Source organism: Oncorhynchus gorbuscha, linkage group LG05, assembly GCF_021184085.1.
Source record: "Oncorhynchus gorbuscha isolate QuinsamMale2020 ecotype Even-year linkage group LG05, OgorEven_v1.0, whole genome shotgun sequence".
Taxonomy (NCBI): domain Eukaryota; kingdom Metazoa; phylum Chordata; class Actinopteri; order Salmoniformes; family Salmonidae; genus Oncorhynchus; species Oncorhynchus gorbuscha.
The window spans coordinates 35,755,331-35,827,419 of NC_060177.1; the positions used below are offsets into that span (position 1 = coordinate 35,755,331).

Genomic DNA, 72,089 nt, shown 5'->3' on the forward strand with positions numbered 1-72,089 from the left:
TTTTAATTGACACAAATTCCCCAACATGATATTTTATATGCTAATCTAAAGATGCGCTACGTTCCCACTTTCCATGTTGTCGATTACTGCAAAGAGCACCCTCTCCCATCATCATCTCCGTAGGTCCACTGGTTTTAATTGTACTATATTCTTATAGGTTCAGTAGAAATCCACAGTCTTTGAATTACAGACAAGTGGAAAGTGCTCTTTGGAATGGCAGGAGCGTGGAACTACCAATGCTATATCTGCATGAATGAGAACTTTACAATGTTTTTTTTTAATTTGCAAGCATAAAACAAGACTTGTAGCTACAAAAACACTCGAATGAGTGCAATGCAGGCATGGAGCTTACAGTGGCTGAATGGGGTCAGACAACTTCATTTTTAAAGGAGCTACAGTAGACCAAGGAATGGTAGTTTATGTATATTATCTGTGCTTTATTTTGAGTTGCTGTGCAATTCAGGGCAAGAGTATCTATCGCAATTCTTTTTTTTTTAAATAGAGAGAACTGCAATATGCATTTTTCTTTATTAAAAAATGTATTTGATTTTTTACTTGATATAATGACCAAAATGTGATGGACAGACTGGTGTGCATTGTTGACGATATCAATCTGTGTATTTGTTTCTATTGGCACATGTTTTTGTTATTGTCTGATTGGGAGAGAAAAAAAATAAAGGATGGTACTTAAACAACTGTATTTATTGTAATTACTTTCTAGTGAATGATTTTATTCGTCCAGTCAGTAAAAGCGCACTCTTTAATAACCCGCCATTTGTATGAGATCATATTAACACTTAACATCTACCTCAGGTGACTGCAGGTGATGATTGTTACTGTAGACCGACTGATAGGTCTTCTGCTGCCTGTAATGTCTTGTCCTTCACCAACCAGAAAAGAATGGAGTCCCACCCCCTAGGCTTTGATGGTCCAACCCAGTGAGACAAACTGTCATTTTGTGTATGTAGAATGTCTGAAGGAAAGTCAAAATGGTATTTCATGCGTCTGTGTTGCAACATGCAATGTGTTTGAAAATGATGAGTCATGTTAGTCAGAACTGATTCATAGTGCATCATCTGGAGTGATTAAATACTGTAATTGGATACTGAGTAGTTACTTCTGGATGTTGTATTGGATGTGTGTTTAACAGTCTGGTCCATTTGTGAAACTGAACAGCTGTTTTCTCCTCCTAGCTCTGACTCATTGTTGGCATGCTATCCAACTGGCAATTGGAAATGTCCCGATCTATGGTTCAGATTCTGGTCGGATCGCTATTGTGGCCCCGACTCACCTCACCTGCCCTCCTGGGATTACCCAATCACATGGCCTGAGGTCACAGAGTCATCTTGGATATACTGTACATCGATACTAAATAACATGTAGACATGTATTTCATCAGTACAGTCATCTGGTTCTTGAAAATGTGGTGATGTCCGGTAAAACACTGTCATACTCTCGAGGCACCACACTGTTACTCTGCCATATGGCCGAGCATATGCTTATACCAGAGGAGGCTGGTGGGAGGAGCTACAGGAGGACAGACTCATTGTATATGGCTGAAATTGAATACATGGTCAAAACATGTGGTTTCCATATGTTTGGTGTGTTTGACACCATTTCATTCATTCCATTACGGTCTTTACAATGAGCTGTCCTCCTATAGCTCCTCCCACCAGCCCCTCCTGGCTCACACGTGGTGTTTATAAATGGCTCTTATCCAGGGTCCCTATCTAATGGCAGCTGTTGTGTGACAACAAGCTCTCTGGGTACATAATCAGGGTGGCCAAGAATTCTAGGTCTAATGATTGGTCAATCCCTCCTATCCTCCTGTAAACCATTTACTGTGGTGGTGTAAAGAATTGCTATTCTCTTATGCAAGTGATCAGCCTACTGCTAAATGCATGGCTACAACTCACAGTAAAGGATGTGGGGCCCCCTACAGGATAACTCACGCACACACACCCCCATCCAGCACACACACAGTCCCCTTTAGCTGAACGGATGTGACGGCGGGATTCGAGAGTGACGGACGGCCCAGCTGAGCCAATGGCGGAAGACTACAGACGGACGGCCCAGCTGAGCCAATGGCGGAAGACTACAGACGGACGGCCCAGCTGAACCAATCAAAAGATCCGATCTCCCAGGATCAACCTACTTTCTGTTTTGTATAAATTGTATTGTAACGGTTCACTCTTTCTCTTTTTCCTGCTGTTCTGTGCGAGCGAATGGGAGAGCCGTATATACGTGTACCAGATATTCTCACTCTGAATAAATCTGTCGCTTGTCGTACAATCTACCACCTTGTCTGAATCGATCCTTAACCGGCTCACCCTTCTACATATCCTTTTATCAACAGAATTTGGTAGCGGGAGGATGGTTTAATAACGGTCCGGTCGAAGAGAGTTGATTGGGTGTGAGAAGGAGAGTGACGGAAGGACGGTTGTAGGAAGACGGGTGAAGGAATTCGGGGGAGGACAATAATTCTGCTCAACTCGGGAAACTGATCTAAAAGGTGCACTATAAACAAGGTAAGCAAAACCTGTTAAATCAAACTTTGCATATTGTCGTATAGTCTGTCTAAATTTTGATCAGTATTTCCGAGTAAGTATGAATTCTTGTGTAAATTTATAATTTGCTGACAAGTTGAAAGTACAGTGAAGTGAACATATGTGGTACAAACCGGCGACGGCCGGGTGATTAAATCATTGATGAGATATCAGTAAGGGGTAGTTAATTACTATTCATTAAATCTGGCGCCGAGGGGATAAATTGTAATTTTGTCCCGTGACCCGGTCAGCACAGTCTGATAGCTTTCAATGATGAGGTATCACTTTTGAGGCCTGGATTAGTTCCGATAGGGGTCAATAACAGATCAGTAAGTGAATAGTTAATTACTATTCATTAAACCTGGCGCCGAGGGGACAAATTGTAATTTTGTACCGAGACTCGGTTGAAGTCCAGTCTGATGGTGTTGATTGATAGGGGTCGGACACGGACATGGATTTGGATAAGATAAGTTCCGATAGCGGTTAATAACAGGTCAGTAAGTGAATAGTTAATTACTATTCATTAAACCTGGCGCCGAGGGGACAAATTGTAATTTTGTTCCGAGACTCGGTCGAAGTCCAGTCTGATGGTGTTGATTGATAGGGGTCGGACATGGATTTGGATTCAGCACGGTAGAGATTAGGGATAAAAATCAGTAAGGGGATAGTTAATTACTATTCATTAAACCTGGCGCCGATAGGGGAAAAGATTGGCAACTTTGTCCCGCGACTCGGTCGAAGTCCAGTCTGATAAGTAGTCCAAAAGATAGGCTGATAATGTTTAGAGAGAACACGTGTATTTGTAACTGTTCATATAAAATGTAATGTGGTTGTAATTGTCTCCATCAAGATTGTTGATGGTTTGAGAGAGAGAGAGAACTCAAGAAGGGTTATTGGATAATCCGAAACTTATATGTTGTATGTAAACTTCCATGTTGTATGTAAACTTCCATGTTGTATGTATCTATAACTTCTGTGTAAAATGTATAATCAGGAACAAAATGACTTATGTATAATTGAAATAAGATCTGAATATAATAATTAATATTGTGACTATATAGTCGAATAGATCCCTTGGTTGCGCGCTCCACAAAAGCTATACCAACCCAATCGTTTTTCTCGAACTGAATATTCAAGGGAAAGCTCTGAGATAAGGCAGAGTGTGAGCAATAGTGTCTCCTCGAATACATCGTTGTTATTAACTAACGACGGGCTAAGCATATTCTAATTATATTCAAGTAGTCTGGTATAATTCCGATTAAGTTACGATTAATTTCCGATTGAATTAAAATTGAATTACGATTTAAAATTCACAATGGCGACCCCCAATACTCCAAAGCTGAAGTTTAATGAGTTCCTAGATAAAAAAATAGAATATAGATCAGGGGGAAAGAGACAGTGGAAGGATATAAAGAAAGTCTGGGAGGGAGTAAAGTTAAGATGGACGCAAGCAGGTTACCTAGGAGGGGGACTGCCAACCGGGGTCCAGTTGAAAACAATGGAATGTGGGTTAAGGGAGACGTTGCAGGAAGCTAGAGACAAGGAAATAGGAAGAAACAAGGCCCATTTATTGAGGAACCAAGGGACCAAACAGAGAGAGAGAGCAGAAGAGGAACTAAAGATAGGAACTTGGGCCATAGAAGAAGCGCAGAAAGCACAACTAAAAAATAAAATATCCTGAAATGATGGGGGTTGCCACTCCCCCACGAGGGGCAGATGAACAGACGAGCTACCACCAGGAGATGGCGCCAAATCCCTCTACATGTATAATTACTAAAACATACAATACATGACAAACGGTGACCCTGACGTGGTCTGGTAAAAAGATATCGCTGGACATTGGTGTGCCAGCCGATTAGCCAGTACTGTCGTTGGACGGTGTGTCTCACAAATCCTGACCGGTCAACTAAAAAAGGGTAAGCAGACACCTGTTGTGGAAAACTAAAGTTCTGCACATTGGAGTTATACAAATTTAGTTTTGTGAGACACCTGTTTGATGTAAGTTACTAAATTTAAACTATTATGATGTGTGAGATTGGAAAATAGTTGAGAAAGTAATATCTCCATAGGCAACAGCAATTTTATTATTGATCAACCATACTTAATGGTGCATTGTGTATGGGATGTACTAGTATGCCTGGTTGGTAGGTGGTAACAGAGATCACTTACCACGTGTATGAATGATGGGTAACGGGTGGCCACCAAAGCTTGAATGGATAGTCTGGGACTACATGTATGAGTGGTGAGCAACGAGTGATCGCCAAAGTGCGAATAGAAAGTCATATGATGCGAACGTGATGTATTAGGCAGGGCCAAGTGTGAATGACGGATATTTAAATTGATTACTCGGACTTGAGATCGATTTAGCCGTAGGGAAAGGGTATCACTTGGGTTTCAGTAAAGACATTGGTTGTTGGCAGTATTGTAGTGTACATGGAATATCGTTGGAAATGGAAAAGGTGTAGAGAACGCCGAAGTCCACTCTAGATTTAAATAAAGGCAGAGAGGGCAAAGAGTGGAGGAGACTGGGTGAGAAGCTGTACAGAGAATGGACAGAAGGTGGGGCTATTGCATCTCCTACTGGTCTGCTTGCTGGGGAGAATGAAGATCTGTGTGTGTCTGGTGTAAATTGAAGTTTACTGGCGTAAATGAAGATTTGTGAGACTCAAATCGTGTGCATGAAATACGTTTGATATTCAGTCGGGGACTAATATCGGTATGAATGAGGTCGGGGATTTTTATGATAAGAATGTTGAAAAGTCGCAGGCTTGCTGATGAGAGTAATATCATAGAATATTGAGGGGTGTGCAAGACTGTTGGAAAAGGTGTTCAACTCTATTAACGTAAAATTCTGTGTGTAGAGTTATATTATGAAGTTTGGATTATACTAAAATTGTAGAATTACATAATCAACATCTGAACATACTTACGATAAACATTAATTGAGCCACTGAGTAATAGATAAGATATACACTAGGTACGGGGCGACGGGTGTGGTCGATGTAAGACGGGAGTGGTGTTCTAACCAAGTGATGAGAAATAAGGTAGATTTATTTTGTTCTTTTAATTAGTTTACACAAGTACTCCCGGTTATTGATTTTGGTTTGATTGTTCAGATAACACAAATGAAATTAAACAGGAGGTTAAGATAGACTAACATTAGAATCTGTTTTCATTATGGGGTACAATGAAAGGCCCGCAGAGGGGATTGCAGACTGAGGTTTTTATGTTACAGGGACAGTGCACAATTATCACAGTTGTGTGTGTGTCTAATGGCTGGGGATTTAAGAAGTATTTTTGGGGAGACAATTTGGAGAAACATGAATAAAACATGAAACACCAAGACAAATTATTTGAGTATGAGGGGATTATCATAATTATTAGGTTTTGTTTTTGTAGTAAACGTCTGGGTTAAGGGGATTTTCACGCACTGCAAAGACCTTGAAAGTTGGAGAGAAGTGAGGAGAGTTTTGGAAGGGGGGGCCAGAACAGGCAAAGATAGCAGTTGCTGAGTGGAGACAGGGGGGAGAGTTGGACATGTAGAAAATGTAGGGGGAGCTCCTACAGGATAATGTCAGAACATATGGATACTATACTAATCTTACCTAAGTCATTATTTAGAGTGGTCCTGTGTAGCTCAGTTGGTAGAGCATGGCGCTTGTAACGCCAGGGTAGTGGGTTCGATCCCCGGGACCACCCATACGTAGAATGTATGCACACATGACTGTAAGTCGCTTTGGATAAAAGCGTCTGCTAAATGGCATATATTATTATTATTATATTAGAGTAGGTAAGGTTGATACCTGGGCAAAGCCAGATATCAAAAGGGGGATGGGTGTAAATTGTGGTCTAGGATAGGTTGGGGACGGGTGTAAATTGTGGTCTAGGATAGGATGGGGACTATTGGATAAGAAACTAATAATAAAAAAATAAAATAAAAATGTAAGCTAACAATTGGGCATAGAAGTTAAAGATGTAATCAGATAAAACATATGAGAAATTGTTTGTTAACCAAGCCTGTATGTCCAGGATTTTATGCATTACAGGTGAACTACAGGTGAAGTCACTCAATCCAGTCCCAGAGGCTTGGGGACCATAGAAGACCCCTGGTGACAGCTAGCTGAAAGAGCTGCCCAGATTCATATCGCACGGCGGAAGGGTAAGACACTTTTTCACTGTCGGACAATAAACAGAGTTCGGGAGAAGAACTGGAATTAACAGAATTCCGGGGCTAACTCCCGAATGAAGTAACCCTACCTGTCCTATCACCCCTGTTTTTGTCCATAGGAGTGAGGATGTGTCTGGCTCTGGCTAAGTGATGTGTATTTTGTTCCAAAATGAACATAAGAGATCCCTAGATCTGGGTAGACAGGAAGTTAGAGTAGAGATTACATGATAACCGACTTCGGACTGTTCTAGGATTGGAGAAGAGGGTATCCTTATAGCATAGAGGGTCCCACGAGGGTGGATAGGTTTTCCATGATATGGGGGAAACCTGGGAGCAATGTTGAACTTTGTAAAGGTGATGAAATCCTACTAACCATCAAAAATATTAAGCTCTATGATGCAGGCACTCACACCTCGGACTACAAAGGACGAGGACAGACATGATGGGTGTGTTTTCTATTAAGGTACTGCCAAGACCAGAGGTAATCGGACACACTCCTCTACCACCACTGTGTTAAAAATACCATTCAGATAATTAATGTTAGAGACTATTCGGCTATTGATCAATTAGGAACTGAGACTGGTTTTGATAGTAGGGACAATTTGTGGCTGTCTTATATGAGGTACACAGCTAAATCCCTGAGAATAAAGGACTGCATTATTTGTAGTCATGCTAGACCTGTTCTGGCTACACACCCATTTGGTGTTGGGGCATATGGGGGCAATTACAGTTGCATCACGGGTACAGGTAATGGCATTGATTATGGGAGATTGCCTGGAGCTGATTGCAGTAGTAACATAACCATTAATTCCACTTGTGGATGATGTGTGGAGCCAAAAGAGTGCTGAGATCCATTCTTAGAGGAGAATGGCAAGGTACGTGTGGTCTGACCAGTTTGATAATTCCACTGACCATTGTTGATGTTACTGCTGAACAGCTGCTGAGTTCTGTATCCAGGGGACCTGAGAACATTCCATCCCATGGGAGACATAGACGTAGTGCTCCATGGACAGAGGATGTAGTTGACATACACTAACCTGTTGGGAGTGCCAGTGGGGGTTCCTCATGAGTTTCAGGCCTTGGGTAGGAATGATGGACTCTGGCACTTACTACCTAGTATGGGTCCAGCCATGGTGGATGCTAGACAGACTGCATGGATTAATTATATCTACTATAATCAACAGCGTTTGGTGAATTACTCCCGTGATGCACTCACTGGTATGTCTGAACAGCTTGAGGCCACATTTGGGGTTTCCAGACAGAATACAGTTGCCTTGGATATGCTTCTTGCCAGTCAGGGGGACGTCTGCAAGATGTTCGGTAAACAATGTTGCACGTATATTCATAATAATACCAGTCCAGATGGTGATATATCTAAGGCGGGCTTGATACACTATCTGCTAAGATGAGGTCCACGGGGGGGGTGGAGGAGTCTGTTCTCTTGGCCTGGTTTGGTAAGTACACTGGTATGATGGTTACTGGATTTCTGACCCTAATTATTGTATTATTTGTTATTGATATGCTGCTTGCATCATACTGTGTTTTAAGAAGTCTGTTACAGATGTGATGAAGGATTCAGGGAGGATGGGACTGACTGAGGATGACACATGATATGCTGTTGTGAAGGTTTGGAGTCCCTGGGTGGCAAGGAGCCCACCTGGTACAGGATAGGATTAGCTGAGAGGACCAGATGGTTTCTAATAATTCTTTACTCTGTTTTCCATGACCAAAGTTTTATCCTACATCTTACATGTCAATAACAATAAAGTTTTATCCTGTTTTTGATAAGTGACACCCTTGCGGGTGACAAAAGGGGGAAACAAAAGCATACAACAAAGGCATATATCACTTCTTATTAATAATACACTTTTTATTATTTTCATGAAATGCTATGACTACTGAAATAAAGGATAGTGAGTGACACCCTAGCGGGTGTCAAAAGGGGGACTTAGATTTCACACTATTTTCTTTTGTTCAGTTTTTGAATGAGCTGTTCTCTTTTGACATAAGGTAGTTTAAACTTTGTAACTGTTATATGATTCATTGCTGAATTTGTGTTCACACCCTTGGGGTTATTTTACATTATAGCCATTACCATAAGATTGAATGTTATCTGCTGTTGCCTTGTGTGGAGGTATGTATGTGTTATGCTACCTAGCTGATTTGAAACATTGTTAAAAGTATCAGGGCCATGGAACTTTCTCATGCTGGAAAATACAGAAGGGAGGGCACATTCAGAGCGTGGGTTGCGAGAACAAGCGGACTTTTTGTTAGATAACAGGAGCCAGGTGCGAGATAATGGTATGGAGCATGAGACCCATCTTTCAGTTTGCAGCCATTTTAGGAGGGGGATCCAGTTGCTTATATTGATTAAGCTTCTCCATTGTATGTCGTGTCCCATCTGGGATGGGAAGAGGGGGAAATTATTTTTCTTTGTGGGCCATTTCCGTATAGACTTACCTAGCATAGGCTATTTTTCCTTTTTGGATTATGTTTTCGTTTTGCTTGGAGTAATGTCTCTGGACTATATCATATCTCTTAGGAGATGTGAAGAGAGGGAATCACAGCGTTTTCCCGCTGGAAAAAAGTTGGCATATGTGGACAATCATTTTACTTCTATTTTGAGATGTTCTCCGCTCTGTTGAATGAGGGTTGTAAGTTCCTAGGTGGCTGGTAGCCAACTTAGTACATAGTGGGATTGAATGGAGAATATGATGGTAATATACATATGTCTATTTCTGTTTAATACCGTGCCTTATTTCTTAGTCCATTAGGGAGAAGTTTCTCTTTGTGTCTGGATCTAGTTAGGTTGTGTCACGTCTCTGGTGAGACGTGAAGAGAGGGTTTTGTAAAGAATTGCTATTCTCTTATGCAAGTGATCAGCCTACTGCTAAATGCATGGCTACAACTCACAGTAAAGGATGTGGGGCCCCTACAGGATAACTCACGCACACACACCCCCATCCAGCACACACACAGTCCCCTTTAGCTGAACGGATGTGACGGCGGGATTCGAGAGTGACGGACGGCCCAGCTGAGCCAATGGCGGAAGACTACAGACGGACGGCCCAGCTGAGCCAATGGCGGAAGACTACAGACGGACGGCCCAGCTGAACCAATCAAAAGATCCGATCTCCCAGGATCAACCTACTTTCTGTTTTGTATAAATTGTATTGTAACGGTTCACTCTTTCTCTTTTTCCTGCTGTTCTGTGCGAGCGAATGGGAGAGCCGTATATACGTGTACCAGATATTCTCACTCTGAATAAATCTGTCGCTTGTCGTACAATCTACCACCTTGTCTGAATCGATCCTTAACCGGCTCACCCTTCTACATATCCTTTTATCAACAGTGGTGCTGTTAAAACATTTATGATGCATACATCCCTAGGCATTCTGTAGGCACCATAGAATAGTAGTATCTGTCTATAGTAGGTAGTCTGAGCATATCATTCTGCTTTCCTTTCTCTGTGATAATGTCTGGTGGTGAAATTGGAATGGGTATATAATATAGTAATCAATGTTTTTTTATGTTTTTTTTATTTGTAGGCATAAAAAAATATTTGTAGCAACAAGAACACTAGAATAATGACTGTGAAATAATACATCTAGGGATTCACTAGAATAAAACTTCAAAAAGTTAGTGTCCTAGACGAGTGGTGCACAGGGGTTGGGGTTACGCGTCTCTTGACCCGTAATCATCACGTGGGTTGGTGATGTCACGAGGTGGTTAATTTAATGTGGCCCTAATGTTACCAGCTCAAACTAGTTTTTGAGAAACAAAGGGGAGGGCGACAAATAAGAGCAAGCGGGCCGGGCTAGAGGTATTGGAGGACTGTAAAAAATATATTGTGGCTCAAAGTAAGACCATAAACTCTCGCCAAGAAGTACGATCAAAGAAACAAGTAAGTTATATGTGTATTTGTCCAAATGTTTAGTGATAAAATTATGTTACTTTGTATCACCCAAATCAACATTATCATTACTCACTTTTAATAGTTAAAATATATAGTCTCCATCATCGGAATCCTCTGGGGAATAACTGACGTGTCGTGTGTAATTTCTCAATTGGGAAATCTCATTTTTCTTGGGATGATTTATTTGTGTGTATGTTTCTTTATTTAGTTGTTCTTTTTAGTTTTATGGTCTTTTAAATAATTTATGCACCATGTGTTGGCTTTACTGCATAGATTCATAACTTTTGCCAGTAATGAATACACAACTTTTATCCCATACACGCGATTTGCGCAAAAAAACGCAGTAGCACTGCGTATTGGCATAAACTTTCGTTGAATCAAAAATGTTTAATTGAATCTTAAATATGAAGTCAACGATTGAACGAACTGTTTTAATTCTACAACTTTGCAAGCGGTTCTGTTTAGGGATCTGAAGAAGTTGTGGCCAAATTAAGTTTTGTTGTAATAACGGCTTTGCTTTGAGTTTAACAACTATGTTAGCTATATTTTGCACTGTGTGACAACGTCCTCAGGGGTGACACATTCTAGTGTTGATGATAAGTAGTGGGAGGGAGGGGGGGGGGCTCTGTGCTTCTAAATGTATGGTCTCACTACTGTAACTATTTTGAGCTATGATACTTGAGTTTGGAAGAATGGAGATAAATCCTGCGAAATATAATAATATTGTTTTATATAAATTATTATGTTTAGTCAATTACTATTTCAGATGTAGCGAAGCTACATAGTTTGAAAGTGTACTTCTACATGTCTTTGTTCGTCTTAAAGTAAAGCATACGCATTTATTCCACAATTTGAATTGTGTTCAGGTTCCAGAAATCGTTTGCTTTCTGTTTGGGCCAATGAATGGATTTTTTGACCTGAACACTTCACTTAAGCCGTAACTAACTGTAAGTGGCTATGGATACAAGCTTCTGCTAAATGACTAAAAGCAAAGTCAATGTAAACATCCCCCACCACAACAATATGAGCATTGGAATCGACTCTAACCTCAAGTACTTGTATTCACTGCTATCCACTCCGCTCAAGAGCTGTTCTCCTTTTTTGTGTTTCACTGCCCAGGAACTTTTTTTTTTACCTGACCACAATTTATGGCTGCCCCACCTATGTTTGCGCCCCCCCTCCCCCAAAGTAGTGGCTGTGTAAGAGGCTGTAAAAGATTATTTGCAGTCAGAGATAACGCTCAAAGTGACACAACCTTAGAGAGATGAAATGGGGAAAAGATAGTCCTCAGTCTGTTGTTATCATTGTTTTTTCCCCCCAGTTGTATTTTAGAAAGTTATTGGGCACACTAGATGCAGCTAGTGCCTCAGGCTTAGGTTTTTAGAAATGGAGGAGGGGTAGCATGGGGCTTTAGAGCTTGTGTGAGCTTGGCAGATGGACCTCGAGGCAATGGCACAGATAATCAGGGGAGAGAAAACAGCTTTGAAAAGACAGGGAAAACTCTATCCTGGCTATTCAAATGCACCATTCAACCTGATTTCGGCGGAGATTTGTGGGTGCGTGGCCCCTCTGCTATTCTCTCACTGCTCATGGAGTATGATGGAGTATGTCATTGGTTATGTTGAAATAGGAAGGAATGGGAAGTAAGTAGGCCACTGTCTCTTTTAGAGAATAAGCCATTTTGTCATGACTGCCATGCCTCAACTAGAAGGGATCCCATTTTCACGTGACTGACGGCAGGGAGGATGTTTAGCTGTCGACAATGACGTTATAGTAGATAAAGTGCAGTCATACTATTTGAGCCAGTAACGTGAATCATTCTGTCCTTGCACTGTTTGTCCTTGACGGCCAGAATCCACCTACATTTTGTATATTTGATCAAATAAAGCATGTGATTCAGCCATTTGTTGGCCACTCAGTGTTCCATCCTGAAGTAGGCCAGGACATTCTGGGTCTTTGTTAACTGTCTTTCTTTAGAGTGACCCTCTACCCCGCAGCTTCTCTCTTAGTGGGCATTCCATCCTTTTTTTGTTGTTGTTGCGGTCAGTGACTTTTCTGAGAAGACGAGGAATGCTGCTTAGCAGTAAAAACAAGAGTGACTTTATGCTGTTCAGGTTCAGTGTAGTCCTGCTTTCCATTTGTTGTTGTTATTGTTTCGTTGTAGAACTGATCTAGCAAATCCAATGTTGTCTATTTGACCTTGGTGATATAGGACCATTATTAGAGGTAGCACCATTTGAGTCAATCGAAATATGATCTTTACGGTATCTGATCCAATTTGACTATTTGTTTTGCTTTCTGCCAGGCAATGCATATTATGTTTATCCCATTGTGTGATGAGTAGATGGTGGAAGTGAGTTGTGGTGGGGGTGAATAGTGGGCGATGTTTCATAATGACATGTTTATAGTTGGGAAAGGAAGATCTCTTACACACAGATACCTCCCTATTCTAACATTCCTGTTACAGCTGCATTACTGATGGATAAAAATGACTGGCACGGATTAAAAAAAGACAACGTTTTGTAGGCATATTTTGCAAATGATTGGGCATGTCTAGCTCTAGTAAACTGTGGTATTTTAAGATGACCTTTCTCCCAGTATGCTAAGTCCACATTGAGATGTGTGGAACAAAGACCCTGCATGGGATATCTGTCTAGTGGCCCTTTAGAATGGAGTGAAAGGAGACCAGGAAAAGGCTCTGTTTTGATACAGGGTGTCTGCATTCGTAAAGAACGATAAAAGATTTTGAGGGCGCTCCGGGCCTCACCCTTGGCAAGGCTCAGTGGGTTAGACGAGGCCTGCTGGGTGTTGTTTCATCAAAGACAAAAGTGTTGCCTGGAGTAGCCCCTCGACATTTATGGCCAGGGGAAGAATGTCATTGGAACTGCTAGCTGGTGCGGAAAAAACAAGCCAGCTTTTACTTGAAAATGGAACTCTATCATTTTTTTTCAAGTGATACAAAAAGATTGCGATTCAGTGAGTGGTGGGAGTTGAGAATGGGGAATTTCCAGAGATTCGTGGTTGCTTGGAGTGTTTAATTATGCTCACTGGCAATCAACATTTAATTACTGTTTTTGAGGACAGAATACAGATTTACTGGGTCAACAGAATATTTGATCAATTGGCTTGAAGAGGAGCAGCAGTCGTATGTGCCAGAGGGCCGGCTGTCCTGGCCATTGTGTATCACTTTCATTCGCAGTCCTTTTGATGAGCAGTCAAGTAAAGAAACAACACTTTCAGAAGCCAATTGTAGAGTTGCCTGATACAACGCTAGTGCCTTGGTAGATTCTCCAGTAGACCAGCTCCCTGGTGAGTGAGTAGACGGCTGCCACTCATGGCATTCTGCCTCACACGAGGCGATGGTTCAGAGAGGTGATTACCTCTAATGGATCTGACTTTTCCAGTGAGTTGTTGATTCATCATCTGTGGCTGACCTTTCTATCCAAGGCTGCCTGCAAGCAAGCGAAAGTTCAATGTGAGCATACTGCAATGTGAGCGGATGTGGCTACGATCCCTGCTCATCTTCTGGACATATTGGCTCAGGCACAAACCAATGGAACAAATGTTGCCGTTAGATTAGTAAGTTGCGTGGGTGACGGGCATTGCACAAGGGTGCTGTTCATCAGAGACTTCCCAGCAAACCGGGAACCTTCGCAGGACACTATCTAAGATTACCGCTATGGCGACGTGGGGGGGGTGGTGGGTGCTGACGAAAGACTCAAAGACTCGTAAAGGAGTAATACAGGCCTAGTTCACAAATGTTGTTAAATCTATTTATATACAGTACCATATACAGTACCAGTCAAAAGTTTGGACACACCTACTGAATCAAGGGTTTTTCTTTATTTTGACTATGTTCTACATTGTAGAATAATAGTAGTGAAGACTTCACCACATAATAGTAGTGAAGACATAGAATAATAGTGAAGACATCAAAACTATAAAATAACACCTACGCAATCATGTAGTAACTAAAAAAGTGTTAAACAAATGATGACAACTTTGCACACTCTTGGCATTCTCTAAAGCAGCTTCACCTAGAAAGCTTTTCCAACAGTCTTGAAGGAGTTCTCACATATGCTGAGCACTTGTTGGCTGCTTTTCCTTCACTCTGCGGTCCAAGTCATCCCAACCCATCTCATTTGGGTTGAGGTTGGGTGATTGTGGACGCCAGGTAATATTTCTGTATAGTACTTTGTGACATCGGCTGATGTAAAAAAGGGCTTTATAAAAACATTTGATTGACATGATGCAGCACTTCATCACTCTCCTCACAAATTATAGTCCCACTAAGTGCAAACCAGATGGGATGGCGTATAGCTGCAGAATGCTGTGGTAGCCATGCTGATTAAGTGTGTTCTGAATGACTGTCACCAGCAAAGCACCCCCAAACCATCACACCTCCTCCTCCATGCTTCACGGTGGGAACCACACATGTGGATATCATCCGTTTACCTACTCTGCATCTCACCAAGACACGTCGGTTGGAACCAAAAATCTCAAATTTGGACTCATCAGACCAAAGGACAGATTTCCACCAGTATAATGTCCATTGTTCATGTTTCTTGACCCAAGCAAGTCTCTACTTATTATTGGTGTCCTTTAGTAGTGGTTTCTTTGCAGCAATTCGACCATGAAGGCCTGATTCACGCAGTCTCTTCTGAACAGTTGATGTTGAGATGTGTCTGTTACTTGAACTTTGAAGCATTTATTTGGGCCAGAGTTAACTCTGGGTCTTCTTTTCCTGTGGCAGTCCTTGAAAGCCAGTTTCATCATAGTGCTTGATGGTTTTTGTGACTGCACTTGACGAAACTTTCAAAGTTCTTGAAATTTTCCGGATTGACTGACCTTCATGTCTTAGTGTAATGATGGATTATCTTTTCTCTTTGCTTAGGTACAGCATATATTTATTTATTTTTATTTCAATTCACCAGGAGGTGCTGCAGCACCCCTGCTTCCTGTGGCTATGTCCTTGGAATGTTCTCCCAACATTCACTAACATTTTCTCAACAACATCTGTAAAAAAAGAACACAGAACCATTCCCCTAAGGTTCTCATTAGGTTGCCAGGGATTGTAATAACACAATGTTCCGGTAACGTTCTTAGAACATATTACCGCAAACAAAATGTGGGAGCAATAAGAACTGGTTCTGAGGAAAGATATACAGGAACGTTCTGCTGATGTTGATGGATATGTTATTCAAAACCCCCATGACAACAGGCAGGGAATATTCCTACAGTGGTCTAAAAAAAGAAAGTTACAGTATGATATGATGGTTCTAATAACGTTCCCTGAAAAATACTACAGCACTTAAAAAAAATGTTGGAGCAATAGAAGTAGTACTAAAAACATACTTCAGCAATAATGCACTTAGCAATAGCAATAATGCACTTAGTTCTAAAAACATACTTCAGCAATAATGCACTTAGTTCTAAAAACATACTTCAGCAATAATGCACTTAGTTCTAAAAACATACTTCAGCAATAATGCACTTAGTTCTAAAAACATACTTCAGCAATAATGCACTTAGTTCTAAAAACATACTTCAGCAATAATGCACTTAGTTAAAAAAAACAATAATGCACTTAGTTCTGAAAACATACTTCAGCAATAATGCACTTAGTTCTAAAAACATACTTCAGCAATAATGCACTTAGTTCTAAAAACATACTTCAGCAATAATGCACTTAGTTCTGAAAACATACTTCAGCAATAATGCACTTAGTTCTAAAAACATACTTCAGCAATAATGCACTTAGTTCTGAAAAGCAATCAGCAATAATGCACTTAGTTCTAAAAACATACTTCAGCAATAAACTTAGTTCTGAAAACATACTTCAGCAATAATAAAAACATACTTCAGCAATAATGCACTTAGTTCTAAAAACATACTTCAGCAATAATGCACTTAGTTCTCAGCAAAATGCACTTAGTTCTAAAAACATACTTCAGCAATAATGCACTTAGTTCTGAAAACATACTTCAGCAATAATGCACTTAGTTCTAAAAACATAAGCAATAATGCACTTAGTTCATACTTCAAAACATAAAAAACATTCAGCAATAATGCACTTAGTTCTAAAAACATACTTCAGCTAGTTCTGAAAACATACTTCAGCAATAATGCACTTAGTTCTAAAAAATACTTCAGCAATAATGCACTTAGTTCTGAAAACATACTTCAGCAATAATGCACTTAGTTCTGAAAACATACTTCAGCAATAATGCACTTAGTTCTGAAAACATACTTCAGCAATAATGCACTTAGTTCTGAAAACATACTTCAGCAATAATGCACTTAGTTCTGAAAACATACTTCAGCAATAAACTTAGTTCTGAAAACATACTTCAGCAATAATGCACTTAGTTCTGAAAACATACTTCAGCAATAATGCACTTAGTTCTGAAAACATACTTCAGCAATAATGCACTTAGTTCTAAAAACATACTTCAGCAATAATGCACTTAGTTCTAAAAACATACTTCAGCAATAATGCACTTAGTTCTAAAAACATACTTCAGCAATAATGCACTTAGTTCTAAAAACATACTTCAGCAATAATGCACTTAGTTCTAAAAACATACTTCAGCAATAATGCACTTAGTTCTAAAACCATACTTCAGCAATAATGCACTTAGTTCTGAAAACATACTTCAGCAATAATGCACTTAGTTCTGAAAACATACTTCAGCAATAATGCACTTAGTTCTGAAAACATTGCTGCAATGTTCTGCTAACTTTGATGTGTAATGTAACATCATTATACTGTATGAAGTTGCCAAACTTTCAAACAAATAGCATTCCAATCTTTATCACATCATTATATCTTGATACGGGTGTTGTCCTAACAAATCTACAAGAATGGTAATGAAGTCGATTTGAACATGCAGTCCAGCATCTTCAAGCCCTGTAGGACACTTACTTTTCTGCACCACCAGGCGCGTAATGTTTCTCGTGGATCCTTCAATTATGATCCAAACTATGGCTATATGTCGTAGGACATATGCACATCTATATACACCTCGCCACAATCTGCCAGGCAACAATTGAACACGAATTCTGAAATCAAGTTTTGTCGGGAAAATAAAAGTCAAAACATCCCTCCTTTACAGCATAAGAAGAAGATTGGAAGAGAAAGAAATAATAGAGGATACTTATTTTTCCGATTTTGTTATCCTGTCTTTGGCAAAGACAAAGACCACAACCTGGAAATCAGAGTAAAGGTGTAAACAGCTTTATATTTGTGTCGGTCACAACGCAGTGGCGCGCAGTCGATTCATTCCAGGGATAGCACTCCAAAGGCCAGGTTTGATCCCTGCTTGTGACTATCAAAAAAATATGGTAAAACTATGTTTGTACAATAAATGTCTAATAAGTTATGTGATCCCAAATAACACAAATATGTGTTTCTACTTGGATTTCTAACTTCCTCAACAGTAAGAAAGAGGACTGTAACAGTAACACAGGACTGTTCAAAACTTAATTTGATAATTCTGGGAACACTGAGGGTATGTTTTGTGCACCCTGATACGAACATTGTAGGAATGTCATCAAAACTGGACAGATTTTGTGTTTTGGGAACCTGTCGTGTCATATCCTCACAATATTCCCATGACCTAAATAAATGTTTTAGGGACATTTTAAATAACTTTTCTTTTTTTAACTATAACATCAGGTGAATGTATTTTGCATTCTAAAATAAACATTGCATAATCATCCACAAAAGTGGACCGTTTTTGTGTTTTGGGAACAGATCTTTTGTCATGTCCCCACAATCAGACGGTTCCCACAACATATGAAACATTCTGGGAACCATTAAAGAACAGACGGAATGTGTTCTGGGAACGTTCTTGCGACATCAAGCAAATGTTTCATACAAACATTGTATAATCATCAGCACAACTAGAGAGTTGTTGTATTATGAGAACATTTGCTGCAACCTAACAAATGTTCTGGGAACTTTCACAGAACCAATTTTGGTTGGCCGATTTGGCATCTTAGTGGTGTTGTAGGAAGCGGCATTGTAACATCCACATGACATATTGTGAACAGCCCAGAATGTGTCATCTTAGTACCCTGCTGCTGTGTGATCTCAATTCTCTGTTCTCAATGTCTTCATTGTTTGTGTTCCACTAGAAGGATTTGTGTATTTTGCCAGTCGTTAATGATGGGTCCTAATTAATCATAACCAACAGGCTATGGCACAGAAAACACTCATCCTTTGCCTTGAATGTTGATTGTATGTCACAAAAATGAACTTCATAATATTCCAAACACTTCTTTTGCATAACGGGAAGGAATGCTTTGGTTTTTATTACACTGGGAAGCAGATGGATTGAACAAGGACCCTAATCTTTTGATGGGGAAGCGTGAAATACTTTTAGATTCCCACCACAAAATCAAGGATTTGGTATTATAGGCAACCTTGTTTTGGGTTATTGAAATCAGATTCTTGAGTTACTCTTTGTGGGTGTTCTTCAAACTAATACAAGACCTGTTTGTCCCGGCACATCTCTGAGCTCTTCTAACCCAGACAGAGACATGCAGTTCCCCTGTGTCCCACAGAAGAATGGCTTCAAACCAAGCCTCTTCCACCGAGGGCGACCCTGTCAGGGCGACCCCTATCACCTCCCAGCAGGTGGGTTAGCCTTCACCATGGTGATCTGGTGCTGCCGTCCATCCCCTGCTGCTAGCTCTGGGACTGTTGGCAGAAAGAATAGACATTAACTCAATTAAGTCAGAGAATAAATAGAAACTCAGAACTTGACAGGATATAGACATCCATAGTTGGTGTTGTAGGAAGATAGACATCCATACATTTCACAAATATAGGGCTATTTCTTTATCTGTGAACTATGTGTCAAATTTTTCCTGATGGTGGCACAGTGGGCCCATAGCTGACCCCTGGTCATTGCTGCTTGCAGCAATGTATTTTATTGTTTTGTTGATGAAACAGAGGAGCGTGTAAGGCAGCGTGGTAAAAAATACAATTCTCGGTACATATTATGGTTTTCCATTGCAAGTGCAACGATGTTCTAGTAAGAAAAACAATGTTCCTTGTTTGAAGTAACTTTGTTGTTGTAATAGCCCAATTGGATATGACAGACAGTTTCAGCTTTAAAGGGTCTGCACAATGCAATGACCAGAACACACAAAGATGGGAAGCGCTATTGTGACAATGAGATGACATGAATTGTGTTCAATGTGTCATCAACATAGATACAGTTGAAGTCGGAAGTTTGCATACACTTAGGTTGGAGTCATTAAAACTAATTTTTTAACCACTCCACAAATTTCTTGTTAACAAACTATGGTTTTGGCAAGTCGTTTAGGACATCTACTTTGTGCATGACACAAGTAATTTTTCTAACCATTGTTTACAGACAGATTATTTCACTTATAATTCACTGTATCACAGTTCCAGTGGGTCAGAAGTTTACATGCATTAAGTTGACTGTTCCTTTAAACAGCTTGGAAAATGCCAGAAAATTATGTCATGGCTTTAGAAGCTTCTGATTGGCTAATTGACATCCGTCAATTGGAGGTGTACCGGGTGGATGTATTTCAAGGCTTACCTTCAAATTCAGTGCCTCTTTGCTTGACATCATGGGAAAATCAAAACAAATCTTCCAAGACCTCAAAAAAAATTGTAGACTTTCACAGGTCTGGTTCATCTTTGGGAGCAATTTCCAAATGCCTGAAGGTACCACGTTCATCTGCACAAACAATAGTATGCAAGTATAAACACCATATGACTATTCAGCCGTCATACCGCTCAGGAAGGAAACGTGTTCTGTCTCCTAGAGATGAATGTACATACTTTGGTGCGAAAAGTGCAAATCATTCCCAGAACAAGAGCAAAGGACCGTGTGAAGATGCTGGAGGAAACCAGTACAAAAGTATCTATATCCACACCGCCATGAAAAATCTAGACTATGGTTTGCAACTGCACATGGGGACAAAGATCGTCCTTTTTGGAGAATTGTCCTCTGGTCTGATGAAACAAAAATAGAACTGTTTGGCCATAATGACTATTGTTATGTTTGGAGGAGAAAGGGGGAGACATGCAAGCCGAAGATCACCATCCCAACCGTGAAGCACGGGGGTGGCAGCATCATGTTGTGGGGGTGCTTTGCTGCAGGAGGGACTGGTGCACTTTACAAAGTAGATGGCTTCACGAGGAAGGGAAATTATGTGAATATATTGAAGCAACATCTGAAGACATCAGCCAGGAAGTTATAGCTTGGTCGCAAATGGGTCTTCCAAATGGACAATGACCCCAAGCATACTCCCAAAGTTGTGGCAAAATGGCTTAAGGACAACAAAATCAAGGTGTTGGAATGGCCATCACAAAGCCCTGACCTCAATCCCATAGAAAAATGTGCAGGCAGAACTGAAAAAGCGTGTGCGAGCAAGGATGCCTGCAAACCTGACTCAGTTGAGTCAGCTTGTGGAAGACGTTTGACCCAAGTTAAACAATAATTATTGTAAACTTCTGACCCACTGGGAATGTGATGAAAGAAATAAAAGCTGAAATAAATCATTCTCTACTATTATTCTGACATAGGATTAAATGTCAGGAATTGTTAAAAACTGAATTTAAATGTATTTGGCTAAGGTATATGTAAACTTCCCACTTCAACTGTAGATTTTTGTTTTCTAACATATTCCTGGCACTGCTTGTCACAAAATAAAATGTTGTATTTTGTTTGGTGTTCATGTTGGAAAACGTGTTGTTTTGTGTAAGGGGAAGTGAAAGGGTGGAGTGAGTGGCTCATGACCCATTGATCCTCATTGCTGGTTGTGTTCCTCACAGTTGGTTTGATTGACCCTAAATTGAGTCATGAGATCATAGGAAAAAATCTATGTAATATTTCAGCCCTCTCACATGTATTTTCCCAGTTCTCACTCTCACATGCTCGGGTGTCAAGCTTTAAAACTGTTTAATGTAATGCATTTTGTATAACATGATGTGTTTTACTCTTTGACCATAATCCCTTATTCACCTTTCACCTCTAAAGTACAGAACCACTCATTGTGAATTGGTTTGATTATTGCTGGTAACGATCAATAGTTGGCCTTGATCGTGCTCTTTCAACTCTCATCTCAATTATAGACACACAACGGAGGAACATCAGCTTGACCTTTGGAACAATATAACCTACATAATGGCAACATTATTTCTTGTGCCACAATTGTAATGGCGTGTTTTTTCCCCCTCTTTTTCTTCTTTTCTCTCCAGTATGCGGGGTTTGTTCTCAACAGCTGTGGTGCTTATGGTGGCCTTGATGATAGTCACCACTGAAGCAGGTAAAAACAAGAAAGGTAAGGGATTTGCTATGTATTGCTTTAATTTGGCATGCACAGTTGTAGAATTAGCATGACAGTTGCACCGTTCATGGGGTTCATAAAGCCTCAGTTGGAAACCTGTCCTTACTAACGACTAATTATAATATTGCTGATATTATTTCTGTCATCTTGTTATTTTTGTTTCGCAGAGAAGGGGAAAGGGGCCAAGGGTGGTACCTCTGACTGTGCTGAGTGGCGCTATGCTAGCTGTGTGCCTAACAACGGAGACTGTGGAGTCGGTGTCAGAGAGGGCACCTGCAACGACCAGATGAGAAAACTGAAATGCAAAGTGCCTTGCAACTGGAAGAAGGAGTTCGGCGGTAGAATTTATACATTGATAGATGATTCCATTTCCCTTGATATGCCATATAATTCTCAAAGTGTAAACTGGTGGTCAGTCAATCAAAAATATAGCAAACATTTCATTCATAGCTTATTACTACATAATTAGAATTGTATCATGTAATTTCTTAGTAAATACCTAGTAATTGACATAACCAAAAAAACTATAGAACTACATTATCTTCAGACTGTTCTATGATAGCCTGACGACTTCTTCCGCTGCTCTGTCGTTCACGACATACTTTAGTCTGAGACTGCCATCATTGAAGTTGTATGTTGGGGGGAGGGGCATGGGGGGGCGTTGTGCAAAGCAAAGTCATCAGCGATTGGATTGTATCTAACCAATCAGAGTATCAAAGCCAATGACACATTTTCAAACCATCGCTTTCCCCACATGTGTTCTGGCTCTGGCCCAAACCATCAGTTTCTGGACCAATCAGACGGCCCAAATATGTTTGCATTCGGTGAAGGGTCGGGGAGGTACTCAGATCCAGACTCATTGCGGGGAAGAACCGAACGTATGTGGGCGTGGCGTAGCGTTTGGCCAGAGCAAGGAGTCTGGGTAGCCAGGCAAGCTCTATTGTGGTGTGTTCCTGATACTCAGCGGTTTTCCCTTTTGACCTTTGCCATTTCAGCTGACTGCAAGTATAAGTTTGGCAGCTGGGGTGAGTGTGACACAGCTACTGGATCCAAGAACCGGTCTGGAACCCTGAAAAAGGCCCTGTACAACGCAGAGTGCCAACCCACCATCAAGGTGTCTAAGCCATGCCCCGCAAAGACCAAGACAAAGGCCAAAGGTAAGAAGTAGACATTTAAGTCATGTAAAAAAGTAACATTCCTATCCCCAAATGAGTACGTCATATTGAGCAAGGAATCTATGATGAATTGACCCTATGGCTTCCCACAGGAAAGAAGGGAAGAGGGAAGGAGAACTAAAAAGGTGGATGAGTCCACATTGAACAAGTGATTGGTTTGATTTTATTACGCAATATCCTTTGCTTTTTCAACAAACATAATATACACAAGTGAATTATGAGATGTCAAATGGGCCTTTCCTTCAAATACAGTATAACAAACGCTAAATGTCTCTGAATATTGACCAAATATCCCACAAATGTAGACAAACACAATTCTTTTCACATATTTCCAGCTGTCGGTGGCCTGGCAACTTAGCTCGCTTGTGTTCTGATATTTCCATAATGTTAGTAAGATTCCAGTTCTGGACATGCTGTATTATGCAAGAAACAAATACTTTGACCTCACCAGTGTTCTTGGTCTACCTAACCCTTGTGATGTGTAACGTTTTCCAGAGTTTGTTGTATTTTTTTTCACCTTTTACATTAGTTCAACTGGAGTCAAGACCAAGCTCCTTGTTTGAGATTGTTTCTTAACCAGTAGATCATTTAATAATATGCTTGAGGTTTTTTTTTTTCAATTCAAAATGTTCATCTTACATTGTTGTGATTGTTTTAGTTTTCTCTTGACTACCAATTAGTATTACTAACAGAATTGATGAGTGGATTTCAATTGCGTGTGCCAATTAGTAAAAGTAGAGAGATGCAAAATCAACTATTTTTCTAGTCAACTGAGGACCGTCAGCTCAACGTGTTTCATGTACAATACAAAGCTGAGCTTGAATGCTCATGAGAATGCAGTCATTGTCTTTGTGAAGATAATAGTGGTATTGTTAAAACAATTAGTTTTATAATATATATACTTCAAAAGGTGTCAGGCGATTTTGAGTTGAACTGCTGTGTTCATATTTTTGCAAACACACATGCACACACCTTCGCACAGTTCATCTGTACTCTCATTTTTGTGATTACGGTCATTATTATTACACAAACCCTTGGAACAGAAAAAAATCAACCACTTTAAATAAACTCTCTGAATTTTTACTATTGGTTGTTTCGTGTTTCTTCTTAATAAATGTTTGTGGCAATTTAACTTACTACATTTATGCATTTAAAGAGAGACTGAATCAAAACAACTATGTCTCTGGTTGAAAATGGCCTATGTGGCATCAATATGTGTCGGAAACATGTATTCTAGTGTCAAAATGTACTACAAAGTGTAAATATGATCATTCTGGTCATAAAGTCAGTCTCGTCCCAAACTGCGATTTGCGAGATTACTAGGAGTGAAGGGTACCTAACCATTTTCCTTCGGGTTGGGTTTATTTAATTCCTGCCCACAGCTGGCAGCACCCGAGTAGTGCCCAGCACACTGGCCATTGTACATTTGGTTTGAATTTGGATATCCCAATGGGGCTAGTTAGGGACCATCAGTAAACTACACAATGTACAGGGGACAATATTTTTAAATGTCAATAGCTCCAAATATCAATGACATAAAAACCTCAAACCAACTATAAATTGTAGAAATGCATATGCAAATATTGAAAGCATTTAATGAGAACTAAGAGGTGTGCAACATTTAAATATTTTCCCATTTACATTGTGTAATATATTGTTGGTCCCGAACTAGTCCCACAGATAGACTAAAGTCAAACCAACTTTGTAACAGTCACACACCGTCTGGCTAAAGCTGATGGGCGAAATAAGTTGGCTAGCTTTCTAGTCTAGGCCAGGCTACTTCCAGATACAAGACCTGGTCAGACTGTTTCATATTATCTAGAAGGGTGAGTGACTGTAACTGTGTAGGGTTTTGGCAAAGTGAATGTACAAACGCCTCCCACTTGCAAAAACACTTGAGAGACACCCACATCAAAGCACGCCTTCAAGACCCAAATCTCATTCTCAGTTTCATTTCCTAATGAGTACAATTGAAACCGAGGCTAAATCAGTATGTTCAGCCCCCTTTAATAAGAAAAGGATTTCAGGAACTGTCATGTTCACTACTATGTTAATGTTGACCTGTAAGATCAAGTAATAAAATGTCTGGCACAAGTTGATAATGATGTCAAATGGCAGGCGATGTCTCATCATTATTGCGTCAAAGACGCATGGTTGAATGAGTACACCAAATTACCTTTAAAACAGGGCAAACCAGTAGATTTGTTATAAAGCCCACAGGGCCTTGCTGAGTGTATGACCTGTCATGGTGTCATAATTTGTGCTGCTGTGCTTTGGCTCTGAGGGTCTCCTGCTGGATCCGGTGGTCCCCTGGGGCTCTCAGCACAGCCATGAGCTCATTCTGTGTCACTGATCGGTCACCGGCCCCGGCTCTCCTCCCATTGTCTCCAACAGATATCACTACCTGTCAATGTTAACTCTATATTCCATAGTCTGACTGGTAATACTGGTGACGTGCAAAATATATTCCATTAATACTATATATTAAATCAGAAAGCATATCAAATCATTTAAAATACTATTCCAATGGTACAATATATTTTATTAAGCATTAGAAAAAGATACAATCCTCTGTACACTGTCTTTGGATAGTTGTTTTAGGGGAGGGGCCATACTACAGGAAACTGTGGTCATGTTTTTCACTCTCCCTTTCACCCCTTTTTTTGGGCGGGGGGGTCACTTATCCCTACTTTTATGCATTTAGCTCTTTGTTAGAATGTCCTTCTTTGAAAATGCATTGAACCAGTTAGATAAGCTAGTAATATTACCCACCTAATCATTGGTGTGACCTCATGAATATGGATATAGGCTGGGGAGGTACAAGCGGGACTTCACACATTGTAATCCAACATGGAGAATAGTGGCACATTTACAAATATAATGGACTTAGTCACCAAAAAACAACGGGTTACATTTTTTCCCCCAAATTCCTGACTTTAAATCCATTTAGAAATACACTCTTAATATCTCTTGCATATACATACAGTTATATATATATATATATTTATATATATATATTGTTTATATTCAATTTGTAAAATTATGTGTAAATCACAAACATAATACAAGAGAGGTACAAACATTCAGATATGAAATGAGAATCTGCAGTTTTTAGAGCATACAATGGCCTTCTATTTACACATTCATAATTAGGCAGGAGATAACATAGAAAATATGTTTAATACTCTCGAGATAAGTATCCCCTCTAAACAAGTGTTTTGTATTTTGTACCGGCAGTTCTAGTCGCAGTGAATGCCAAATTTAAAAACACAACACTTCCATAATTGTGAAGCTGGCAATGAATTAAAGCTTTATCGTTGCCGGCGGGTGTTTCTCCTTGTAACGTAACGACACGATAAATGAATTGTTTGGAGCCGAACACTGGTTGTTAACTTTATGCGTTGACCTTGTACTGCCATCAACAGTTTGTCACGTTTGAAGATTCAATTTTGAGCAAAACATGTACATCAATATTTTGGTCAGTGGGAGGTGAATGGATATGCATTACAGTACTTTCAGGGTTTAACAATGCATTTCAAGTCATCCAGCAGCATGTTGACGTACGTGCTACCAGCCTTGAGGTTAGACAGTCTGCAACAACAAAGGATCCATATCGTCTTTGTTCTCCATATCACATTATGATAAGGATTCGCTGATGTGAGGGAGTGCCTCCATCTCCGTGAGGGCTTAATCAATTCTAATTCCTCAAGGAGGAGGGAAAGGAGAAAATGGATAGTTTCATCGGACATTTCACGCTCGTTTCCTTTGATACTGTTGCATAAAGGAAGATTTCCAAGCTCCTTTTTCATGTGTCTTTTGCCGTACACCCAGGCATTATGTAACACTGCCCTCACGGTCTCTGATTTTGGTGGTGGTATCTTGGAGAGGGATGACTGAAGTCTTGGCCCTGGCCTTAGTCCACAGACGTTCAGCTGGGATTCTTGAAGATATTTACCACGTTTCAATGGATACGAATTAGTCCTTGTTGGTCATCACAATAAGGGTCCAGGGGGGAAAAGAAAACAACTGAGACATGTTTGGACTCCATAACTTTGGCTGATCTCAGATTCTTCGTTTGCCCCATCCTCACATTGGCCATCATACTCATACTGTATCATTTGGACGTAGCTAAGATGTTACTATTCTTCTGTGGCTAAGACATCTCCGAGGAGCGTTGAGTGTGACATAAGTTGATAAACATGACTGTGGAGGCTCCCTGTGGAGGCTCCCTCCTCCCGATGTCTTAGTAATATTACCCCTCACCATATGTATGCTCCACCTCATCTTGTTCCAATATTCTTATACTGGCACATGAGGAGATTCTTAAAGGTCTTCTTGAAGGTGGCGTTGCAGAGGGCGTAGCAGGCTGGGTTGATGGTGCTGTTGACGTAGCACAGCCAGTAGCCAATAGCCCACACAGTGTCCGGGACACAGGAGTGGCAGAAGGTGCTGATGAGCACCATGACATTGTACGGGGTCCATGTGAGGATGAAGGCAAGCAGGATGGCGAAGATGGTTTTGGTCACCTTTTTCTCTCTGGCTGCCATTTGGCGCTTCCTCTTCACCTGGCTGCGGGCAATACTGGCAAACTTGCGCGCCACCTTCCGGGGTCGGTTGACTGGGATAGAGCGGGTCTCGCCCCCCTGGATGGGTGGCTGAATCTCGATGGCAGTAATGCACTCGTCACCAGCCTGCTTGGTTACAATCTTGATCTTGGACCATTTAGAGGCAGGGTTGAGTTTAACGGTTGCCGCTGCAGGTGCAGGTTCAGGTGCAGGAGCAGGTGCTGGAGCAATGCCAAGGCACCCCTCGGAAATGGCTTCACTGTTGGCCCTCCCCTTGGCATTTTTGGGGGCAATGCTGGCTGTGCTGGAGCCATTGGAACTCTCTTTCTCTTCTGGATTGACACTAGCGTCAGGCTTGGTGGAAACAACAGACACATCAATCTTGCCATTCTTCACAGCTTCACCGGTGTTGCACGACTCCAGACTGGGCTTGGGGGACGGGTTGTTGTTATTCTGTCTGTTAAGGATGTGGCTCTTGAGTGGGTTAGGTATCTTGAGGCCCTTCTTTTTCTCAGCCTCGGGCTTCTGCTTGGACACCCGGCTGCGGCTGGCCAGAGAGATGTGGATGTAGAGCACCATCATGATGACCACAGGCAGGTAGAAGGCAGCGATGGCTGTGCCGAAAGTGACAGCAGGGTTAGAGAGAAACTGGATGTAGCACTCTCCTGGTGGAACCGTGCGCTCTCCAACAATAAACTGCCAAAACAGGATAGCAGGGGCCCAAAGAATGAAGGAAAGAATCCAGGCACCTGCAATCATCAGCCCAGCCATTTTGGTGGTCCTTCTGGCTGGATAGCTCAGGGGCTTGGTGACACAGAAGTAGCGGTCAAAGCTAATAATAAGAAGGTTCATGACAGAAGCATTGCTCACCACGTAATCCAGGGCCAGCCACAAGTCACACGCTACAGGTCCCAGGGGCCAATAGCCCACAATGATGTAGACAGTGTAGAGGTTCATGGAGAACGCACCAATGATAAGGTCTGCACACGCCAGGCTAAACAGGAAGTAGTTGTTGACCGTCTGGAGGTGCCGATTTACTTTAATGGAGAGCATCACCAGGATGTTGCCTGTGACAGTGACAAAACTAAGGGAGCCTGTAACCAGGGCGATGAAGACCATCTCCACGGCTTTGTAGGGGCTTCCCATCTCCTCCTCCCCCACCACACAGGTCTCATTGGTGCCAGAATCATTACAGCTGAGGTTGGCTGACAAGACATCACTGGAAATGTTGCTCAAAGAGCCTGAAAAGGAAGCACAATAACAACAATATGTTAATTCTGGATGTGTAGTGTAGGAGAGTTTAAAAGGTTATTCCATCAAACTTCAAGTTATTAGAATAGTACACAATGCAGAACAGAACAACCAGGTTAAAGGTCAGTGGGCTAAGGCAGGGAACAGGAATATTCCAAGTTCGGACAGAAGGGGGGAGTCAGATCGCTATGATCGGCAGGAACTTTACTTTTGGTGTCTATTTTTAATTGTTGCGCTACTAGTACTGCCTGTTGATATTAAGTAGGCAGCTACAGTAGCTGAATGATGTTAACATCTTCGGGTTTCATTTCATTAAATGTATTTGATTTCATTTAAGTGCTTATGTCGCCTACTAACACCCTGGTACTACCTGTAGCTCCCGTTGTCTGCAGTCTGAGAAAAAACTGAGAGAGAAAGGTATGTGTTGCAGATTACTCCTTTGTAGAAGTCCAATGACGTGAAATAATTAAAACATCCCAAGGTTAATGCCGTAGATATTGTTATAAGGGAGTGTGAGACTATTGAAACATGTAACATTCAGAGTTGTATTGTTATTATTAATATAGTTTACAGAGCGCTAAAATGTATTGCTGTTCTAGCTAGCATGCCTTTCTGTGATGCAAACGGTTAGCCGAGCTGCCGCCTGATGCTAGCGTTGCATTGTGGGAGATTTAGTTTTAGCCCTCTAAGGTCTGAATGGGATAAAGGCGATTCCACGTTGTAGCTTGTTTGTAATTACAGTGTTTTTGTACACGAGTTGTTGTATTTTAATACTGTCAACACTGAAATTGATGTGTGTTGTGGGATGTGAGACAGGATATGTGTTTTACCTTTTTTCATGCTCCTGTATAGAACAACTTGTCAGATGGTGCATTGGAGACTGATGTGTTCCTGTCCTGTTTTTTCACAATACTATTGCAGGCATGGTTCTATTGTCTAAGAATTAAGATTATACATTCTTTGTATTAAGGACCGTTTATTATTTTATACTATACATTGTGGCTTTATGTGTGAATGTGATTGTGTGAGTCTGAGAAAACACTGAGAGAGAAAGAACTTGTCAGATGGTGCATTGGAGACGAGACTGATGTGTTCCTGTCCTGTCTTTTCACAATACTATTGCAGATCGACATAAAAGCCAAAAAGACAGCCGTGGTGTCACTCTTCATTTCTTGGTTCTCCTGTGGTACATATAAAGACCGCTACATTAGCACAAATCTCCCAACATATCCACTGTTATGTAACATCTTGCCCTCTGCGAAATGCTCTTCGCCAAGACATTTAATTCTTTGAATTGGAATACACGGTATGAAAGTCTGAAAACATAAAGAACATACTTACTTCTAAGCGAAGAATAGCCTGGTTGGGTGTTCATCCTTGGTTATGTGTTCTGGTTTTATTGCCATGTGCATATGCAAATTAGTATTTGCATTCAAAATTAGATATTGTGAGCTAGTGAATATGCATGCCTGAGTTATTTTACAGATACTTCAGTTTACCTAGCTCCAGAGGTGTGGACTCGAGTCACATGACTTGGGCTCGAGTCAGACTCGAGTCACAAATATGATGACTTGCAACTCGACTTTAACTTTAACACCAATGACTTGTGACTTAACTTGGACTTGAGCCTTTTGACTCGAACTGACTTGATACACTCCCCAAGCCCAAATGTAAAAAATTATGCTATTAAAAAAGATGTGCAGTGCATCAACTCTTCATTTAACGGATTACAGTTTGAATCGGACAGCAAACCAATCAAATTGTGCCAGCTGAGAAAAAGTTGCGCGTGGCAGTGCAGAGGAACGTCGGCGGGTGAATTCAGATGGAGCCCTTGGAAAGATGATACCCCAAATTATTGTTTTCGTATATAAAGACGATGCTGTATCAACAAAAAAACGCATTGTAACTTGCAAAACATGCGGGAAGAAAATGACAGACGGAGGTGCAACAACTTCCAACTTTGTTCGACATTTGAAGCTGCACAAAGAACGGTAAGTCGTGGATAATATAGCCAACAGCTATATAATTTATAACTTTGCTAGTGTAGCATGCAGGCTAACGTAACGTTAAATCAATGAGCAACCACACAGTCAGTCAGTGTGGGAACGTGATCATTGCACCCAAGATTGAGCTACAACTGGCTCGGCAGTTGGTAGCCCAAATCCTGCCTGATGTTACTGCTGTTCCTAAAACCATTGACATATGTTAGTCTACTGTAACCACACATAGAGAAGGTGTGTGTTTGTAAGGTTGGGCGATTGTGTACAAGCCTACAGTGCCCGATTGCGATCCTCAATAGTCGGGGGGGGGGTCTTTGTCATGGCTACCCATGTAAAATAGCGGCAGAAGAAATGGCAGCAGTTTTACGGGCGCCCAACCAATTGTGCTATTATGTGCTTTTCTTCGTGTTATTTGTAACTTCTTTTGTACATAATGTTTCTGCAACCGTATCTTATGGCAAAAAAAGAGCTTCTGGATATCAGGACAGCGATCACTCACCACGGATGAGACAAAGATTTTTTCTACAACAAGGAGGACGCAGAGGACATTCTCCAAACACCCCACAGGGCCGACATCCCCGTTATTTGCAAGAGGAAGCGACGCAGGTACAGAGGACAAAGAGCCAGATGTCAGGTCAGGACCTGGAGAAGGCGAGTGTGAAAGCTGCCATTACCGTCAACACTACTAGCCAACGTGCAATCATTGGACAATAAATTAGATGAGGTATGATCACGAATATCCTACCAACGGGACATCAAAAACTGTAATATCCTATGTTTCACGGAATCGTGGCTGAATGATGACATGGATATTCAGCTAGCGGGATATAAGCTGCACCGGCAAGATAGAACAGCACACTCTGGTAAGAAGAGAGGGGGCGGTCTGTGCAGCTGGTGCATGAAATCTAAGGAATTCTCTAGATTTTGCTCGCCTGAAGTAAAGTATATTGTAATAAATTGCAGGCCACACTATTTGCCTAGAGAGTTTTCAGCTATACTTTTCATGGTGGTTTATTTACCACCAGAGACAGATGCTGGCACTAAGACCGCACTCCGTCAGCTGTATAAGGAAATAAGCAAATGGGAAACCACTCATCCAGAGTCGGCGCTCCTAGTGGCCGGAGACTTTAATTCAGGGAAACTGAAATCAGTTCTACCAAATTTCTATCAACATGTTAAATGTGCAACCAGAGGGAAAAATATCTAGATCACATGTACTCCACACACAGAGACGCATACAAAGCTCTCCCTCGCCTCTATCCTCCTGATTCCTGCTTACAAGCAAAAATTAAAGCAGGAAGCACTAGTGACTTGGTCTATAAAAAAGTGGTCAGATGAAGCATTTGCTAAACTACAGGACTGTTTTGCTATCACAGACTGGAACATGTTCCGGCATTCTTCCGATGGCATTGAGGAGTACACCACATCAGTCACTGGCTTTATCAATAAGTGCATTGAGGATGTCGTCCCCACAGTGACGGTATGTACATACCCCACCAGAAGCCATGGATTATAGGTAACATCCGCACTGAGCTAAAGGGTAGAGCTGCCACCTTCAAGGTGCGGGACTCTAACCCGGAAGCTTACAAGAAATCCTGCTATGCCCTGCGTCAATACAAGGCGAAGATTGATTCATACTACACCGGCTCCGATGCTTGTCTTATGTGGCAGGGCTTGCAAACTATTACAGACTACAAAGGGAAGCACAGCCGCGAGCTGCCCAGTGACACAAGCCTACCAGACGAGCTAAATCACTTCTATGCTCGCTTCGAGGCAAGCAACACTGAGGCATGCATGAGAGCATCAGCTGTTCCGGACGACTGTGTGATCATACTCTCCGCAGCCGACGTGAGAAAGATCTTTAAACAACATACACAAGGTTGCGGGGCCAGACGGATTACCAGGACTTGTGCTCTGGGCATGTGCTGACCAACTGGCAGGTGTCTTCACTGACCTTTTCAACATGTGCCTGATTGAGTCTGTAATACCAACATGTTTCAAGCCGACCACCATAGTCCCTGTGCCCAATAACACAACGGCAACCTGCCTAAATGACTACAGACCCGTAGCACGCACGTCTGTAGCCTTAAAGTGCTTTGAAAGGTTGGTCTTGTCTCACATCAACACCATTATCCCAGAAACCCTAGACCCACTCCAATTTGCACACCGCCCAAACAGATCCACAGATGATGCAATCCATATTGAACTCCACACTGCCCTTTCCCACCTGGACAATAGGAACACCTATGTGAGATTGCTATTCATTGACTACAGCTCAGCGTTCAACACCCATAGTACCCTCAAAGCTCATCACTAAGCTAAGGACCCTGAGATTAAACACCTTCTTCTGCAACTGGATCCTGGACTTCCTGACGGGCCGCCCTTAGGTGGTGAGGGTAGGTAGCAACACATCTGCCACACTGATCCTCAACACTGGAGCTCCTCAGGGGTGCGTGCTCAGCCCCCTCCTGTACTCCCTGTTCACCCACGACTGCATGGCCAGGCACGACTCCAACACCATCATTAAGTTTGCAGACGACACAGCAGTGGTAGGCCTGATCACCGACAACGACGAGACAGCCTATAGGGAGGAGGTCAGAGACCTGGCCGGGTGGTGCCAGAATAACAACCTATTCCTCAACATAACCAAGACTAAGGAGATGATTGTGGACTACAGGAAAAGGAGGACCGAGCACATCCCCATTCTCATCGACGGGGCTGTAGTGGAGTAGGTTGAGAGCTTTAATTGCCTTGGTGTCCACATCAACAACAAACTAGAATGGTCCAAATACACATTTACATTTAAGTCATTTAGCAGACGCTCTTATCCAGAGCGACTTACAAATTGATGCATTCACCTTATGACATCCAGTGGAACAGCCACTTTACAATAGTGCATCTAAATCTTTTAAGGGGGGGGGGTGAGAAGGATTACTTTGTCCTATCCAAAGTATTCCTTAAAGAGGTGGGGTTTCAGGTGTACCAAGACAGTCGTGAAGAGGGCACGACAAAGCCTATTCCCCCTCAGGAAACTAAAAAGATTTGGCATGGGTCCTGAGATCCTCAAAAGGTTCTACAGCTGCAACATTGAGAGCATCCTGACTGGTTGCATCACTGCCTGGTATAGCAATTGCTCGGCCTCTGACCGCAAGCCACTACAGAGGGTTGTGCGTACGGCCCAGTACATCACTGGGGATAAACTGCCTGCCATCCAGGACCTCTAAACCAGAGTGTCACAGGAAGGCCTTAAAAATTGTCAAAGACCCCAGCCACCCCAGTCATAGACTGTTCTCTCTATCTACTGCATGGCAAGCGGTACCAGAGTGCCAAGTCCAGGACAAAAAGGCTTCTCAACACTTTTTACCCCCAAGCCATAAGACTCCTGAACAGGTAATCCAATGGCTACCTGGACTATGTGCATAGTGTGCTACCCCCCCAACCCCTATTTTTTATGCTGCTGCTACTCTCTGTTCATCATATATGCATAGTCACTTTAACTACAGTGCCTTGTGAAAGTATTCGGCCCCCTTGAACTTTGTGACCTTTTGCCACATTTCAGGCTTCAAACATAAAGATATAAAACTGTATTTTTTTGTGAAGAATCAACAACAATTGGGACACAATCATGAAGTGGAACGACATTTATTAGATATTTCAAACTTTTTTAACAAATCAAAAACTGAAAAATTGGGCGTGCAAAATTATTCAGCCCCCTTAAGTTAATACTTTGTAGCGCCACCTTTTGCTGCGATTACAGCTATAAGTCGCTTGGGGTATGTCTCTATCAGTTTTGCACATCGAGAGACTGACATTTTTTCCCATTCTTGCAAAACAGCTCGAGCTCAGTGAGGTTGGATGGAGAGCATTTGTGAACAGCAGTATTCAGTTCTTTCCACAGATTCTCGATTGGATTCAGGTCTGGACTTTGATTTGGCCATTCTAACACCTGGATATGTTTATTTTTGAAAGATTCCATTGTATATTTTGCTTTGTGTTTTGGATCATTGTCTTGTTGGAAGACAAATCTCCGTCCCAGTCTCAGGTCTTTTGCAGACTCCATCAGGTGTTCTTCCAGAATGGTCCTGTATTTGGCTCCATCCATCTTCCCATCAATTTTAACCATCTTCCCTGTCCCTGCTGAAGAAAAGCAGGCCCAAATCATGATGCTGCCACCACCATGTTTGACAGTGGGGATGGTGTGTTCAGGGTGATGAGCTGTGTTGCTTTTACGCCAAACATAACGTTTTGCATTGTTGTCAAAAAGTTCAATTTTGGTTTCATCTGACCAGAGCACCTTCTTCCACATGTTTGGTGTGTCTCCCAGGTGGCTTGTGGCAAACTTTAAACGACACTTTTTATGGATATCTTTAAGAAATGGCTTTCTTCTTGCCACTCTTCCATAAAGGCCAGATTTGTGCAACATACGACTGATTGTTGTCCTATGGACAGAGTCTCCCACCTCAGCTGTAGATCTCTGCAGTTCATCCAGAGTGATCATGGGCCTCTTGGCTGCATCTCTGATCAGTCTTCTCCTTGTATGAGCTGAAAGTTTAGAGGGACGGCCAGTTCTTGGTAGATTTGCAGTGGTCTGATACTCCTTCCATTTCAATATTATCGCTTGCACAGTGCTCCTTGGGATGTTTAAAGCTTGGGAAATATTTTTGTATCCAAATCCGGCTTTAAACTTCTTCACAACAGTATCTCGGACCTGCCTGGTGTGTTCCTTGTTCTTCATGATGCTCTCTGCGCTTTTAACGGACCTCTGAGACTATCACAGTGCAGGTGCATTTATACGGAGACTTGATTACACACAGGTGGATTGTATTTATCATCATTCGTCATTTAGGTCAACATTGGATCATTCAGAGATCCTCACTGAACTTCTGGAGAGAGTTTGCTGCACTGAAAGTAAAGGGGCTGAATAATTTTGCACGCCCAATTTTTCAGTTTTTGATTTGTTCAAAACGTTTGAAATATCCAATAAATGTCGTTCCACTTCATGATTGTGTCCCACTTGTCGTTGATTCTTCACAAAAAAATACAGTTTTATATCTTTATGTTTGAAGCCTGAAATGTGGCAAAAGGTCGCAAAATTCAAGGGGGTCAAATACTTTCGCAAGGCACTGTATATCTACATGTACATGCTACCTCAATCAGCCTGACTAACCGGTGTCTGTATTATCTCTACTTTTATAGCCTCGCTACTGTATTTAGCCTGTCTTTTTACTGTTGTTTTATTTCTTTACTTACCTATTGTTCACCTAATACCTTTTTTGCACTATTGGTTAGAGCCTGTAAGTAAGCATTTCACTGTAAGGTCTACACCTTTTGTATTCGGCGCACGTAACAAATAAACTTTGATTGGATTTGATGTATTTCCATGGAAAAATAAAGTTTATTTGGAAAGTAATAAATATATATATTTGTAAAAACATTCATGATTTGCATAAATGTAATATACTAACTATTACTCTTGTTAAAAATATGAAATGGTATTACATTTGTTGAAGAGCACATTATGACTCGAAACTCAAAGCTTGACTTGGGACTTGAGTGCTAAGACTTGAGACTTACTTGTGACTTGTAAAACAATTACTTGGTTCCACCTTTGCCTAGCTCCCATGAACAAATTAGCAGACAAAAGATTTATGACATGAACATGGGCCTGGACAGCATTCCTGGTGAATTGCCTTGGGTGAAGAGAGTTTCACATTGTATTGCTCCTCAGTGATGTATTCTACAGCATGCTCTGTGCAGCTGTCTGGTCATTCAATTAAGACATCACAGAGAATTAAATTAAACACACCACTAAATATCAACATCTCTTTCAGGTCATTTAGATTGACCCAAAGGTTCATTATTTACGCCTCTCTAAAGCAGTTGAGTTAGATGTATTTTAAGGTATTTCCCCCTCGCATTCTAATGAATAAAAACAGATGGAAATACAGAAGCCGAGCCTGCGGTGTGACATTGATGTGTAAGAGAATGTGACTCGGTGCTCAAATTATCATGGATAACTATCTGTGTCAGCAATGGATCCTCCACATTAAATACTGAGGTACTGTGAATATAAAAGGCATCTCCCTAAGTTTCGTCATCGTCGGCAAACCACCCTGATACTCAGCTGGAAATGTTAAGTTGTCAGCCAACTAAATCTTTGTAATGCAAACAGAAAAGTTACAGGGAGTAAGTTCCGGCATAAGACACTTCTGTTAAAGAATACTAGCTTCAGGAGGAGATACTGTTGAAAGTGTAGCTGAGTCTGTCTCTGCACTGTCTAGGGCTAGACACTACTAAAGCAGTATCATTACGTATTCTGTTTGTAGTGTCGTAGTTTGTACACCCAACTGTATAAAACACGATCAAATAATACCAAAAACAACAATAGTAGAAATGCAAGGCAGGGCATTAAGAACAACAAACAAACCCCATTCAATAAGGAGATCAGACAAAACACCAGCTAACAACTTGCCATAATCCATATTACAATGATGTGTTTCTGCAACGTGTGTATGTCAGCATGTCTTTAGAAGAGCTTGACGGTGTGATTGTGTGATATCATTGAAAGGCTGCCCTCTAATGGCAAAGCAGTGTTTTGCTCGGGGACACAGGAGATCTTATCAATAATGATCAAAGACATGACCCCGGTCTTTCAGTCAGAATATAGGATGTGACATGCTGCTTTTAATGCCCACTGTCTTCTGTTGTTGTATACTGCTCTGACCTACAGAAGGTGGAACAGAGAACGAGGGGATTCGGTCCATAACCTGTTAAGTTCTCCATAACTGAGAGGCAGGAATCAAATGAAACCACCTACGGTCATATCATAGGTTTGTTCTTTTTCACTGTTCAGCCAACTTTGAAGTTAAAAATAACTCAGAGGAGATCAAACCAGTCTAAAATCCATATTACGCACTTGTGGGGCGGTGACTGAATAACCCATTCTTTTTGATTCCAGCCAGACAGAGATGCCGGCTGCTAACTTTAAAATTGCTCTTAGTTTCAGTATCTTGCAGTGTTCAGGAGTAGTGAACTACATCTACTGTAGTTCAATTAATAATTGAACTACAATATGCAGTAGCTTGGTTCCAGTAGTTAATTACGTTTTTGCCATGCTATCTAGCTAACTACTGGAACTACACACTACATTTTTGATCATGAAAATAAAATAAAGAATGTCCTTTTTTTTCGGCAACAGACCTGCTTAGTTCTCACTTGAAACATAGTTTTTGTGTTTCAATTACACATGTTAACATTTGACTCGCAATTTGTAGTCTATGACATTTCAGATTTAGATATGATTTTTCACGAAGTAGTTTGGATGATATGAACTACTTTTTCAAAGTAACTTTAGTCAAGTAAATTATATTTTTCTTAAGGGTAGCGTTCGTATAGCTTACCGTTTTCTAGTGTGAAGTAATCAGTAGCTAGGTAAAGTACACACAGCGGCCAGCTTATTAGGTACACCACCCCATTCACGGAAATGGTTAGCTCCTACAGACAGTGATACAGGTGGTCATGGCTTGCTATATAAAGCAGGCAGACGGGCATCGAGGCATTCAGTTACTGTTCGATTCAATGTTAGAATGGGCAAAATGAATGACTTAAGCGACATTGAGCGTGGCATAATCGTCAGTGCCGGGTGCACCAGTTACAGTATCTCAGAAACAGCCAGCCTCCTGGGCTTTTTGCGCACAACAGTGTCCAGGGATTAAAGATAACGGTGCAACAAACAAAAAACATCCACTCAGCGGCAGTCCTGTGGGCAAAAACAACTCGGTCCTTGTCACCGATTGGCTATTGCAGCAGATGACCACACCGGGTTCCACTCCTAATCAGCTAAAAACAAGAAGAAGCGGCTCCAGTGGGCACGTGATCATCAACACTGGACAATTGAGGAGTGGAAAAACATTGCCTGCCCTGACGAATCCCAGTCCCTGTTGAGTCATGCTGATGAGTCAGGATTTGGTGTAAGCAGCATGAGTCCATTGGCCCCATCCTGCCTGGTGTCAATGGTACAGGCTGGTGGTGTAATAGTGTGGGGAAGGTTTTCCTGGCACACATAGGTTCATTGATACCAATTGAGCAACGTTACAATGCCACACCTTGTAGAATCCATTCCCCAAATCATTCAGGCTGTTCTGGGGGCAAAGAGGGGTCCGACCCGGAACTAGATGGGTGTACCTAATAAACTATTTTAGAGTAGCTTCCCCAATGCTGGTATCTTGGCTGAACACACTTGTGTGAGGTTTGTGTTTTTACCAGGCTTTAAGCTCTGGAAATGTGAAGGAATGGAATTCCTCAAAGAAAGGAATGTGTTTGGTTAATGATGTAAAAATGTACCTCTGTTAAGTGGGAGCTAATAGAGTATACATCCCTCACAGCCACCCAGCTTAAGGAGACCAGTAACTTGGCTTTAAAGAACAGTGACTTGGCTTTTATCAGATGTGAATAACTGAGCCCACTGATCGAGGTTCTACTGTTCGGGTGTAAGCATGTAAGGGTTTCTGGGGAGTATCCATAATTAAACAGACAACTTTAAAGTATTTCAGGCCCTTACAAGGAATTATGCAATTAGAGTGAAATAGTTAAAGACACAGTAGATAGGTATTTTTCTTAAAGTGTAGGGGTTGGTAATGTCCACTGTTCCTGGCTCTAGCAATGTCATTCATTGTGGCATGACTGTGATATCCTCATGTCTAGCAGGAGAAAAGCAGATGCACTCCACTTGAAAGCCCTTCATGCCAAAATAGCTAAGACACAGCCGCCACGTGCCAGATACTGTGATTAGGCATTTTGGTCTTTGATACTGCAGGCAAAATACAATATTTGATCAAATACAGGTACAAATCAAATGTTATTTGTCACATGCGTCGAATACAACAGGTGTAGGTAATCCTTACAGTGAAATGTTTACATATACATGACGGGTCATTCAGCTCAGGGATTTTATATCAGTTTCTAAGTTTGATCCAGTTCCTGTTTATCTAATGTCAAGGAGCTTTCTACTTTAACGACAGCGGGTCACTATATAGTCCAGCAAACAGCCTTGAATCTGAGCCGGGCCTATTTTAAGAACACATACCTTGTCACTTGTGACTGTGAGCATGTGCTTGCATACTGCTGCAGGGAGGGGGTACTCATCTTAGTCACCCCATCTTAAAGTATAGACGGCGGTATAGATTTATGAACTCGTAAGTGGTAAAGACGTGATCCTCCAGGATAAGGCACTGGTTGCATTATGAAATGTCTATGAACATACAGGATGATATATTATGAAATGCTATCATAGGTCTAATGCTATATACAATAGGATCAATTATACATCATTGGATTCAATATTTGAGTTGTTTGTGCCTGGCTTTTAAGTAAAAAAATAAGCATCAACAAATGTAGTCAATGGGATAGTATAAACTTGATCAGTAATATAATTTGTAAAATAATTAGTATTATCCGAGAATATGTATTTCACTGTGGCACTATTGCACCATTGGCCAAAAGAATGTGGACATCTGTTCTTTGAACATCTCATTCCAAAATCAAGGGCATTAATATGGAGTTGGGCCCCCCTTTGCTGCGATAACATCCTCCACTCTTCTGGGAAGGTTTTCCACAAGATGTTGGCACATTGCTGCGGGGACTTGCTTCCATTCAGCTGCTGGGCGATTAGGCCTGGCTCGCAGTCTGCGTTCCAATTTATCCCAAAGGTGTTCGATGGGGTTGGGGTCAGGGCTCTGTGCAGGCCAGTCAAATTCTTCCACACCAATCTCGACCAACCATTTCTGTATGGATCTTGCTTTGTGCACGGGGGCATTGTCATGCTGAAACAGGAAAGGGCCTTCCCCAAACTGTTGCCACAATGTTAGAAGCACAGAATCGTCTAGCATGTCATTGTAAGCTGTAGCGTTAATATTTCCCTTCACTGGTACTAAGGGGCCCAGCCCAAACCATGAAAAACAGCCCCAGACCATTACTCATCCACCAAACTTTACAGTCAGTAATATGCATTCGGTCAGGTAGTGTTCTCCTCCAAAACCAGATTAGTCCGTCGGACTGCCAGATGGTGAAGCGTGATTCATCACTCCAGAGAACGCGTTTCCACTGCTCCAGAGTCCAATGGCAGCGAGCTTTACAACACTTCAGCCGACGCTTGGCATTGCGCATGGTTCTCTTAGGCTTGTGTGCGGCTGCTCAGCCATGGAAACCCATTTCATGAAGCTGGCGGCGAACAGTTTTTGTGCTGATGTTGCTTCCAGAGGCAGTTTGGAAATCGGTAGTGAGCTTTGCAACTGAGGACAGACTTTTTACATGCTTTGCACATCAAATCAAACTGCATTAGTCACGTGCACCGAATACAACAGGTGTAGGTAGACCTTACAGTGAAATTCTTACTTACGAGCCCCTAACCAACAATACAGTTTCAAAAAAATAAGAATAAGAGATAAAAGTAATAGTAATTCAAGTAGTAAGTAATTCAGCACTCGGCTGTCCCATTCTGTGAGTTTTTGTGGCCGACTACTTCGCGGTTGAGCCGTTATTGTTCCGAGACGTTTCCACTTCACAATAACAGCACTTAGCAGTTGACCGGGGCAGCTCTAGCAGGGCAGAAATTTGACAAACTGACTCGTTGGAGTGGCATCCTATGATGGTGCCACGTTGAATGTCACTGAGCTCTTCAGTACGGGCCAATCTACTGCCAATGTTGCTATGGAGATTGCATGTCTGTGTGCTCAATTTTATACACCTGTCAGCAACGGGTGTGACTGAAATGCTGAATCCACTCATTTGAACACGTGTCCACATACCTTTGGCCATGTAGTATAGGTAAGTATTTCCCAAGAGAAAGCTATAGGCCTATACCTTAGTTATCCAGACTGTTACGGTTCCAGAGCCAGAGAGAGTTATTTCTCTACGTAACTTGCCAAAGCTGAACAGCAGGATGCCACAAACAGCAGCTGCTGCTGACAAATACTTCCATTCATTAATCAGGAGTTCAAACAAGGACTATAGTCACTATTTAGCAAAATAGGACTACTCCCATCTTCTGAGATACTATCATTTTTATGAAGGATTTGAGAATAGAATATGAATCCGTGTATGCAGTATCATCTCTTACACTAATAAACATAAGGTTCAACACGCAGACCAAACTAAGGCCTAAATGAACACCAAAACTAAGGGATTAGGGCAATCAACAACGAAAATAAACTTCACTTTGAGAAACAGACGCCTCACAAGTCCTCAACTGGCAGCTTCATTAAATAGTACCCTGCAAAACACCAGTCTCAACGTCAACAGTGAAGAGGCGACTCCGGGATGCTGGCCTTCTAGGCAGAGTTCCTCTGTCCAGTGTCTGTGTTATTTTGCCCATCTTAATCTTTTCTTTTTATTGTCCAGTCTGAGATATGGATTGTTCTGTGCAACTCTGCCTAGAAGGCCAGCATCCCGGAGTCGCCTCTTCACGGTTAACATTGAGACTGGTGTTTTGCGGGTACTATTTAATGAAGCTGCCAGATGAGGACCTGTGAGGCATCCGTTTCTCAAACTAGACACTCTAATGTACTTGTCCTCTCGCCCAGTTGTGTACCGGGGCCTCCAACTCCTCTTTCTACTCTGGTTAGATCCAGTTTGCGCTGTTCTGTTAAAGGGAGTAGTACACAGCGTTGTAAGAGATCTTCAGGTTCTTGGCAATTTCTCGCATGGAATAGCCTTAAATTCTCAGAACAAGATTAGACTGACGAGTTTCAGAAGAAAGTTATTTGTTTCTGGCCATTTTGAGCCTGTAATTGAACCCACAAATGTCGACGCTCCAGGTCTAAAGAAGGCCAGTTTTATTGCTTCTTTGATCAGAACAACAGTTTTCAGCTGTGCTAACATAATTGCAAAAGGGTTTTCAAATGATCAATTAGCCTTTTAAAATGATAAGCTTGGATTAGCTAACACAACATGCCATTGGAACACAGGAATGATGGTTAAGGTAATGCTAGCAAACAGTATGTGCAGGAATCGTATTCTGAACTATTGAGACTGCACAGCAGGGACAGCCTCTCAATCCCAGGAAAGGATACCGTTTTGTTGGTGGTTTGAGATAAACAATTAAATAAAATATATATTTAAAAATTGTTTGGGGCAAAACGATCTCAATCGACATTTAAATGACTAAAACCAAATCAAAACCGTGTAGAAATGATCATGGACATTTATAATCTCTTCATTCTGTCCAGTTTAATAACAGTCATCAAAACGAAAATGAGAGATTCAAGGAGCATCAGAAATTCCAAAAGCGATGGATAGAGGAATATTTTGTGCAAATTTTGACAGAGATGAATTATAATACATTTTAAGTACGGATGCGGCCAATGGGGCAAATGAGTTTGACACCCCTGCTGTAAGGCTAGAGCTTGATGGGACACACTCTGAGCTCTAGACATTACGGAGGGTCTAATAATAATGCTAAATATAGGACGCATGGCTCAGTGAACTTCCCCTCTCCGTGCTGTAGGGATCCTCTGCTGTAAGCTGTTTGATATGGTACATGCTCTACCTTTTGATTCCCTTTATCCTCATTATCCAGGCCTCCGTGCTGTGCCTTGTAACTACCTGCAGAGAAACATCTCCGCCACTGGCACTACTCTGCTGGGCCATCAGGAATGTACTGGCCTTGTTAAAGGGACTGTAATGTCAAACATAGTTACTGTTTTCATTACCAAATAAACTTATATTTAAAAATGATGGGAAACTTCTCATGGTGTGGTTAAAGGCTGAGAGAGAGAGAGAGAGAGAGAGAGAGAGAGAGAGAGAGAGAAAAAGTTTGTATGTCATGTTGACAGACATCATTCTAATTCAAATGAAATACATGCATATGAGATAATTAACCCTAACCTAACTAATTCATATAACAAAGTGGCTGTTTGCTGTCAGCATACGCATATTTTAGTTGTGGTCTTGACTGGCTGTTCTCCCTCCAACTTCAGTGTGGATTTTGTCTTTGTCACAGGCACTGTGGCAACTTGCAACAACAATTACGTTAATGAAATCTGATCTTAGTTATAATGTCAGTAGCTAACTAAGATCAGATTTAATTAACGTATTGTTGTTGCAAGTTTGATGAGAGAGGATGCTATAAATAGAGGATGTGGCTACAAACAGGTATCGTGCAATGCTGATAGGCAACTGCTGACATTACAATGGGCTCCCGAGTGGCGCAGCAGTCTAAGGAACTGCATCTCAGTGCTAGAGGCGTCACTACAGACCCTGGTTCAATCCTGGGCTGTATCACAACCGGCCGTGATTGGGAGTCCCATAGGGCGGTGCACAATTGGCCCAGTGTCATCCGGATTAGGGTTTGGCCGGGGTAGGCCATCATTATAAATAAGAATTAGTTCTTAACTGACTTGCTTCGTTAAATAAAGGTAAAAAAACAAAAACAATAGGAGCCATGCTTTCTTCAATTAATGAACATTGTGCTACTGTAGCTCTGAAATCAAATATAAAATATATGAGAGAGGGAGAGAGAGATGATCACATACCAGGGAAAAGTGTAGTTATTGCTACCCATTGGCTTGAAATGATCGGTATCATGTGGGGAACTAGTGCTGAGCCATTAGTGCTTTTTAAGGTTGGCTCAGTTCAATTTACAAAGTGATCACAGTTTTAGATTTTTTTTTCAACATTAAATGCATTATTAAATAATGGCATTACAACTTCTGTGAAGAATAGTGAACATTCAATGGCCAAAATGTTCCATTGTCTCTGTCAGGTCCACTAGACATCAATAGGCTAGACATCAATAGAAAATGAAATAATACAATAATACAATATACTTAGTTTACTTTATTCCTTTTCATTCCTTTAAAGTCATAATCTCATCTCTACTCAGGCAGTAGCAGCCAGCCAGCCAGGCCATCTAACATTATCTCTGTGCTCCCCACACTGTACAACCTTTGAGTCATCCTATTTAACTAGGCTAGTAGTTCGCTGTCTAGCTAGTAGCTGTTTAAGTTTGCTTCTTAGCCGTCTCACAAAGTCACTTGACTAGTTATTGAAAGAACATAAAGCATACTTTCAAGACTGCTTATTAGCAATTTCTACAACTATCAATCGGGTAGCGCTACCTCGGGAACCTTGTTGTTGTGTTGTGTACATTCCTCTCTCATGCAGTCTGTGTGTAGGCTATCCGTCTCTTTCCGAGCCGGGAAGGGTGCGATTGCAGCCCGCAATTCGGGGCGTTCCTGCATCTGCAGGAACCCCTCTCTATACTTCTATTGGTAAACGTTTCATCTATGATTTAAACTAGGTACACAGGCAGGAGACTACAATAGGTGCCGGTAATGTATCATAACGTTGGATACCAACAGCAGATAAACCTCTCAGAAGAAGACACGGGCGGGAGGCGGGGTGACACCACTAGCTAGCTAGGACACCGGTAAGACAGTGTCCTTCGCCCTTGCCTGCCGAACACTGCTTTCCCACAGTTCTGTTAACGTTACGGCGCGGGCAGGTGCTTGGTCGGTAGGGGGCGAAGGACACTATGCACTAGCTAGCTTGCTAACTAGGACTCCGGGGCGACACTGGGCTAGGACACTGGTAGACAGTGTCCTTCGCCCCCACCTGCAGATCACTGCATACCCGCAGTTCTGTTAACGTTATGGTGAGGCTGTCTGTGTCTGTTTATTTATTACATCCCTTCCTTACAGCGTTGATAGAGTGGTGCATGGGTGGCTGGTATATCTTACGTCTACTATCCAACGAATCAACAGATTACATTTTGAGCCAAAACATCACAGAATTATTTATACTACAATGATGGCATAGCTTAAATGAAAAACTTCCGTTTATCTTTTGACCTCCATTTTACTTGCATAGATAATCATGACCCACATGCAGGAACCAATAGGATGCTCAAGGGGGGGGTCAACTTCTCCTAGAGAGATTTACACGGTTATCAAAATGTCACGCCAGGCCGACCCGAAACACAGCCCTTATTTTTCTAAAATTCCCTATGGTGGGATTTTCTTACCAGTACGTTTTATGGGTATAATGTACTCTATAGCAGACCGCAATCAAACACTATTGTCCGAGCCGAGAAGAACGGGTTTAATGGATTATGGTCATTGTAGTTAATTACTATGTTTCTGTGCTGAACCAGGTTGAATATTTGCCTAATGAAAACTACAACTCCCGTCAGCCCAGCGTCCCACATAGTTATTGACTTAACTTCTCTTGTGAATTTGTAAGTCGCTCTGGATAAGAGCGTCTGCTAAATGACTTAAATGTAAATGTAAATTAATACATTTTCTCTAGAGAAACAGCGCATTGAGATCACAAAAACAAAAAAACTAAATGGATTTCAAGTAATTGAACAGACGTCGTTCAATTAGATGTTTAATGACCAGGAAAAACAGCATTTTGGCTAATCGCTCAGTACTAGAGGGAACCCAACGTTAATCAAATGAATCTACTGTATTTAATATTGTTAATCAGTAATAACACACAGCAACACTGACCACTGACAATTATTTCCGCCCTTCCCTAACTTGACAATGTTTTCCAGCATGGAATCATTGTATTGTGCACACCCACCAACTTCACCACCCACCACCACCATTTGTACATTGTGCACACGCACCAGCCACTGAGTACAAACGAACACAGTTTCAGTGTTGATGAGCAAAATATGGCCAATATCATGTTCCCATTTGGTCCACAACCCTGGCTAACAGAGGGAAGAAAATATCATGAATTATTATTGATCCCACAAAATGGTTGAATTTTGTGGAACAGTGTTTCCTGAGTGTCTGGATTGAAGAACAATATTAATATCATAGAAAAACTGAACGCGAAACTCCAAGCTACAGTGGATGATGGGAGACTGTCGAAGTAAAGCATATAAATTGATAGTTGAATTTATTTGAGACTACACCCACTTTGCACAAACTGGTTGTTTCATCGTAATTTGTCAACGTATTGTGACATCGAATCTACATGGAAAATACATTGGATTTGAAAAAAGTAATCAACAAACTGTTGTTTTGAGGGTGGAATTTCAAGCACAGGATGATGTCATCATGGTAACCAAATTTCAACATGGACAAACCTTGCATAAAATATGTTGAATTTCTACCTTTAAAACAATGTCAGATCTTCAACATTATTTCCACTATCAAAAAAATGTAATACCTTAGTTGAGGCTATTTTACAAACTAATGTAACATTCAAACTTAAAATGACTAACACATCCATGTCCACATTTTGAGATCCCTGTAACTATAAATGTCTTCTTATGTAATCATATAAAGCGTGCATGTTCAAGATACTGTAGCATGCATAGGACGTCGCAGGTCTGTGGCCATCTTCACAATTGCTGTAATAATCTGTGCAGAATCTCAAACGGCATTGATCACTTGCACCATGGACTTTTAAAGCTATCTCAACTGCAAGCCAGGTCATTTGGTTCTGCTATTATATGAAGCACAGGGATAGCACATTAAATCAACAAAATATCTGATATTGTATTCCCATTTGAACGTTGCTGTGCTTTTAAATGGTTGAAAGCGCAGTGATAGATATTTGGGTGACAACTAAACAAAAAAAATCTGACATTGTTTTCCATTGGAATTTGCTTGTGCTTGTAGATGGTTGAAAGCACAGTGATAATACATTGGAAATTCAACTAACTTTTGGCTATATTTTTGAGTGGGTGAATATAGGTTGTAATCTCATTTAATCAAGGTCTCAACCAAATATTACTCAGCTGTCCACGTTGAAATGATGTGATGTGCCCAGCGAGCAGTCTCATGAAAACTAAACCCTAGGAAAGATGATCCATCTCTCCATGAGTCAGAGCTGACTAAATTCCTGGAGCTCATGAATCTGAAGAGGGCATTAAACGTGTCCCTTAGCCCGCAGGCCAGGGCGTAGAGCAATGCCTAACTCATCCAGCCCAGTCTACGCCCGTCCGTGCCAGTGTGAAACATCTGTGCCCAGGGTTGGCACACAGCAGTGCTGCAGAAGCGTCAGTCCTAAAACTAGGTTATGAAGCAGGCAGGGAGGGGAGTATTGGGGTTAATATGGGGGTTGGGTGTAGCATATGACCCAAATGTATACACTACATTATCTCTCTGACTATAGTGTATACACAAGGAGTTTCTTTTGGGCTGAGCTCATTTCACCCAAGTAAACATCCTAAATAGGTTCCACGCATTATTCTAAATGATTGAAATTGTGTAGGTGACTTTGCTTTGACTCTTTCCTAGAAAACAGGGTTGGGCTCAATATCAAGTCGACGCTATTCATTTCGAAAGTTTCAAGAGCCCAACCCTGGTAGAAAATGCACAACCCTGACCAGGGGGGTGGGGCAAGAGGGATGGCCAAAAGAACATCACAGACCTCTCAGCCTCTCACGCTCAATTAACAAAATGGCACCCTAACTGATGTGTCTGGGTTGAAGGCCAATGGCTTTCCTGACCCCATCCACAGTCTGTCCCATGCGGTTAATATCAGACCAGCTGAAAGTGTCCACCACGCCAAATGCAGCCAAACCCAACAGCCATGGACCAAAACAGGGACAGGATTAAAACCCAGCACACCAAAAAAAAAAAAACTCCACTCCTCTGTGGAAGTCATAAGCAGGACTACTACTGTCCCAGCTGTGAGACATTTGATGAGCTCTCTGGGTGTCTGCCTGTGTGTGCTGCTGCCACTGATGATTGTAGAGGGGACACAAATCCTGACAGTCGGGATGCTCATTTCCCGAGGGGCTGCAGGGAGAGCTTTGCATCTCAATGAGGTTCAGGCATTTGCCTGCACAAAAAGCCGCCATCAGGAAGTTTGAAACACTTTAAAGCAGGTATCTCAGGGATGCCCGGCAGCTGGGAGAAAGAAGTGGAGGGAAGTAAGATGAATTGTGGAATGGCTTTGTGTCAGTTGCAGGTGCAGTGAGTATGGGGGACTGGGTATCTGCACTGTGATGAGAATGTCAATTGTATAATGTATATATCAACTTTATCATAGACTACAGATGGACATCAGCACAGTTTTTGCATTGGGAGCTTTGACTGAACTGGGTTTCCCTGTATGATTAGCTATGATCTAGAAACCTCAGCACCCCCCAAAAATGAAGGGAAAAAATGCATTCATTCAACAACAGCAATGAGTCAGACATTTTAATGGAAACAGAGAGAGAGAAACCAAAATGGAGAAGCAAGTGTCACGCATTAAGAATGTTTACATGAACTTCCTCAGAACCAGAAGCATACACATCTCATAATTGGCCTAAACTCCAGCGGGTCAAATATCCACCCAATTAACTCATCAAATAATCTGAAGAGCACTGTGGGGTGCCATCCTAACGAACGCGTTCCAAAAACGCGCACGTTTCTCTTCTTTCATTAGAACAACCCTTAAAGTAATGGTGTCTGAGGTTTCAAACTTCATAATGTACAACTACTTTAACTGATACATATACAAACACCACGAACGTAAGATGAAGATCAACAGTTAGCACACATTCGTTTTTTTTAGATAAGGATATATAGGCTACGGTTTCTTTACTTCAAGTGGGGCCATCTTTTAACATCGTTTTGCACAATATAGCCCACTATAACGTCACGTCGATAGGACCACAACATGATTTTTAAAAACTGTTTTTATTTATTTTAATGTGGGCATTTTTCTACAATAGCCTAACCCAAAGGCTGCCTACTCCGATATCACAGCCGAACCATACACATTGATCAAGCGCACCTTGTTGCGCGCTTGTTTCTCCGTCACTAAGTTGTGCTATCAAATAAATGGTGGAAATCAGAACGAGTGACACAATGGTATTTCTGAGAACAATTAATTTAGTTGATTCCGTCAATGTTAATACATCTGCAAAAAGACTATCCTTGGGGATTCTAAAATAATGCTCATGATAACTCGGTGACAGGTTATTTGAACAGCCATCCTTTGCAAAAGTGGATTTATCAGAATGCACACATTGTTTTGAAAAACCTATAGAAAATATTGTTTACAGGGAAGTTAGATTTCGCACGTTCTAATAGCCTATATTTCCCATTTGTTGTATTTCAAATGCGACAAGTGCATTATAAATGTTACAACTTACTGTTAAAGTTCCAGGACTCAAGCCCACCAGCTCCAGTGCTCTTAGTGGGATTCATGTTGCATGTTTAGATGGTACTCAACCAGGCAAAAATCCCTCTCTCAATCTTACTCTGATAAGTTTTTCCCGGATAGAGACGACGATGTCCTAATTTTGTGCGGTATCATAATAATTGGCACATATTGGATCACATCATGCCTTTTCATGTCAGAATGTCTTTCGGCAGGTACCAGAGAGAGAGCCTTGATACGGAGAGTACAATTCCAAGTGACTGGTGACCGAAACGCCCCGAGCTGAGGTGTGCAAGTCTCTCTCGAAAGAAGCAGTTCGGACTCCGGCAGATGTGCTCTGATCTGTGAGAGACAGTTTTTTTTCAAGTTTGCATGCTCACAGGCAACGAGAGAATGGACTTTTAATGATGTCATGCAAGTCTAACCAATCACCTGGAGGCCTAGTGTTATTCATTTTCGCTCAATCTTCGCTTTGCAGCACTGAAAACGGGTGTGGAGGGCTCCAGTTAAAATGTAATTTTCTTGTAATTATGATATAAAATGGTGGCTTATATTTGGCAATTTCTTCGACGTGGCGTAGAAAAAGTTGTGAATTAGTGGTCCAGTACAGTGTTCGATGTTTGTCGCAATCAGTGGTTACTGTCTGATTTCTTTGCTTTGTAGCCTAGTCTATGTATGTTAGTGCTTTTGACGATGTAGCCATGTAAGAAAAAGGTAATTCAATCTATTGAAAAAGTGCAGTGACACTTTCACGACATCAGGTACTTTAAATTACCAAGGAAGATAACGGGATGATGTGGAGTTCCAGAAGACAAGTCGTTTTAGAACAGGCGTCCAGTTTCAGCACCATGGCCAGCTCTCTTGTAAATGGAGTTTACAAGGGAGAATTCTTCCACGACAAAAATTCCTTCAGTGGTGTTTTGTTGATGGTGGTGGAAAACGGTGTCCAGAATCTTCTGTAAGTTTTCAGTTGTGTTGTGTCTGGTGACTGAGACACGCACGCACACACTTTAAACCCCATCAGCTCCTTTGAGACCCCTCTTTCAAAGTCACTGAGATCTCTTCTAGCCATGGTAGCCTTAATTATGGGCAACACTTTTATGCATGACCCGAAGCATGATGGGATGTTAATTGCTTAATTAACTCAGGAAAGACACTTGTGTGGAAGCACCACACTGGGCCCAAACTGGTTGAATCAACGTAGTTTCAATGTAATTTGTCAACATATGTGGAATCTGTGTGGAATATACAATGGATTTTTTAAAAAGTTGTCAACATAAACTGTTGTTTTGATTGTGAAATTTCAACTAAGGGAAAATGTCATCATGGTAACCAAATTTCAATATAGACAAACCTTATATTGTACATGTAAAACAACATCAGATCTCCAACGTTATTTCCACCATCAAATAATATATACAATGCCTTCAGAAATTATTAACACCCCTTGTTGAAGCAACTTTGTCAACGATTACAGCCTAGAGTATTCTTGGGTATGATGCTACAAGGTTGGCACACCTGTACTTGGGGAGTTTCTCCCATTCTTCTCTGCAGATCCTCTCAAGCTCTGTCAGGTTGGATGGGGAGTGTAGCTGCATAGGTATTTTCAGGTCTCTCCAGAGATGTTTGATTGGGTTCAAGTCCGGGCTCTGACTGGGCCACTCAAGGACATTCAGAGACTTGCCCCAAAACCACTCCTGCGTTGTCCTGGTTGTGTGCTTAGGGTCATTGTCCTGTTGGAAGATGAACCTTTGCCCCATTCTGATGTCCTGAGAGCTCAGGGGCAGGTTTTCATCAAAGATCTCGCAGTACTTTGCTCCATTCATCTTTCCCTCGATCCTGACTAGTCTCCCAGTCCCTGCCGCTGAATAACATCCCCACAGCATGATGCTGCCACCAGCATACTTAACCATATGGATTTCATTAGGTTTCCTGCAGATGTGTATCCTTCATTTACTCAAGTGTTTCCATTATTTTGGAAGTTACCTGTATATAGCACTTGAAAAGTAATTAACAGCTATTGTTTCAATTCATCCAGGTATTCAACTAGAAATATACATCAATATTGACAGTTGAGGGAGATTAATCTTCTGCTTGGATAGTTCCATCTGTGCCATTGACTTAGTCTGGCTTTAATTTCAGTTTGTATACAAATTAATAATTTATTTGTTGGACTCACGTCTCCATCTCAACCAAATATCTAAGATAAAGAACAGGACTAAATCGAATCAAAGTTTCATTAAAATGCATTTAAAGTTTGATTTGATTTAGCCCTATTCTTTAACTTAGATTTTCCCTATTCTTTGACTTAAACGTGAATCCAACATACTGTATGAATTATTCATTGGTAGACAAACTGGAAGAAAAAGCCATGACTAAGACTGGATTCAATCTGTATTGCAGAAGATCCTCGTTACAATGTAAAGGTAATTTCCAATTAAGCCGACATACTGTATGCAACCTTTACCGTGGATGCAGTTGCCTTTACATTTCAAATGAGCTAAACTCAGCAAAAAAAGAAATGTCCCTTTTTCAGGACCCTGTCTTTCAAAGATAATAGGTAAACATCCAAATAACTTCACAGATCTTCACTGTAAAGGGTTTCAACGCCGTTTCCCATGCTTGTTCAACTAACCATAATCAATTAATGAACATGCACCGGTCGTTAAGACACTAACAGCTTACAGACGGTAGGGAATTAAGGTCACAGTCAGTAGAAAGAGGCTTTTCTACTGACTCTGAAAAACACCAAAAGAAAGATGCCCAGGGTCCCAGCTCATCTGCGTGAACGTGCCTTAGGCATGCTGCAAGGAGGCATGGGTACTGCAGATGGGGCCAGGACAATAAATTGTAATGTCCATACTGTGAGACGCCGAAGACAGCGCTAGAGGGAGACAGGACAGACAGCTGATCGTCCCTGCAGTGGCAGACCACGTGTAACAACACCTGCACAGGATCGGTACATCCGAACATCACACCTGCGGGACAGGTTCAGGATGGCAACAACAACTGCCGAGTTACACCAGGAACGCATAATCCCTCCATCAGTGCTCAGACTGTCCACAATAGGCTGAGAGAGGCTGGATTGTAGGTCTGTTGTAAGGCAGGTCCTCACCAGACATTACTTTGTCAAAGGAATGAGCATTACACCGAGGCCTGTACTCTGGAGCGGGATCGATTTGGAGGTGGAGGGCCCATCATGGTCTGGGGCGGTGTGTCACAGCATCATCCGACTGAGCTTGTTGTCATTGCAAGCAATCTCAATGCTGTGCGTTACAAGGAAGGCATCCTCCTCCTCATGTGGTACTCTTCCTGCAGGCTCATCTTGACATGACCCTCCAGCATGACAATGCCACCATCCATACTGCTCATTCTGTGCGTGATTTCCTGCAAGACAGGAATGTCAGTGTTCTGCCATGTCCAGCGAAGAGCCCAGATCTAAATCCCATTGAGCACGTTGGATCGGAGGGTGAGAGCTAGGTCCATTCCCCCAGAAAGGTCCAGGAACTTGCAGGTGCCTTGGTGGAAGAGTTGTTGTTGAGTTGTGTTTAGTGAGTCTGCCAGATCAGAGGCAGTAGGGATGACCAAGGATGTTCTCTTGACAAGTGTGTGAATTAGACCATTTTCCGGTTCTGCTAAGCATTCAAAATGTAACGAGTACTTTTGGGTGTCAGGGAAAATTTACGGAGTAAAAAGTACATTATTTTCTTTAGGAATGTAGTGGAGAAAAAATAAAAGTTGTCAAATATATAAATAGTAAAGTAAGGTACAGATACCCCTATAAAATGACTTAAGTAGTACTTAAAATTATTTTTACTTAAGTACTTTACACCACTGCCTACAGAGGTTGGTGCGGATGGCCCAGCCATCCAGAACATAGATGTCAGGCGGTGTCTGAGAAAGGCCCGAAATATTGCCAAAGACTCCATCCACCCAAGACATGGATTGTTCTCCATGCTCCCATCCGGCAGATGGTATCAGTGCATCAAGGCACAGATCAACAGACTCCTAAAAACAGATTTTATCCCCTGGCCATAAGACTGTTAAATGGCTAACAACTACTGCTCTCCATCTCCCACAGACTATCCACACTGACTCCATGCTCATCCACAGGCCTCTACCCACTCAGACACACACACTCTCTCACTGTCACTCTTATCCACATACACACATTCACATACACCCTCACTCACACACTTACTGACGCTTGCAAGTTAAGCCTTTCACTGTGCGTGTGACAAATAAAACTTGGCACGTAAAAATTGAATCATTCAACCTCAAAATGAGTAACACATCCATGGCCACATTTGGAGTTTACTGTAGCTTAAAGGTCTTCTTATGTAATCGTATAACGCGTGCATGTTCAAGATGGCATGCCGAAATCATCGCAGGTCTGTAGAGATCTTCACAATTGCTGTAATAATCTGTGCAGAATCTCAAACGGCGTTGCTCGCCTGCACCATGTAAACTCAACTGCAATCCTGGTCATTTGGTTCTGCTATCAGACCGAGCACAATGATAACACATTATTCTGTCGTGTAAATAAACAAAACATCTGACATTGTATTCCCCATTCAAATTTTGCTGTGCTTTTAAATGGTTGAAAATGCAGTGATAAACATTTGGGTGACAACTTAAACCAAAAATGTGCCATTGTTTTTCCATTCGAGTGTGGTTATGCTTTTAGATAGCTGAAAGCACAGTGATAGCAGATTGGAAATTCAACTAACTTTTGTCTGTCTTTTTGAGTGGTTGACTATAGGTTGTAATCTCATTGGTCAACGTCTCAACCAAATATTACCCAAATTTTCCATGTTAAAATTACGTGCGGTGCCCAGTGGGACATGCTTTCAATATACCTTGTATTTCTCAATTACAACTGTTTCCTTTATTTTGTCAGTCACCTCTACTGTTGTACTGTAGTAAACGTTTGGCTTTGATGTGGGCCCGGAATTAAACAGAGCATGCTTTAAACATGAAACTAATGGGTAAACAAAATATTAATAGAACATGCACAGTGGTGGAGTTGGGGGTAGGTCTACCAGAGGAGGCTGGTGAGAGGAGCAATAGGAGGACAGGCTCTTTGTAATGACTAGAATGGAATAAATGGAACGGATATTTGTTTTCCATATGTTTGATGTTTCTGATACTGTTCCATTCATTCCATTCCAGCCATTACAATGAGCCCATCCTCCTATAGCTCCTCCCACCAGCCTCCACTGAGGCCTACTTTTTAGTCTTTTACTTCATACTGTACGATTCAGAGGGCATCCTGATTGTACGCGCCACTTATTCATCCTCAATTTCTTAGCGGGTGCATTGAGAGCTTTCAACGAATTTCACACACTGATCCAAATCATCCCTGGTAGCGACTGATGAGGTGTTTCATTGCGGCCGACCGAGCGAGAGAAACATTTAGTTTAAGCACCGAGCATAATTATTACACTGACAACTAGAAATATGAAGACCCGGAAATATACATAGATTGTTGATTAAACATTCACTCAATTACTAATTTAGGTAGATTTTTTTACTGACACAATAGTGAACAAGTTGAAGAAGAGAGGTTAAGACAAATGTGATGAGCCTTGGGTATAGGTTCACATGCTTGCTGTGATGTAAAAATTATCATGTATAGGATGATGTAAATATTTTCATATTTACTGCTCAAGACACTCAGAACAATAATGGATGGAAAGCATTATCTTACTCAAAAGGCACTGCATAATCATTTGAACACTTCATAGATACAGTGCCGTGCGAAAGTATTCGGCCTCCTTTAACTTTGCGACCTTTTGCCACATTTCAGGCTTCAAACATAAAGATATAAAACTATTTTTTTGTGAAGAATCAACAACAAGTGGGACACAATCATGAAGTGGAACGACATTTATTGGATATTTCAAACTTTTTTAACAATTCAAAAACTGAAAAATTGGGCGTGCAAAATTATTCAGCCCCCCTAAGTTAATACTTTGTAGCGCCACCTTTTGCTGCGATTACAGCTGACACTTTTTATGGATATCTTTAAGAAATGGCTTTCTTCTTGCCACTCTTCCATAAAGGCCAGATTTGTGCAATATACGACTGATTGTTGTCCTATGGACAGAGTCTCCCACCTCAGCCGTAGATCTCTGCAGTTCATCCAGAGTGATCATGGGCCTCTTGGCTGCATCTCTGATCAGTCTTCTCCTTGTATGAGCTGAAAGTTTAGAGGGACGGCCAGGTCTTAGTAGATTTGCAGTGGTCTGATACTCCTTCCATTTCAATATTATCGCTTGCACAGTGCTCCTTGTGATGTTTAAAGCTTGGGAAATATTTTTGTATCCAAATCCGGCTTTAAACTTCTTCACAGCAGTATCTCGGACCTGCCTGGTGTGTTCCTTGTTCTTCATGATGCTCTCTGCGCTTTTAACGGACCTCTGAGACTATCACAGTGCAGGTGCATTTATACGGATACTTGATTACACACAGGTGGATTGTATTTATCATCATTAGTCATTTAGGTCAACATTGGATCAGATCCTCACTGAACTTCTGGAGAGAGTTTGCTGCACTGAAAGTAAAGGGGCTAAATAATTTTGCACGCCCAATTTTTCAGTTTTTGATTTGTTAAAAAAAGTTTGAAATATCCAATAAATGTCATTCCACTTCATGATTGCGTCCCACTTGTTGTTGATTCTTCACAAAAAAATAAAGTTTTATATCTTTATATTTGAAGACTGAAATGTGGCAAAAGGTCGCAAAGTTCAACGGGGCCGAATACTTTTGCAAGGCACTGTAATTTGAGTCAGGTGGCAATTACCCGAAGTCAAACAGTTGTCTAAATGAATTCAGAATTCAAGAAGTCAGCGCCAAAGTAATGGCAAATGTCTCTTTATATACCTTTTGATTCTCTGCACCCGATCCGCTGCTCCTCCCATTCCCTCAGAGCAGAGAGGGCGATGACATATCTTACAACAGGAAATACTTTTCTTACAGTGCATATATGGGCCTCTGTTTATGACAGAGCCTATTACTCTAGCAACAATGAGGAAATACTTTTCTTACAGTGCGCATATGGGCCTCTGTTTATGACAGTGCCCTTACTCTATCAGCAATGAGTCTAACAGCTGTTCCCATTCAGAGGTGTCACTTGAGGCAGAGGGTGATTCTTCCTGACACCAGTCAGGTTCAATAGTTGGTTGGCTTGAGTCGTCTTCTGACGGCTTTGCCCAATCCGGTATTTCAGTAGGCGAGGTCATCTCTGTCTCTACCCTTGGTGGGTAAGACAGGGGAAGAGGACCAGGAGGTAGATCCCTTTGGCGTTTTACTACAATATAATAAATGCCCTACCTTTGAAGATCTTCTTTTTGCCGTCCCAAATGTCTCAGTGACACAATGAATGGTCGTTTTGTTTGATAAATTCCTTCTTTATATTCCCAAAATGTCCATTTATTTGGCGTGTTTAATTCAGAAATACACCGGTTCCAACTCACCCAACATGACTATAAGGGATCTAATAAGTTACCTGTAAACTTGGTCCAAACATTTCAAACAACGTTCCTAATCCAACCTCAGGTATCCTAAAAATGTAAATAAGCGATAAATTTTAAGACGGGATAATCTGTTTCCAATACCGAAGAAAAATAACATGGAGCGCCCTCCTGTTCACGCGAACCAAAATAGTAGGGACCTTCAGATTGACAGATGGAATGAATAGCACTACTTCTTCATTTCGCAAAAGAAAATCATTGACCAATTTCTGAAGACCGTTGCTATCTAGTGGAAACCACAGGAACTGCAACCAGGTTCCTAATAATAAGGGTATCCCATAGAAACACATTGGAAAATCCAATGACCTCAATTTTCGTTTTCCCTGGATGGTTTGTCCTCGGGGTTTCACCTGCCAAATCAGTTCTGTTATACTCACAGACATTATTTTAACAGTTTTAGAAACTTTAGAGTTTTCTATCCAAATCCACCAATTATATGCATATCCTAGCCTCTGGGCCTGAGTAGCAGGCAGTTTAATTTGGGCACGCTTTTCATCCGGACGTGAAAATAGTGCCCCCTAGCCTTAAGAAGTTTTAAGGACACTCTTATGTAAAAGTGTTTGTTCCTGTCCATCTACATCAGGGATCATCAACTAGATTCAGCCATGGGCTGATTTTCTTTCTTGAGAGGATGGTCGGGGGGCTGAAATATAATTACAACTAATTAGAAGACTGCAAATTGTCCACAGAAGCCCGAACAGATATGTTTGACTAATACCTAATCATTTCAAATCTTGCTTACATTTGTATACAATCACATATCTCTCTCTATTATGCGTAGGAATAATTAGAAACCGATTTCTTCGATTAAAATCACTTGGAGCTGATTTCCTTGTGTTTTTAGTCTTTTATGTCAAAACATGGAAACTTGGGGGGCCAAATAAAACCGGCAGTTGTGGAACTTTGATCTATGTCAACATTTTTAATTGGCTGATACAAAACTTGTTCCAGGAAATAATCACTGTCATCTGGTGAGGTTAGCATAGGGTTAAAGGTGTGCCAGGTTCTAATGGGACCAGCTACAATGTAGCGTTCTATCCCGTGCAAGTAAATCACCCGGATTTTAATTCGCTGATGCACACTGTTTAATTTATACTGTTTATAATGTTAGTAAGTACAGCCCCAGTACGTTCAAGTGCCCACCGTGCTAATATAAGACACTACACAATAAATCAAGGATAGTTGAAATCAGTGTTACATTTACAATACTTGGAGTTATCATAAACCTCAAGAGAGTGATACGCTCCCTGGAGTTAATGTTGATAACTGGAGTTCATTGGGACAGAGTACTTTCAACTGCATTAAGAGGAACCAGAGACGGGGGAGTTAAATCTGTAGTTATCCACAGATGTGGGAGGGGCCTCATTGTCATATTTTCCAGAATGCTCTGTTGCAGGTGGATTTTTGAAATGACTGTGTACCTGCACATTCCTCTGAGATGCAATGACACATCTTATTTCAATTGTCTGCTCATCTAGAACTGACAGTATATTAATTAACAAAATGATAAACAGTAGCATAAAAACAAGTCATAAAAAACTTCTCTCTCTCTCTCTCTGAATGCTTGGCTATGAAAAGCCAACTGACATTTACTCCTAAGGTGCTGACTAGTTGCACCCTCTATAACCACTGTTTATATTATTTGACCCTGCTGGTCATCTATGAATGTTTGAAAAAATTATCTAGCCTTTAGGGCCATGTACTCTTATAGTCTCCAACCAATGTGCACCTTCATCAGCTGAACCGTGACATGTCGGTGGACTCGGTAAGATGGACTCACTGATGGGTGAAGATGATGAGCCATCGGCAAAAGCAATAAACATCGCTCTAATCACAGTCTGAAAGACAGTTGAAGAAACTTCAGTGACTTACGGAAAGGCTCTGTAAAACATTTTATATACACTACCATTCAAAAGTTTGGGGTCACTTAGACATGTCCTTGTTTTTGAAAGAGAAGCACATTTTTATACGTTAAAATAACAAGTTGATCAGAAATCCATTGTAGACCTTGTTGATGTTGTAAATGACTATTGTAGCTGGAAACGGCTCATTTTTGTTATGAAATATCTACATAGGCGTACAGAGGCCCATTATCAGCAACCATCACTCCTGTGTTCCAATGGCATGTTGTGTTAGCTAATCCAAGTTTATCATTTATCGTAAAAGGCTAATTGATCATTAGAAAACCATTTTGCAATTATGTTAGCACAGCTGAAAACTGTTGTTCTGATTAAAGAAGCAATTAAACCTGCCTTCTTTAGACTAGTTGAGAATCTGGAGCATCAGCATTTGTGGGTTCAATTACAGGCTCAAAATGGCCAGAAACAAGTAACTTTTTTTCTGAAACTCGTCAGTCTAATCTTGTTCTGAGAAATGATGGCCCATTCCATGCAAGAAATTGGCAAGAAACTGAAGATCTCGTACAACGCTGTGTACTACTCCCTTCACAGGACAATGCAAACTGGCCCTAACCAGAATAGAAAGAGGAGTGGGAGGCCCCAGTGCACAACTGAGCAAGAGAACAAATACATTAGAGTGTTTAGTTTGAAAAACATACGCCTCACAAGTCCTCAACTGGCAGCTTCATTAAATAGTACCCGCAAAACACCAGTCTCAACGTCAACAGTGAAGAGGCGACTCCGGGATGCCGGCCTTCTAGGCAGAGTTGAAAAAAAAGTATTATCTCAGACTGGCCAATAAAAAGAAAAGATTAAGATGGGCAAAAAAACACAGACACTGGACAGAGGAAGATTGGAAAAAAAGTGTTATGGACAGACAAATCTAAGTTTGAGGTGTTCGGATCACAAAGAAGAACATTCATGAAACTCATTCATGAGTAAAAATGAAAAGATGGAGGAGTGCTTGACACCATCTGTCAAGCATGGTGGAGGCAATGTGATGGTCTGGGGATGCTTTGGTGGTGGTAAAGTGGGAGATTTGTACAGGGTAAAAGGGATCTTGAAGAAGGAAGGCTATCACTCCATTTTGCAATGCCATGCCATACCCTGGGGACGGCACTTAATTGGAGCCAATTTCCTCCTACAACAGGACAATGACCCAAAGCACAGTTCCAAACTATGCCAGAACTATTTAGGAAAGAAGCAGTCAGCTGGTTATCTGTCTATAATGGAGTGGCCAGCACAGTCACTGGATCTTAACACTATTGAGGCGTTGTGAGAGCAGCTTGACCGTATGGTAGGTAAGAAGTGCCCATCAAGCCAATCCAATTTTTGGGAGGTGCTTCAGGAAGCATGGGGTGAAATCTCTTCAGATTACCTCAACAAATTGACAACTAGAATGCCAAAGGTCTGCAAGGCTGATATTTCTGCAAATGGAGGATTCTTTGACGAAATTGTATTTATTTATTTTATTTCACCTTTATTTAACCAGGTAGGCAAGTTGAGAAAAAGTTCTCATTTACAATTGCGACCTGGCCAAGATAAAGCAAAGCAGTTCGACACATACAACGACACAGAGTTACACATGGAGTAAAACAAACATACAGTCAATAATACAGTATATACAGTATAAACAAGTCTATATACGATGTGAGCAAATGAGGTGAGATAAGGGAGGTAAAGGCAAAAAAGGCCATGGTGGCAAAGTAAATACAATATAGCAAGTAAAACACTGGAATGGTAGATTTGCAATGGAAGAATGTGCAAATTAGAAATAAAAATAATGGGGTGCAAAGGAGCAAAATAAATAAATAAATAAAATACAGTAGGGAAAGAGGTAGTTGTTTGGGCTAAATTATAGGTGGGCTATGTACAGGTGCAGTAATTGGTGAGCTGCTCTGACAGTTGGTGCTTAAAGCTAGTGAGGGAGATAAGTGTTTCCAGTTTCAGAGATTTTTGTAGTTCGTTCCAGTCATTGGCAGCAGAGAACTGGAAGGAGAGGCGGCCAAAGAAATAATTGGTTTTGGGGGTGAGTAGAGAGATATACTTGCTGGAGCGTGTGCTACAGGTGGGAGATGCTATGGTGACCAGCGAGCTGAGATAAGGGGGGACTTTACCTAGCAGGGTCTTGTAGATGACATGGAGCCAGTGGGTTTGGCGACGAGTATGAAGCGAGGGCCAGCCAACGAGAGCGTACAGGTCGCAATGGTGGGTAGTATATGGGGCTTTGGTGACAAAACGGATTGCACTGTGAGAGACTGCATCCAATTTGTTGAGTAGGGTATTGTAAATGACATCGTCAAAGTCGAGGATTGGTAGGATGGTCAGTTTTACAAGGGTATGTTAGGCAGCATGAGTGAAGGATGCTTTGTTGCGAAATAGGAAGCCACTTCTAGATTTAACTTTGGATTGGAGATGTTTGATATGGGTCTGGAAGGATAGTGTACAGTCTAACCAGACACCTAAGTATTTGTAGTTGTCCACGTATTTTAAGTCAGAGCCGTCCAGAGTAGTGATGTTGGACAGGCGGGAGGTGCCCGATTTTCTGACCGGCGAGGCAATCATTTGAGAAACCAAGGCTGTCGAGTCTGCCGATGAGGATGTGGTGATTGACGGAGTCGAAAGCCTTGGCCAGATCAATGAATACGGCTGCACAGTAATGTTTCTTATCGATGGTGGTTAAGATATCATTTAGGACCTTGAGCGTGGCTGAGGTGCACCCATGACCAGCTCTGAAACCAGATTGCATAGCAGAGAAGGTATGGTGAGATTTTAAATGGTCGGTAATCTGCTTGTTGACTTGGCTTTCGAAGACCCTAGAAAGGCATGGTAGGATAGATATAGGTCTGTAGCAGTTTGGGTCAAGAGTGTCCCCCCCTTTGAAGAGGGGGATGACCGCAGCTGCTTTCCAATCTTTGGGAATCTCAGACGACACGAAAGAGAGGTTGTACAGGCTAGTAATAGGGGTGGCAACAATTTCGTCAGATAATTTTAGAAAGAAAGGGTCCAGATTGTCTAGCCCGGCTGATTTGTAGGGGTCCAGATTTTGCAGCTCTTTCAGAACATCAGACTGAACGGATTTGGGAGAAGGAGAAATGGGGAAGGCTTGGGCGAGTTGCTGTGGGGGGTGCAGTGCTGTTGACCGGGGTAGGAGTAGCCAGGTGGAAAGCATGGCCAGCCGTAGAAAAATGCTTATTGAAATTCTCAATTATGGTGGATTTATCAGTGGTGACAGTGTTTCCTATCTTCAGTGCAGTGGGCAGCTGGGAGGAGGTGTTCTTATTCTCCATGGACTTTACAGTGTCCCAGAACGTTTTTGAGTTAGTGTTGCAGGAAGCAAATTTCTGCTTGAAAAAGCTAGCCTTAGCTTTTCTAACTGCCTGTGTATAATGGTTTCTAGCTTCCCTGAACAGCTGCATATCACGGGGGCTGTTCGATGCTAATGCAGAACGCCATAGGATGTTTTTGTGTTGGCTAAGGGCAGTCAGGTCTGGGGAGAACCAAGGGCTATATCTGTTCCTGGTTCTAAATTTCTTGAATGGGGCATGCTTATTTAAGATGGTTAGGAAGGCATTTAAAAAAAATATCCAGGCATCCTCTACCGACGGGATGAGATCAATATCCTTCCAGGATACCCCGGCCAGCTCGATTAGAAAGGCCTGCTCGCTGAAGTTTTTCAGGGAGCGTTTGATAGTGATGAATGGAGGTCGTTTGACCGCTGACCCATTACGGATGCAGGCAATGAGGCAGTGATCACTGAGATCTTGGTTGAAGACAGCAGAGGTGTATTTAGATGGCAAGTTGGTTAGGATGATATCTATGAGGGTGCCCGTGTTTAAGGCTTTGGGGAGGTACCTGGTTGGTTCATTGATAATTTGTGTGAGATTGAGGGCATCAAGTTTAGATTGTAGGATGGCTGGGGTGTTAAGCATGTTCCAGTTTAGGTCGCCTAGCAGCACGAGCTCTGAAGATAGATGGGGGGCAATCAGTTCACATATGGTGTCCAGAGCACAGCTGGGGGCAAAGGGTGGTCTATAGCAGGCAGCAACGGTGAGAGACTTGTTTTTAGAGAGGTGGATTTTTAAAAGTAGAAGTTCAAATTGTTTGGGTAAAGACCTGGATAGTAGGAAAGAACTCTGCAGGCTATCTTTGCAGTAGATTGCAACACCGCCCCCTTTGGCAGTTCTATCTTGTCAGAAAATGTTGTAGTTTGGGATTAAAATGTCAGAATTTTTGGAGGTCTTCCTAAACCAGGATTCAGACACAGCTAGAACATCCGGGTTTGCAGAGTGTGCTAAAGCAGTGAATAGAACAAACTTAGGGAGGAGGCTTCTAATGTTAACATGCATGAAACCAAGGTTATTACGGTTACAGAAGTCGTCAAAAAAGAGCGCCTGGGGAATAGGAGTGGAGCTAGGCACTGCAGGGCCTGGATTCACCTCTACATCGCCAGAGGAACAGAGGAAGAGTAAAATAAGGGTACGGCTAAAAGCAATAAGAATTGGTCGTCTAGAACGTCTGGAACAGAGAGTAAAATGAGATTTCTGGGGGCGTTAAAATAGCATCAAGGTATAATGTACAGACAAAGGTATGGTAGGATGTGAATACAGTGGAGGTAAACCTAGAGTGATGAAGAGAGAGATATTGTCTCTAGAAACATCATTGAAACCAGGAGATGTCATTGCATGTGTGGGTGGTGGAACTAATAGGTTGGATAAGGTATAGTGAGCAGGACTAGAGGCTCTACAGTGAAATAAGCCAATAAACACTAACCAGAACAGCAATGGACAAGGTATATTGACATTAAGGAGAGGCATGCTTAGTCGAGTGATCAAAAGGGTCCAGTGAGTAGAGAGGTTGGCTGGGGATCACGGCGATTTAGACAGCTAGCCAGGCCATCCGTAGCAAGCTAGCATAGGATGGAGGTCTGTTATTAGCCACCTCTTGCATTCCGTCAGTAGATTAGTAGGGTTCCGTGTGGTAGAGGGGATTCATTCATATCACACAACAACAACAAAAAAACAATATATATAGTTATAGAGGCCCAAGAAGAAAAAATAATCATAATAATAATAAAAATAAATAAATTGTCCGATTGTCTATTCAGATAGCAGCCGATAAGACAGCTAACGGTTATCAGGCCGCAGATCGGCGTTCAGGTAACGTTGCGACGGAGGAGCCAGCCGGATAACTCCTTCTGGTAGACAACGTCGGCAGTCCAGTTGTGAAGGCCCGGTGGGGCTCCGCGTAGGCAGCAAAATGGGTCCGGATAGGTGATTGTAGCCCAGGAGTGATTGATGGAACTCTTCAGCTGGCTAGCACCGGAATAATTGATGTTTGCTCCTGAATCGACGAAAGCCGATAGTCACACGGATAGCAGCTAGCTAGCTGTGAGATCCAGGTATGAATGTCCAGAGTTAGCGGTTGAAATCCAGGGACATGGAGAGGAAAATTGGTCCGGTATGTTCCGTTCCGAGCCGCACTGCGCCGTACAAAACTGGCGATAGATTTTTGAGCTAAAGGATAGCTGATGACCACAAACCGTGGTTAGCTGAATACTAACGATTAGCCAGTGAAGAAGCTAACTAGCTTCTGATTAGCTTCTGATTAGCTTCTGGATTAGCTTCTGGCTAGCTCCTGGCTAGCTTTTTGGAGGATTACAGATTTGAGGTAAATAATATTAATTTTTTAAATAAATATAAATTGGTGAGGCGGGTTGCAGGAAAGTGTTTTGAAGATGAGTTTATGGAAAATAAATATATATAAAGAGGTATGTGAGAAAAAGTTATATATATATACATAAATATATATATATATATACGGGACACGACAAGACGAGGACAAAAGACGTCTGAACTGCTATGCCATCTTGGATTCTAGAAATCAAAATTTGAAGGATACAATTATTATTATTTCAATTAAAAATAATTATTTATAACCTTGTCAATGTCTCTACTATATTTCCTATTCCCTTTGCAACTAATTTCATGTATGTTTTCATGGAAAACAAGGACATTTCTAAGTGTCCCCAAACTTTTGAACGGCAGTGTATGCATATATATATATTTTTCAGAACATGAACCATCTGCGTTCTCTTGTTTTGTACTGTTCTGTAGTTTCGACTCAATGATTCATCTGACAAACAAAGAACTTTGCGTCCTGCAGTCCCAGGCATGGATCAAAGCTGGCGAGACATTCAATGACATCATCAAGAGATATGCTGGACCCTATGTCAGAGGTGTTTTTGGGGCCACATTGTGTCTATTGTCTTGCTAATAGCCCTTGTGAAAAACAAGTGTTTGAAAACCGTGATTTCAAAAGATGTCTATGTAGGGCCGACAGAGAAGTTCCTCTACTTTTCCCCCCTCTTCCACTTGCCTCTTCCATTTATTCCCATAGTAATTTGTTATGGTTTGCATTGCAAATGAGGGTCAAGACGCCAGCAGAGTAAGTAGACATTTATGTAGCAAAAGAAAGGTTAAATAAAAATAATTAAATTCCTACATCACTTTTAACAGCACATTACTCAACACTAGTGAGACTCATGTCGCCTACGGTAGGCCAACAGTATATCTAAAAATATTTTTTTCATCTCTACATATAGGTCTCCTGACTTAAACCCGATTGGACTTGTTGCAACTAAAATGTAGTTGAAATAAACATCTGTATGTTAGCCTGGCACGGATTGTGACTCCATCTCGTTCCTCGCCCTCTTCAACTCCACCAATGCCGCCTGACTCTCTGCCAATGACGTGTCTCTCCGTGAATAATAACATTTAGAGTATTGGAGGATTCTAAATCAATATCTAAGGGGCATTTTCATTAGGGCAAATCTGGTCTGTGAGAATACCGAAGGGGCTAAGGGGCATTTATAGAAGTATAATGCAGGGTTAATAATAATAATAGCTTTGTAAATAAGGATGCGTTATAAAAGGAAAATGACATGTGCAATAGACTGTGGTATATATTTTTTATTTATCACAATTTTCTTTAACCAATTTTGGTCTGCACAACTGACAGACAAGTGTCACGACTTCTGCTGAAGTCGAAGCCTCTCCTTGTTCGGGCGGTGCTCAGTGGTCGACGTCACCGGTCTTCTAGCCATCATTGATCCATTTTTCATTTTCCATTGGTTTTTGTCTTGTCTTCCTACACACCTGGTTTCAATCCCATTCAATACCTGTTGTGTATCTAACCCTCTGTTTCCCCTCATGTATTTGTCAGAGATGGTTTGTTTGTTCAGTGGTGTTCTGTTTGTATTGGTCCGTGACGGGTCCTCGTACCCACTTTGTTTTATTGTTATTTAGAGTTGGAGTTATGTTTCATTTCTTGTTATTAAACAACTCCATTTCATTCAGTTTGATTGTCCTGCGCCTGACTTCCCTGCCACCTATACACACGACAGAGTGAACATCGGGTTCTTGGTCATCTCCCTGACCAGGGCTCTTCTACCCTGATTGCTCAGTTTGGCTAGGCGGCCAGCTCTAGGAAGAGTCTGGGTGGTTCCAAACTTCTTCATTTAAAAATGATGGAGGCCTTCAATGCTGCAGACACAGCAGGGCTTCAAACTGTAGAACCAGGTTCCTACATTTGACTATAAAAGTGGATTCTATCAAACAGAAATATGCTACATTTTATCTCTGGAACCCTCAGGATGACAAAGCAGAGCAAGATTACTGAATGTAAGTACATTATTTACCTTTAGAGGTGACTGTATCAAACCAGTTGTCGTGATAAAACATTTGTTGTTGTTGTGCACTCTCCTCAAACAATAGCATGGTTTTTTTTCACTGTAATAGCTATTGTAAATTGGACAGCGCAGTTAGATTAACATATGAGACATGTCTATGTCCTGGGAAATTTTCTTGTTACTTACAAAGTCATGCTAATCACATTAGCGCATGTTAGCTCATCCGTCCCGCGGGGGTCACTGATCCCGTAGAGTTTTTAAAAAGTGCAAATAATTCTAAAAACCTGTTTTCATTTTGTCATTATGGGGTATTTGTAATGGTCCTGTGTGTAGCTGGTGTAGAGAGTCAAGCGCAGGACAGCAGATATGAGTAAATAACGTATTTTACTCAAAATACACAAATAGAAAGCAATAAAGCGAGCCTACAAATAACGGACCAATTTACAAGGAACAATTACTCACAAACAAACATGGGGGAACAGTGGGTTAAATAATGAACAAGTAATTGGGGAATTTAAACCCGGTGTGTAAGACAAAGACAAAACAAATGGAAAATGAAAAGTGGATCGGCGATGGCTAGGAGGCCGGTGACGTCGACTGCCTAACGCCGCCCGAACAAGGAGAGGGACCAACTTCGGCGGAAGTTGTGACAGTATTGCATGTAGATTTATGAGGATTGATAAAAAATATATTTTAGAATAAGGCTGTTACATAACAAAATGTGGGAAAATGCGAAGTGGTCTGAATACTTTCCAAACACAAACTGGGTTTGTTTTGTGATGATGAGAAGACAAGATAATCAGGCTTTGTTACTGAAAATCAAGTATTTGATCAAACTTCTCGGGCACCTGACTTTCAGAGTCGGTGGTGACTAAAACATAATGACATTGATCAAACACAATTCATTCTGTTGAAAAACCAACCAACTGGGTGAATCTCACCTTTTGTTCAATTAGCTTTTACTCATTATCAAGGGTCACAGCATGATTGAAACATGCTATAAAAGAACAGTACATTTCCCTCTGTGTTTTAATGGCATCAGGGATCCATGGGGAGAGGAATTTAGAGTCAACAAACATCAGCCATGCACGAGACATTAGAGGCTGAATATCAACACTCTTATGAAATAGACCTCCATTGTCGGTTCACAGTCATTTTGCAATTTGTTCTCAGTAATTAGCTACACCATTGCCACACTCAGATGTCATTAATATTTATGTGAGTCAAAAGGCCTACTATCAATGATGATGGACATGAAGGGGGAGGATGATTACTGTGGGCAAAGCATTATTATGCTCCAATTTTCACCATCCAGTTAAAATGAAGTCATTTCACACAGAAAATATGGCAAATATGCATGCACACAACGTTGGTTTCAGCAGTGAAGTCCCTTTGGGTCTCGAAATTCACACTCTTACATTATTATATCCGTGACACTTCAATACATAAAACCGGCATTTAAATTCTTAATGTGTGTTCAGTAATACCATAGAGGTTAAATGTCTTTGTTGACCCCCCTATTGAAATTTTCATAGGCTTCCATCGAATGGTATATTAAATAGAATTGAATAGACACAGATGAAAAGCCATGACTTTTTTTTCTTCTCACTCTGGCAAAAGGGCTGATACTTGCTTCAGCAAATCAAAGGATTCTGAGCACATTCCCCACCCTTCACTCTCTCAATCTGAACACACACACTTCTCCTGATTAATAAAATATCAAAGACACTCACCTCACAGGAAAAAAATCCCACAGGCTTTCTACTGAAAAGGGAGGGGAAAAGGAAACTCCCACATGCAAACACACTGTTTGATTGGATAATCCCAGGAAAAGTACCTGCTCACTTATTTCTATGCCTGCTCAAGCAATATGATCCAACTTCTATTTCATGGACCTATCTTCCACATGTTCCTGCATTTCCCCTGGAGGTCATTTTGAACTGTTATCCAACTCAATCTCGGTACCAGTTTATGTGTTCGACAAAATCAAACAAACCAAAGCATCAATATTGCAGTGTCTTTGTGTCAACACAATGAACTACAAAAATCGGTGATCAGTCAACCTCCTAAGTGTAATTGGTCTGGACATCCACAAATTCTACGTCTCTCCTGGCTAGGATGCGCTCACAGGACAGTCTTCTGCATCCTTTTAGACAGATAATGTCAAGGAATTATGAGAGCTTTGGAAAAACCCCCAAGGTTGTTTTGTCTGAATAATAACCCCTGTTGTTCAAACCCCCAAAGGGCCCCTCTTATCTACTCATGTGACCAGGCAGACCCAATCAAGCGCATTAGCCGCCTATTACAGATGGCATATGCTTCCTAAAAGTCCACCCTGCCATAATTATACCCGTGCAGGACAGCCTCCTGAGAGGAGGATAATCGGCGCTGATGAGATTATACATTCCCGGTGGGGCACGTTGGGTAAAGTGAGGGGATGACGGAGTCATGAAGCAGTTTACTTTTGGAGGAGAGTAGCTAAGGTCTCGTGGAATGGCTGCATTGCTCCACTGTCTAATGTGGAGTCCTCACATTTTTTTATATTTTCATTTTTTACTAATGACACACATTTCATGAGATTGAATTGTTATTTGCACAGTGTATGACTGTTGATCAAAACAAACTTCTGTACATCTGATAGGGGTTGAGTTGCTTGTTGACATTGATTTTGATACTGATGATAAGAGGATGAAGTTGGTTTTCCGCCCTCATACTTAGCAGCCGTCTCTTTGGCTGCATTTACAGTTATATCAGATCTTTTGCAGAATCAGATCAGATGTTTGCCCATAATTGGGCTGTCTGTGTAAAAGTAGCCTTTGAGTCAAAAGCTGAAAATAAGTACTGTTATTTTCATAAAATGGTGTGCAGGCAGTTGATTAAACTTAGTATTTTATGCTGAAACAATATTTACAGTATTCTTTTGATTTGTTACCTCACTTCACCAAGCAAGTGCCTGTTTCAGAGAAACATAATTAAATCTCACATGATGACACTGTCACGTTCTGACCTTTATTTCCTTTGTTTTGTCTTTATTTAGTATGGTCAGGGCGTGAGTTGGGGTGGGCAGTCTGTTTGTTTTTCTATGTTGGTTTCTGTTTCGGCCTAGTATGGTTCTCAATCAGAGGCATGTGTCGTTAGTTGTCTGGGTTTCACTGTTGGTTTGTGGGTGTTTGTCGCCACATGGTACTGTTTCGTTTCTTTACGTTTCTTTTGTTATTTTTGTATTCAGTGTTCAGTGCTTTTTTAAATTAAAGTTATGGACACTTACCACGCTGCATCTTGGTCCGATCCTTACTCCTCTTCAGACGAAGAGGAGATCTGCCGTTACAGACACAGCTTCTCACATAAAATGGCAACTAATTCACAGATGAAAAAAAGCTACAGAGCTTTTCAACAGTCTACAGAACATGATCTTTAAAACCAAGGAAAATAACAGGTCTCTGTGGTATTGTCCACTTTTAGACACACACACCAGCAGCATTCCTCTCAGAGGCAAACTACGTTTACCAATCAACTTTGAGTCAAGGTTGCATCAAGTGTTTTGACAGGAAATGTCAAAGTGAGACAAACGAAGCCTGGTCACGGACTGTTGGGCTGAGTGTCCGCTGCTCGAACAGGGTTCATACTATTCTAGAAATGAAACTTCTGAGGTGACATCATTGTAAATTCATGTTGACTGTTTTAATGAATAGAGGGAAATGTCCTGACACAGAATGTGAAATATGTTGGTTTACACAGTTTGTACTGTCCATTAATGTGCTAAACGAACATATGATCTGAATTAGCAAACTGGAAGGAATAATATCATACTCAACAAATTGGTCCCATAGCTACTTTGAGTCCCTTCAAAGGGACAGAATGTGCTGCAATAAACAAATAACAAGTCACTGAGCTCGACAGCAGTGCATCATTGTATCTGTGTGGAAGAGGTTTAAAAAGCACACCATCAAAGATACGCCAGCCTGTCAGCTTTCCCGGGGCTTTTACTGAACACTCTCTCGCCCCCTCTCCCTCCTACCTACTCCACAACACCTCTCCCTCCCCCATCAGAGGGAAGGGCCACAGTGCTCACGGCAGGGTCAGCTAACCCTGTGTTTATGCTGCCAGGGAAACAGCTTCCTCCCACCTCTAAATTAAAACAGTGTTGGCACCTTCTGAGGGGAGCTCTCTTCCCTCCACATGCCCTCCGTGACTCCCACCTGCCCCTGGGACAGACAGTCAGATGGGGCCTGGCGCTTAGCTAGCATACGAGACAAGCAGTGCCAGTGGAGGTCTTGCTAATTGATTCCTATACACATGGTAGCTCATTACTTTTTTTCACAGAACTCATGGAACAATGTAGTGGCCTTCAGGAATAAATCCACCACAGCACATGGTATCTTTCTTCATTCAATCTACATTGTAAATTGCTGAAGTTTAGAGTCAAGGTTAATTATGGGTTGTAACAGCACTGTAATTATCACTGATGCAAAATATCTGTGTAATATTATTTGTCATTGAAATATCTTCACTTGTCAAAAACGCCGGCGGGAACGTCATAAAGGAAAACCCAAGGACGCACGACATTGTCACTGCAAGTTTGCACATTTTTCCTTGAGGTTAGCCTTGAACTACCTGTGGTTTTCACGAGCAATGTAGCTGATCACATTGGATCAATGTCTCAACAATGGAGCTCTACAGTGGGATGAATCCCACAGGGGAACACTTGTACTTGAGTCTTTCCTGGTAGAGCTAGCCTGAGGGCTTCTAGGTAAATGAAGGCCTTTCTCCCGTACTGTACATCCACATGAGAAGGCTGCACACGGAGTTGTGATGTTCCAAGTTCAAAACTCACAAGCTCCAGACACAAAGTAAAGCTGTCGGAACTGTTATGTAATTGCACATGGAGTCGGCCCACT

At 41.5% G+C, this 72,089-nt stretch overlaps 2 protein-coding genes across 3 annotated transcripts; one reads left to right on the forward strand and one right to left on the reverse strand.

Moving 5' to 3' along the window:
• Positions 1–10,461: 10,461 nt before the first annotated feature.
• Positions 10,462–24,222, forward strand: LOC124035891 (midkine-B-like). Of its 2 annotated transcripts, none has more exons than XM_046349715.1 (5): positions 10,462–10,618; positions 21,876–21,943; positions 22,132–22,302; positions 22,960–23,121; positions 23,232–24,222. In XM_046349715.1, exons 2-5 carry the CDS (start codon positions 21,877–21,879, stop codon positions 23,258–23,260), a joined length of 429 nt encoding a protein of 142 aa, XP_046205671.1. In that variant the 5' UTR covers positions 10,462–10,618; position 21,876; the 3' UTR covers positions 23,261–24,222. The 2 variants fall into 2 exon arrangements, with proteins under 2 accessions (XP_046205671.1, XP_046205670.1); XM_046349714.1 differs by having other exon boundaries at positions 10,463–10,618; positions 21,876–21,958.
• A 1,442-nt stretch (positions 24,223–25,664) lies between these two features.
• On the reverse strand, positions 25,665–50,416 carry LOC124035893 (muscarinic acetylcholine receptor M4-like). The gene is made up of 2 exons (XM_046349716.1): positions 50,061–50,416; positions 25,665–28,945 (listed from the first exon to the last, which is right to left on the reverse strand). The coding sequence occupies exons 1-2, from the start codon at positions 50,113–50,115 to the stop codon at positions 27,420–27,422; spliced, it is 1,581 nt and encodes a 526-aa protein (XP_046205672.1). The 5' UTR covers positions 50,116–50,416; the 3' UTR covers positions 25,665–27,419.
• Between the last annotated feature and the right edge of the window lie 21,673 nt (positions 50,417–72,089).

Coding starts and splice junctions, on each gene's coding strand:
- LOC124035891 (XM_046349714.1), top strand. CDS start 21,877: ATGCGGGGTTTGTTCTCAACAGCTGTGGTGCTTATGGTGGCCTTGATG. Junction 22,303..22,959: donor CTGGAAGAAGGAGTTCGGCG/GTAGAATTTATA, acceptor TTGCCATTTCAG/CTGACTGCAAGTATAAGTTT. Junction 23,122..23,231: donor GACCAAGACAAAGGCCAAAG/GTAAGAAGTAGA, acceptor GGCTTCCCACAG/GAAAGAAGGGAAGAGGGAAG.
- LOC124035893 (XM_046349716.1), bottom strand. CDS start 50,115: ATGAATCCCACTAAGAGCACTGGAGCTGGTGGGCTTGAGTCCTGGAAC. Junction 28,946..50,060: donor TGAGTCCTGGAACTTTAACA/GTAAGTTGTAAC, acceptor CTTCCTTTTCAG/GCTCTTTGAGCAACATTTCC.